This window comes from Mercenaria mercenaria, unplaced genomic scaffold (assembly GCF_021730395.1).
Source record: "Mercenaria mercenaria strain notata unplaced genomic scaffold, MADL_Memer_1 contig_4463, whole genome shotgun sequence".
Lineage (NCBI taxonomy): Eukaryota > Metazoa > Mollusca > Bivalvia > Venerida > Veneridae > Mercenaria > Mercenaria mercenaria.
In genome coordinates this window covers 7,068-70,560 of record NW_026462693.1, presented here as the reverse complement: position 1 = coordinate 70,560, position 63,493 = coordinate 7,068, and the positions used below count along the sequence as shown (strand labels likewise).

General features: G+C 34.5%; 1 protein-coding gene across 1 annotated transcript; it reads right to left on the bottom strand.

Annotated features, from left to right (window-relative positions):
- Positions 1-4,155: 4,155 nt before the first annotated feature.
- On the bottom strand, positions 4,156-44,046 carry LOC128553900 (multiple epidermal growth factor-like domains protein 10). Its single transcript, XM_053535101.1, has 10 exons — positions 43,888-44,046; positions 23,571-23,628; positions 21,644-23,308; positions 20,058-20,199; positions 18,011-18,084; positions 17,289-17,339; positions 16,961-17,005; positions 12,083-12,119; positions 11,631-11,643; positions 4,156-4,386 (listed from the first exon to the last, which is right to left on the bottom strand). The coding sequence occupies exons 1-10, from the start codon at positions 43,906-43,908 to the stop codon at positions 4,156-4,158; spliced, it is 2,337 nt and encodes a 778-aa protein (XP_053391076.1). The 5' UTR covers positions 43,909-44,046.
- Between the last annotated feature and the right edge of the window lie 19,447 nt (positions 44,047-63,493).

Below are 63,493 nucleotides of genomic sequence, written 5' to 3'. Positions count from 1 at the left end.
GATCTGAAGTCAGCGACCTTAACCACTTGGCCAAGGAAGTGTTTATTCAATTAGGACAGATTTGTTTCCTGGTCGGAGAGCTCACGGACTTTTATTGCAACAATTGACGCAAAGGAAGTTTATACTTTTATTGGAAACAACTCACTTGTAAAAATATCATGGGATAGGGTAAAGTTTACGTCTACCATTTTTTCACAGTTTGTTTAAAGTAACTATCTGTTTGTCAGTAAATGTATATATGTCAAACAATTACAGCAATAAGAAATTCATAAAAAAGGAATGAAGTGCAAACTTGATATTCAAGGTCAAAGGTCAAATTTATGTAAAAATCACAAAAATCGGCATATTTGAAATTTATTTTTATTCTTGAAATATAGTTTGTTATCATAAGTCACTTATCTTTATTTATGTAATATGCATATATCGTTCAAAGTCAGAAATGCAAACCTTATTGCAAAAAGTCAAGTTCAACCCCGATAACTGAAGGCAAAAGTTCATTTCCATGCAAAAATGTGATAAATGGTACCTTTACCTTTTTCTTATCTGTTTAATATGTCTTCAAATTATTAGGCGCTGAAATTAATTCGTCTAAATGTTTGTATGTCAGGCAAAGTCAGCAGGGCAGATGTAACCCCAAAACTGCAAAGGGTAAAGCTAATATTAAAGGTCAAAGGTCAAATTTCTATGAAATATCGCATGAATAGCTTCCTGTTCGAAATATAACAGATAATTTTTATCATTATTAGTAATTGCTCACAATCTATTTTAATGTATATTATCCCACAATGTCAGTAATAAAATATCTCTGAAATGAGTCATTTTCAAATGTGATATTAAGGGTCAAGGGTCATTTTCAAGTAAAATAATGAAAAAAAATAGCTTTTTACTTTTTCTCGTTGTTAATAATATATTTTCGATATTTGTCAATGATATCAAATCATTTTATGTTTAAACGTTAGACGATGTCTTATCTGCACATATAATTTCAACACATTTAAGGTCAAAAACAATATCAAAGGACAAAGGTCAAAAAAAGCAAGTAAATTGTTGCAATAATATCACCTATTTATAATATTTTTATTGTTTCAAAGTATTTTTTGTAATTTAAGTAACTGATCGCTGTTTATTTTACTGTATAAATGTCAGAGAATGTCATGGAAAAGAAAATAAATCAAGGTCAATCCTGGTATTAAAGATCAGGTGTCATTTTTGTGTATAAGATCAAAATATAGCATATTTACTCATTACTTTGTTCAAAAATAGCTTGTTGTTATAATTCACTGTTAGCTAATAATTTTAATGCATACATGTCAAGCAAGGTCTGCAATGTAGGTCTTAACCCATTAAGTCAAAGCCAAACCTATTTTCAAAGGCCAACGGTCAAATTTGTGTAAAAATTCGCAAAAACAACTTTTTTGCAATGATTTTTCTTTATTGTTTTAGAGTATTTTGTCAACAAATAGTAGCTAATCACTAACTAATTTAAAGTATATATAAAAATGATATCAATCTCGAAATAATCATGAAAAATTAGTCAAGGTCATACATGATATTAAAGGTCAAAGGAGAGGGCCTTCAAGAAACTCGCCATCATAAAAAAATAGGCTGTAACAAGTTTTGGAGCAAATGCAAAGATCCTACGGCAGGTGTACACAAGCACCGTACGGTCCATAGCATTCTGTTTATTGGTAATTGCTTCCATAAACAGTAAACATAAACAAGAGAAGATTCAAAATTCAGGCCTGAGAATAATTCTCGCGGTATTGATAAAAAACTTTAATAAAAGAAATAGAAACAACAACCAAACTTGAGCCATTAGAGACAAGACGTGAGTACAAAGCCTTTGTGCAGGCAGAGAAGGCAAAGAGACTACCATCGCGCCCACTCTATACAAAGCTCGAGAGCAGAATCAAGAACAGACTAAAACGACAGAGTCTCAATCACATCTCTATTGCACAAAGTGACAGCAGCAGCTCTGGACACAGGGGCAGAGCCGCTTGTGCCATATGAATTGGTTCTCAGACAATGTGCTACCAAAATCAGATTGGAGTTGCAAGGAGTAGAAGAAAAGGGAACTCACTAATAATCTCTTACGCTAGAAATGATCAATGAGCGCTATCCAGCACACCCTTAGATCCAAGCATATACCAATGGATCAGTGAAAGCCCCAGTTCAGAATACTGGGTGTGGTGCCTTCATTAAATTTCCTAGGATGGCTACCGACTAGATAATCCCTCTTTTTTTCTTTTTTTTTAAGAAAAAAATAATTCTGTAAAAATTCTGACTTCATCAGTCCTAGCTCTGATTATCTAGTCTGGTAAACTCTGGTCAGAGCTTGTGACCGATATCTCATGATAACCCGTTAGCTGACCGATCACAAGTATGGTACACTGCAATAAGTTTCTCCTGTGGATAGAGATCTTAATCAGCAGTTAGTTCACATGTGGTCATCAGATCTTCATGAGCTGAGGTTCAGTTTTGTGTTACAGTTTAATCTGGTTAGTTTTAATCATACACGAAAAAAAATCCGAAAGGTCTGAATTGCCCTTAGTCTCCTATTTTAAGTATGCAGAAACTATAACACCTAAATGAAAACATGAAATGGTCTTCTTATTGGTTAGATTGATAAATAAATATATATGAACTATTTAGAAGTGAGTATGTTACTTTGATACCAGTAATTAAGTCTTTGGAACATGGTGGGGGTAAGATAAGAGTGAGGTTAGGTGCACCATAAACCGGTTTAAACTCCCCAGTGGTGGTTTTGCCACTGACCGTTCCAAGGCGGTGCCCAACTGTGTTCCTGTATTTATTTGTTTTGTCCTTTTGTGTTTCATTTATTGTGTTGTGTGCGAGGGTTGTTCGTGTGTGTCTTTGGGGAGGCTGTGTGTTTTGAACGTGGCTTTCCCTGTTGGATATTCTTCCTTGCTTTTTTATCAAATAGCACAGTGCATAATAAAATAAGAAATCAATTACTGTTCCATAAACAACAGTTTGGCCCACATGTAATAACATGTTACATAAATATATTCAATAGTGTATCCTCAGCAGCAAGTATTGCATTGCCAAAAGTGCAAAAGATATTTGTTTTAACATACACAGATATTGAATGATGTTGAACATTGGACATTATAAGGCACAATGAATATTTTAACAATGGATTCAGCATTAGATGTTTTTCAATAAAAAGGGTTAATATGTACTTAAGACATATTTAAATGGAAATGATGTTCTTTGATTTTTTCTTGATTTTTCAAAGAAAGTTTAGAAACAGAAACTCATTTTCTAAAGTTCATAATAAGACCAATTAAGCAATTAAGAGATGAAGTACTATACATGTATAGAATTAATCATCTGTATAATATCTATTTCTAAAGTAAATCATTCAAATGAAACATCAGAAAACATGATATATAAAAAGAATGAACAATATTATTATATTTACTATGTATCAGTTATCCATTTGGTATTCTTCCTAGTTCAATAATGTTTACCAAAATGCTCCCTATAACCTCCAGATAAAGGTTGTTAACAGCAGGGGCTGTTTATAAACCTGTGTGAATGGCAATAAATATCCTAGAACCACCATCCATGTAACATGATCATTATCAGATATTATAGCTTAACCTGAGACAAAGGTCGATCTCTAGGATTTAGGAGATGATCAAACCAATTTTGCACATGTTTTAAGAAGATAAGGGACATAATTATACAATATTTGAATAGCCTCAGGAGTTATCTCCTTTGAACAAAACATACGGTCTGAAAGTAGACTACAAATTTCCAGATAGCTCCACTCCCACATTCTCTCACCCAGACGGTAAGAGATGCTCCAACTATAAGGCCGAGATGCAAACACTCACATCGGCAACACTCCAACTGTATGAGCGAATAAACAAAATATTGTTTTCTCAACAGACTCCATGTCAGCTCTTCAGGCATTCAGGCAATGTAGCATTTCAGTGGATTCCTACACATTTGGACATAGTTGGAAATGAAGCTGCAGACAAACTTGCAAAAATGGCAACCAAGCAAATGAAGCTCCAACCTCCAACTTCATACAGAGAATCTTAGACTCTGCTGGAGAACACTTTGTGTCAGACGGAAGGAATATAAATGGAAGCTACCTGCTAAATCACGACAGTCTTCAAAACACTAAACAGGCACAGCCAGACAACTGTCTTCCGTCTTCGCACTGGGCACTGTGGCCTGAGATAACATATAAAGAAGCCGGATGTTGCAGAGACATATCAATGTGTATCTGAGGAATAAACACCATTCCACATCCTGAAGAGCTGTTTCTATCTGGAAAAAGCACCGTGACGCTAGAAGGTTTGCCCCGCAGACATCCCATTCAAAACCAAGCTGTCGGGAGATGCCAGCGACCTGCAGAATACGGTGCAGTTCATTGCCGCATCTTATCTTAAGATATAAAACGGCCAAAAGAAGATGTAACGTAGGTAGTAAGTAAGTAAGTAAAGGTTAACATTAAATTGAATTAACATCAAGTTATTTCGACAAGATATTTTTGAATAAGACAAATGAAAATGAGAAATTCATTTTGTTTGTTAACAAACTTGTAAAATTCATTCGAATACATCAAGAAATGGTCTTTAAGTATCTTTATTATGCTATTTCAGAAGTCTAGCTCTTGGTCAGGTTTTACTAAATTTGATAGGCAATCTGAATAGGAAAATGTCCGAGGTTCTTTTGAAAAGTATCGTTCTCATTAGATTTGTCTGTCGTGATAAACATTGTAATAAGGTACACGACTATTCAAATTTAAAACAAAGACATTGCCACATTTATATCTGGTTTACAAGAGTAACTAAAAACAACATGTGCTTATGTAGTATTATTGATTCTTTTAGATTTTCACATAGATAATGATCGAAATGACGAAATGAATATGTCGTTATAAGACATATATTTTGTTAACCGACGCCCGTGATCGAAGTAACGTGACATCATAAAAGCTATTTCACGAAATTGTTTTTTAAGCCGTGCTTTCATGGCTATGTTCTATCCACATTTATTTAAAAAAATATGGATTTCAAGGTTCACGGGACAAGCAATTATTTCAAACCTCTGAAAGGATATTATTTTAACGGATCCCTGCAAGTGTATAACAGAACAACGCAACCAAACAAGTAATAGTAGACATAGTTTAACTGCCTGGTCATTAGCGGTACTGAAACGCACAGTACTCCAGCGGAATTTTACATATTATTGTAAAATGGGCGACCTTTTACAGCCGCCGCACGGCACTTGAGGATAACATAGTGTAATGGCCATATTTCATATCTTAAACTGGATGGTAGTATTTAAATGAAATTTGGTCACTTTAAAGACATTCAAAATTAAAAACTTTTCACCGAGAGATTTTTAAAATTTTATTTTATTTTTTTTTTGGGGGGGGGGGGGATAATTGGTATTGAAGCCTATGGAAAATATATAATTTCTTTAATTATGAGACTCTAAACTTTAGTTTTGACAACGTTTTGCAGTAAAGAGCTGCATTATATGATTCTGATACAAATATAAAAAAGAAATCTGAAATTTCCCGTAGGAAAAAGGTGAAAATCAATTTTTTCTAGTTTTTAGGGGAGATAACTCATGAAAAAAAAATTATCAGGTAATCTAAAGGAAATTTTTGAGAACTTTTTTTCACTATATAACTTGTCAATATGCACCTTATTTCTATCGTTTGACATTTTAACGCTTACATTATCAAGTTGTATGTACGCTTTTGGTGAAATTGAGGCCTATTACACCATGATATCCTTAAATCAGAAAAGATTTAAAAAACAAAAACAGAAGCTATAACTATTCTCGCATCTATTTGAAAGATAATGCAAACACGCTACCCACATTGGTTTTTAACTTTTGTATATGCCGGCAATAAGGTATATCACCGGTACAATATACCATGAATAGCCCTCTAAGGGGTTTGGGAGATACAGAGCTCAAAACTTTGACCTTCAGTTGTGACCATGACCTTGAGTTAACATAGCTGACTCAGTTTTTGATGCGGCAATCATTTGACCCAACTTTGATGAAAATCCTTTAAGGGTTTTAGGAGAAACAGTGGACACAAAATGAAAGGCTCAAACATTTGACCCTAAGCTGTGACCTCGACCTTGAGCCGGCATGGCTTACTCATAAGTGCAGCACATTGCCTTGATTAGGTAATCATTTGACCTAAGTTTGTTGAAAATCCTTCAAGGGGTTTAGGAGATATAACGCGGGCACAAAATGGAAGGGTCAAATCTTTGACATTGAGTTGTGACCTTGACCTTGAGCTGACAATTTTTACTGATACGTTTTGCACATTGTCTTAGTGATGTGATTATTTGACCCAAGTTTTATGAAAATCCTTTAAGGGGTTTAAGAGATATGGAGCGGACACGAAAGTGTGACGGACAGGCGGACGGACAGACGAAAGGACGAACGGAGACCATTCCTAACCCTCACCACTTGTGGCTGGGGATTAATAAAGTGACATATATTTATATACGGTTACCAGCAGGAAGTAAAATTTCGAAGCAAATATTATATTAAATATAATAAAAACTACGAAGATGAAATATATATGATATTGATACAGTTGAGCAAGTTTGTATAGTATCAAACTCAATAGCCCAAGCTTCCTTAAAACTTGAACGAAATCTTATCGATGAAAAGAAGTCATTTTATAAAGAATAATGTAATTATTAAGACCAGAGAACTAAAAGCTGTTGTAAAAGACTTAGAAGTTGTAACACATAAAAGTCCTTCGATTGTATTAATGTAACATCGGACATTGTTTATTACAGTGGCATTTGTATTTATAGATATAACAATTAATACATTTATTTATTTATTTCAGTCTCCTCCATTTACAAACATCAAATACAATAAACATGGACTTTAATAGGCTATTGGCCTAATCCAAAATTCATGTAGGAAACTCTTATTACTTAAAATGTGTATAATTGAAAAAAATATTTTTAAACCAAAATCATGTATTTCAAAGCACCCGGTTCGATGAATCTATATTAAGTATGATTTTGATCAAGGAGTTGATATATATGTCAATAAAAAGATAGTAGTATTGAGTACATAAAATGAATAGGGAATTTTTTCATAAATTGAAATAAGGAGAGAAACAAGTGTTACAGTAATATTATTTTTATTCACTGTAAATGTAATCTATATCTGCTGGAATATTGAAATGTCTTCGTTAATGACAAATACTGTTGAAAAATGGCGTTAAACCAAAAACAGACAAACAAAACATACTATAGACAATGTCAGTTTGACCAGCATCTTATACACTTGAAACGACGTCAACAACGTCAAAATGTTATTACGCTATGACAAGAGTAATACGAAATGTTTGACACTTCTTGCCTTACTTCTAATGAATCAAGAGTTACACGCTTCATTTTCCTGTGGACATACTCAATTTATTGTTTGAAACTATCAACCGAAAAGATGCTGTTAGTGGAGGTAAATCATTTTATAAAAAAGTAAAAAAAATTGAAAGATAATGCTAAAGTAAGGTCGACTGATAGCAGTATGTATCAAATTTGTAATTGCTTACCATTCTGAAAGTCCGTTTCATTCTAAAACACAACATGCCACCACGAATAATATCTAACCCCATACAAATGAACTGACAAATGTTTAAATCTGCAGCAGGAAGTGAAATATTTAAGCTCAAGATTTTTCAAAATCAAATACTGATTTAAACATACAGAATACTATACTAGAGAGCTACACTTGATACTGCAACGGTTGAACAAGTCTGTTAAGTATCATATTCATTAGTCTAGCCGTTCAAATATACACGGTGTATTCAATTTAATAAAATAAAGACTTCGCAATATTCTTATTTCAAAATCTTAAAAGGTAATAATCATATTATTACACAGGATAACCAACATGTACTCAAACTAATTTATTTTAATGAGACAAAAGTAATAAATAAAATTGTACAACCAGGCGTCTTCAAAACGGAAATGACCATTTATTTTATTCTAACTGATAAAATACTGTTTTCTATTAGTGAGATATAGTCCATATCACTCATTGCATATCACTTATTGTAAATGCCGTTTTATTGGTGCATTGTGTATGAATTTTAAATTATTTGTTTAAAACGGGATGAAAATTGTAGTAGCACTTTGTTCTTTACAACATATTTTTTAATTCAAATTATTTTACTTAATGAGAATTTCATAACGTTATGCAGCAAAAAAAAAATAAAATCGAATAATAAAATAAATAAATAAATAAAATAAAATGGAACATTATGCTTTGTGCGCCTGTCTAACGTCACAAACGCCTGACGTCATGTCTGTTTACGCGCGTCTCTTCCCCGCGCTTATATTAAAGGCGCTCGCGACAGTGTTTCCAGACGGGTCAATATTTACTCCAACACCGTGCCAATTTGGTTGTTTCTTCTCGATGTTTCTCATAAAAGAGCTGGTGCAGCCTTCCTCGCATGCCCGGAATGATTGTCAATTAGCCGCGCATCAAAATCTATTATTGGGAACAATTACAAAACTGTAGCAAGCGTCCTTAAAAAATATTTCAAAATACACATTTCAACGTAATTAAAGATAAAATAAAAAGAAAATGTGTTTGTTTTGAGTCAATATGGAATATATCTCATCCCGAAGTGAGAAAAGTTTCACAATTTCACGAGCGCTTTGCTCCATATTCACTCAAAACAAACAAATATCCTCTGTATAGTGTTTGATGATTAACCTGATTTTTGAAATACGAAGTATCTAAATTTCAGAAGTCTTTTAGAGTAAATATTAAAAGCACTTTCTTATATAGCACGTTATATTTGTTGTGCCCTTTTGCAAAGAATGTTTACTAAGGCCAAATCAAAGCTCATCAATTAATTTGCTTGAAAACTACGATAATATGTGTTACGAGCGATTATTGTACTTAGCCGAAAATGCTTAAAAAGTTTAAACTGAAACTGAAACAAAATTGTTAATGACAAGGTTACTGCTAACAAAACTACGGAAAGCTTTTGATGCTAACTATTTCCAACAGAAACTCTAAAACAAGTCTGTGGTTGAGTTGTTATAGTCGCTGACATTGAATCTCTTGCCCCTCACCAAAGTGGGTTCAAGCCTCAGTCGGAGCGTTTTATTCTCCACGTGAGGAAGCCATTAAACTGGCTTACGAAAGTTCGTTGGTGTATGCCCGTGATTAAATAAGCAATGGGAGGTACCTTCGTCAACCGTTAAGGCTGGGAAGTCGCCATTCGACATATAATTGTGTCGGTGTGACGTTAAACCCAACAAAAAACAATACTTCTTAAATTTGGTATTGCAACCAGGAGTACTATGAGGTCTTGGTTTACAAAATACGGAAAATTGGCATCTGTGTATGTAAAATATTTGATAAAACTGTTAAACTTAGGTAAGCGATGTAGAGCTATGATGGATAAATGGTATATATTTTCGCTGCTTCTTATTTTTCGACAAATTTCCACTGTTCGATTGGAGTTTCTAATTTGATTTGATATAATAGCGACATCAAAGGTTTTTGCCACCTGTTAAACGTACACGGGCCTTTATTTGTAGAAACGAAATCAAAAAAAAATATACATTTCAAAAGCTTTTTCAGGAAATCAGGAAAATTCCTTGAAATTTTTAAATATGCTGATGGCTTTAATTTATATTAAAACGAGGTATTAACAGCATTGCAGACTTGTTGAAAGGGCATAATGCTAGTTTTGCACTCTACATGCAAAGCAAAAGATTAAATGAGAAAACAGCAGACGTAAAATACCAGTATACCAGTTACCAATTACATATTTTTGGTTTTATGTCATCTTCAGATATTCCTGTTAACATTCAAATTATTCTTTATTTATTAAGTCAAATTAAGCAAAATAATGATACATATTTACTTGTATACTTTGTCTATGAAAACACGTGCATATTTCATTTTATGAATGCTCTTTGCGTTTCATTATTCAAAACAATTAAGTTTTGAATGGTTAAGAAGGAAGTTAATGCTATCTTAACGGGCAATGCCATCTACAATAGGTTGTACAATGCTTAGCATTTGAAACCAAATAAGCCTCAAAAAGCGTGTACGGTGAGTTTATTTGAAATAAACATCTTTTAAATTAAATTAAAAAGAAGAATACGTGTGATTAACCAATACGTATTCAAAGGTATGCATCCAAGATTGAAATCAAATGTTTTAAGATTAACAAATTTTCTCCAGGTGGTAGTAGATTTAACTTTTAACCTTTTAGAAAACAAACTGTACTTAAGCACAATTTTGACGACTATCCAATATAAAAAGACAATTCACAAATCAAAGCTTACTGAATACTTACAATAATGTGAGATTTGGTTTTCTGAATCCTCTACATATAAAACTAACATTTAACATGGAAATAAAGCATAACAAAAATGTCAAAAGTCAAACTTATATAAATACAAATATATTTACTATGAACATTTGTTTTTTAATTTTGATAAAATATTTATAACAAAATAAAACATTAGTTAAAGAACAACATAGAAGTTTGTCGTATTACATATGAGAATACGATCAAATAAAGTAGGCAAAGAGGGTAGGTCATAGACAGTCACTGTTTATATCATTTAAATACTACATATAAATAAGAGAAAGTACTTTTTTCAATTAAGGACTGTGAATGTTTTCATTGCCAACGGGCAAACATTTTCTGCGTTGGATATGTTTCTTTTACTACTAAATAAGTTAGTGCTCGTATATACTACAACAAGAGCTGTCTCCATAGGATGACACATGCCCCCGCTGGCACTTTGAATGAATAGTTATGGCCGATGTTAGAGTTTAGGACCTTTGACCTACGGACCTGGTTCTTGCGCGCGACACGTCGTCTTACTGTGCCACACATTCATGCGTAGTTATTCTAAAATCCATGCATGAATGACAAAGATATGGACCGGACATGCCCATCATTGCACTATCATGAAATATGACCTTTAACGTCTAAGTGTGACCTTGACTTTTGAGCTACGGACCTGGCTCTTGCGCGCGACACGTCGTCTTACTGTGGTACACATTCATGCCAAGTTATTTGAAAATCCATCCATGGATGACAAAGATATGGACCGGACACGAATGCACTATCATGAAAAATGACCTTTAACGTCTAAGTGTGAACTTGACCTTTGAGCTACGGACCTGGGTCTTGCGCGCGACACGTCGTCTTACTGTGGTACACATTCATGCCAAGTTATTTGAAAATCCATCCATGGATGACAAAGATATGGACCGGACACGAATGCACTATCATGAAAAATGACCTTTAACGTCTAAGTGTGACCTTGACCTTTGAGCTACGGACCTGGGTCTTGCGCGCGACACGTAGTCTTACTGTGGTACACATTCATGCCAAGTTATTTGAAAATTCATCCATGGATGACAAAGATATGGACCGGACACGAAAATTGCGGACAGACTGACAGACCGACAGACGGACAGACGGTTCAAAAACTATATGCCTCCCTTCGGGGGCATAAAAATGCATTGATACTGTAAAGCACTGTGTTAGCTTATTCAGAAAAATACATTAATATAATAACCAAACATCTTGTGACGAAAGTACATGTATTTACATAGCTTCTATTCCTAATAACATAAAATCATGTTACATTCAGGTTTCTGATTAATCATAGTTACTACGCTTCTACTTGATCTCGATTAAGTGTCGACTCAAATACATTGAAATTCAACAAAGAAAATTGATGCCTTCAAAGTCATTAGCTGAAGGCTATTTAATTGACACATGAGATATCATATGAAATACAGCTAAAATACTTCTTTTGACCGACCACTTGCAAAAATGATGGATAGCTCTTTAAATGTATACTTCTGGAGTATATAACTTCTGAAAAGCTATTCATACAAATTATAATGATATAGAGAGTATTTGTAAGATAAGTAATAAGCTCAAACAAACTCAAATAAATAAAGTAATGAATATTCAAGTTCCTCCTCAATGTTTAATGACTGCTTTGTAGAACACGGTGACGGGCGAATATTGGCTTTTCGTGATTTCCTGATTTACAGATTCATATAATCTGTGTTCCCGGGATCTGTGATACCTGAAAAATGATAATATTATAATATTAAGTTAATACTAATAATATTATACTTTGCATCAATATGATATAACGTTGCTTATACCATATATATGACACATTTCCACACGAAGGGTCCAAGATCCAATGTATCAAGCAGATTTTCGCGCTGACAATTTGAGAGTCTAAATGTCTACTTCCTACGGAAGCCTATTAGGGACATTTTGTCTTAGTTTTTATGCATTACCTCTTATGTGTGATGTATTATGCGTTACGTATTATTTATTACCTCTTAGATTATACACGTAAGGTAGAGGTGAAGCGGGAAACATGAACTGAATCCTTTACTGGTATGTAGAATGTATACAGTTTTCTTTCACAAAGCTCGACCGAATAGCTTTGTTAACTGGAATCTACATTCCACATGGAAAGTCTGATCTAATGTACTTTGTTACCAAAGTATCTGATCGGTATGATTTTGGCAAGAAAGTACGCTAAGAAGATGTCAATATGTGCTATGAAATGTGTGGTTCCCATAGGAAGATAATAGCCAAGACTCAGAATGTCTAGTAAGACTGCTAAAACCTATAGTGTTCAAATTTCCATACATGTACAAGTTGCTATATAGAGAGCTATTAACACTTGTTGAAGGAAAGTTTGATTTATTCACTTATTAACATAATGAAAATATCTTTCATTTCATCATATCAGTTTTCATTGCATCTGTCAAAATAAAGATACTATTGGATATGATACAGATTTGGTTAGGGGACACTTCTATGACGTTTGAACCAATTCTTTTGCATCAGGGAAGTTTTATGTAAATTTAACTTGGGTTTATGCAGAACATTGTTTTGTAGTAAAAATCGTACGTACGCTTTAAAAATATTATCATCGAAATTCTTAGCTGAAAAAGGGACACTAAACTGCCGAAGTGATATATGTTTTGTTTTTAAACGTTGGTGTAAGGTGTTAAATAGCTTTTAATACTGGTGAAGTTATAAATACGCTGGAAGAAAACTTCAGTCCTTAGTGCGGCGCGAACTGCGAATTCCTACTGAAGTCTTATTTATCAGCTCTTGCATATATAAAATGTACATAATTTTGCATTAGGTATTTCATCTTACATCTTATGTCTAAGGTATTAGACATTAGGTATTTCATCTTATGTCAAAGGTATTAGGAATTAGGTATATCATCTTATGTCTAAGGACTTATATACTCTCTATTGTGTCTATCGTACTTTATAATAAATAAAGTATATAGTTTGTATAAATATAGTGTTCAGTTAGAGACATAAGTTAGTTCAAAGATTACTAACTGCGCAGTTAACAACAAAAGACGCACAAGGTCTGTAATGAAATATATAATGCAGCAAGACAACAAACCGAGAGAAAAAAAAAAAAAACAGAAAAAAAGAAATGGGTTTATTTAGTCTGTTTATGGGCAGTAATGAAATATATAATCATGCAAGACAACACACTGAAATGAATCACTAGGAAATAAGAAATGGGTTGTATCGGGTCTGTTTATGGACAGTAATGAAATACATTATACTGCATATGCCCATTTGCGCCAGTTTAAGCCATTCTCTTTTTTTATGAACAGCCAAACCCCTACTTCCTTTTACAATAAGTATATTTTAACTAAGTCATGGCCATGGTCTGGCTTTTATAAACTCAAACCACAACACCAGAAGTACAAGTAATAGAAAGAGCATTGAAACTCGAGGGTAAACGATTTGTACGAGGGGGGCATAGCCCCCGAGTAAAAATCGTTTACTCGAGAGTTTTAATGTTCTTTCTGTTTTGTATCATAGCCATTCATATATGGTAGTTGTAGGCGTTCCACATTACCATATACAGCAGTTCAGGTGAGTACTTAAAATCCTTGCTTTACAAATGTGTAAAGCCCAAGTAAAATAAACCAATGCGAGAGCAGAAAATTAATAAAATACACTTCGCTGTCTACTGTTCCAGACACGCTGGCATACTTTCCTATCCAACAGTGCGGTAACTAGCATGCGGGTATTAAATACCTGCACACTTTTAGTTACCGCACCCTGTACCCAGTGTATACGATTTACATGCACTAAATTTGTTAAGAAAAAACACCGAGCTATGATACAACGTAATATGTTTAATAACAATCCTAGGTCTGGTGACTCTAGGTTAAATACTTTTTGAGATATACATGACATATATTCGGACAGACGTACTGACAAGAACAATTTTAGGTCTCCCATAAAACAACAAGAAACAAAAGCTGTCGGTTGACAGCGTACTCGACTATTCGAAGAATTGATGGAAGTATGGGTTCAAAATATTAACAGAGATTGTCTGACAAAAGATAAAAGAAGATAAGACAAACAATTTACCTGTATTTGTGAATCTGGATATATCTTGCACTATATGGCAATGTGTGGCCATGATGGTAAGCAAGTGTTCAAAGTTTCGAAGTTATTTATCAAACATTTTAGACAAAATACGGAATTGTATGCGAAACGTAACTAATTTCTATGCCAAAAAAATCCCCAAACAACGCCACAACTGAGCTAAAGACCTTGTCCTAGTTATGTAGTCTTGCTTACATATGTATACTATGATGGTAAACAAGTGGTCATCAGAAAAAATTGTTTAAAGATACTTCTATTTCTGTCTTTAATGGCTTCAGAAAGGGATCAAATGCCCCGTGTTTAAACTACAGACAAAGTGTAATGAAAATTCAGCAAAAGACTTGTTTAAAGGTATTTCTGTGTTTAGCTCTAGAGGACCCTACAAGGGGACCATTGCGCGTTTTGAAACAAATTTGGAAATGACCTTGTAATGGTGGTACAGACCAAGTTTAATAGATCCATCATGCTGTTCATAGCATTAGTCGTTTAAAGCTTTTTTTTTCTAGTTTTAGCTCTGGTAGTCACCAAAAGGGGTAAAGTGCCACAAGCAGTAATCGTTAACGTCTGCAAATTTTGTTTCCCTATTGAGAACTAGGCAAATATAACTTTTGAAAAGTAACACACAAGATATAACACCTAAGAGGTAATACGTAACATGTAAGAGGGGTAACTGATAAAACGTAACACATAATATGTCATACATAAGAGGTTATGCATAAAAACTAAGACAAAATGTCCCTAATAGGCTTCCGTAACTTCCTCCTTAAACAAGATATCTAATAGGGTCATATCATTTCATCCGTTTATCTGTCTACAAACAGCGTCGCCTACGTGTAGTTCCTTAACCGATGATTATTTTGAATGCGGTTTTCGGCACATTCTAGAGCAATTTATCCGGAACAAAATGTCATATAAAATAATAAAAATCGGTAGATTCAAAGTAAATAAATATAATCATTATTGGAAGGTGTACTTAGGTATACTAGCAAATCTAATAATTACTTAAGTTTGTCCTGGGCATTCATCGTCTCATTATGATAACATAATTTGTAAAATCACAATATTGTACCACTTTTCTACGAGGTACAGCAATTTGTGATGAGTCTGAGATTGTTTTAACTACTTATTGCTTTTTCATTTTATAAAACAAGTAAAACATCTAAACTCTAGGTTAATTCCATCTGCAATGAGTCTCGAGACCGATCAGTCTCAGTTGTAAGAACTTGCTTAACAATCGAGAATCAATAAATTAGTATCAACTTAAAATAAAAAAAAAATCAACGATGAACAACACACAGGCAAAATTGCAGTGGTTTATTGTACTCAACTTATCATTTTTCGAGTAAAAATATACACTGATAATTGATTTACAGTTTAAGTTGTTGAATAGTAGAATCAAGGAATGGCATTTTATAATCATATTTTGACCATTAAATAGTCCAGTATACCTGAGTACACCTCAATCAAATATTATATTTTCATTTTGAATATACCAATTTTCATCATTCGTATGACATTTCGTTTCCAATAAACTGCTCTATAATGTGCTGAAAACCACATTTAAAAATAACCACTGGTTACAGAACTACACACGGAGAATCATTAATTGTTGAGCTCCCTCGTACTTTTCGATGACATAAATGCACGAGTTACGAGCGATTATAACCACATATATATATGGTATGCCGAATAAATGAAGCAAATGATCTGATTACTGGTAACTTCTAGCATTTCTTTTATAGTGACATATCAAATCACTGACCAATATCAACGGATCATCGAACAATAATCTCAGAATGCAAGTGCTAAACCGTGTCTAATAAACGCGTCAAATTACTCTCAAACTGTCATATATTAGCTCGTAGAACTGTTATTTACGGCTACGGTAGTGTATTCATCAATTTTATGTTTACAAATCAATGTCATTGCGCATCATACTAATCCAACAATAAACCACAACCACAAGATAGACACTGTGAGACAAGTGACAAAATAAGAAATGGGCCTGTGGCCTCAGTGTTAGATGTCCTGTACTGTACTTTAAAAACGCTGCGCCTTTCACAATAGTGACACTAGATATGAAGAAAACATGAATGTCTATTAAAAAAGATACCCCTGGGTGGGGCGAATATTAGCCCAAAAGTGTAGAGGATTGTTCGACAATGCTATAGTCCAAATATCTAAGCTATGGGTCTTGTGAATTTTGGAGAAGACTTTTAGAGTGTTTCCTTTTAGTTGCCATAGTAACCGGAATTCGGCATGAAATGGACTCAGTTTATGACAACCAGAGGAATATTTCTGGGAAGCAGTTTGGAGTGGACATCGATCGATTGTATTTGCTAACCATAAGTAATACGAGTAAAGTATATTTTTAATGGGTAGTTTGAATATATTAAGGTTTTGATATGAAGAAATAAAGAGATCATTATCATATGGAAAAATGTTTTGTAAGGATAGTGACGATACTTACTTTTAGGAGCACTGGCGGAAGCTGTATCATACGTGTGTTCAGGAGCTTAATATATATATATATATATATAATAATAATAATCTTTATCATTAGAACATATCTTTATCACATTGATTATAATAAATGCAGACTGAATAAACAATATTCATAACATTACAATTAAATTATTTCAATACAATTAATATCAGAACAGGCGTTAAGACCCTGAATAGTTTTACCGACCTCTAACATGAGTGCAGTTATCTACTGTACGTGTTTTAATGTGCCCGTTACAGAGTTCGAAATACATATAATAATGAGCTAAGTAATTCAAGTATGGAAAACTTACCACCCTGAGTTCTATCGAGAATCTCATAAGCGGCATTATCTGCTTCAAAAACTGAAAAAAAACACGATTAACTGATCCAGTAATGCAGTCATCATTCAATAAAAAGATGTGTTTTTAACAAATGAAAAATAAAGAATTACCCTGAGCAAAGAAATTATTAATATTTATTCAGCAATACGGTATAACAAAACGATGAAATTACGATAAAAAAAATGAAACAAAAACAATCTGAAAAGTTAACATAAGGTGGCAATGGCGATTCAAATAACCTCTAGGTGGGAAATTTATGATTTGTGACAACCGCTTGTAGCCGTGTGTTATATTTGGTATGTTTTTATATTCATTTATTCATTCGCACACTTTCATATCCTCGGAATCTCACTGTTAGAAATAATTTCACATTTATACTTTATCTGCATATGTTATATGACCATGTTGCTGACACATTTTCGTATTTTTGTAAATATATTTCTAATGAGAAGAATTCATTTACGTTGTTTTTTTTCTAATCCATGCATGTACATTGTTCATTAACACTGTCATATGTGCAGCTTTGGAAATAAAACTATTTAAACTAACTTTAGATTTCGGATTTTCGCTTTAATTTGCAGTAAAATCGAAATTTTTGGGCATCCATGTATCGACCATCAAATTATTCTATAAACTATCAACATATATTATAATAATGATGTTATATTATGTATCAGTTAGTCTGTACTTACCTTCGTTTTGCGGAGCTTGATTTACTACCAACGAATGGTCTAATGAAATTTGAAAGGAAGAATTCTCGGTTTGCCTGAAAATGGATAAAATATCTTTTCGTAAGTTTAAAAGACAATAATTATGAAATTCATGAATACGCAAATAATCCTTAATATAGGAATAATAAACATTTGTTTGTTGGATTAAAAAAAACAGTAACCTATCAAAGATTTTACAAACAATACAACGATATAGGTCAAAATACCGTATAGCGGGTTATTTCTGCGGTCAAAAACTTCTGCCTTTTGGTCCGAAAAATTGTTAAATAAATTTCTGCGTGTTTTATTTCTGCGTTTCTACATGAAAAAAAAAGAGAGATTTCTGCGTTTTCAATGCAAAGGAGTAGGTAATTCCCGGTATAGTGCGCCGCTGTGTGAACTACTAGCGCGTGAAAAACAAAGAAACTAAATTACCGGTACATGTAACTGCTGTAAAGAAACTCTGCTTTGAATTAATACCTTGTAAGATATAATTATATATGAATTGAAAAAGTATATGTTAGCAAACTGCTATAACATGAACAAAAATTCTGTGGGATTAATAGTAAGAACTTTGTATGACCATCACACTCAGTTATACAATTACCGGTAACTGATAGACGACGGCGGTAATGTCCAATAATTAGACCTTCCCATTGTGAACTTTGGATAACCTCGGGTAACATAGCGTGAAGGTTACAACATACTGTTCTTCTTTATTCAATATAAAATTGACATTTATCCAATGGTCGCAACACACATCAGGACCCATTCTAAATGTCTGTAACTTATATTTTCTTGAAGAATATTGTCAGTGCTGAATAAAAATCGAAAAAAAGTGGGGGTCATGTTTAATGGAAGAAAAATATTTTCAGTCAAACACACAAACTGCAAAATCAGCTAAAACTGAGACCCCAAATTGTAGTGGTGGTGTATGATCTAAGTTTCCATGAAACATTTTGTCATGTTGTTATTTCAATATATAAATGCTACCTACATGTCAAGAAATGGATCTGTCATGCGATTTTAGCAAACAATGCAAAGAAAATAAGAAAAATAGCTCTACAGAGCAAAAACAAACATCTGAGGACTATTTGTATCCGCCGTTATTTTCACGCCATTTTCCTATTGAGTGTCTGTATGCCTGAAACAAGTTTTTGCGGTTTAAATGTTTTCTGGGTAAAATTCTGCTGGAAATATTTTTGCGATTATACCGAGAGACTGCAGAAACGCAGAATTATCCCACCCGTAGAAATAACCCGCTATACGATAGACTACATAGTGCAGACAATTTGCTAACAGACAAATAAGTCATAAGAAAATTGCACTCCACTAACGAGTCTGATGAGGGAGTCGTCTGTTGCAGAGCAAATCAATACTGATATTGAATATAAAAACCCCGAATAGATGTCAAGCGTTTTATATAATACATCAAAATATAAAACAGAGACAAATACTAAATAGTAGTGACCTGTTTACAAAGCAAACCGAACTTAACTTTCCGTGTTGGTAAACCGGATCTATTGCATTGAGTTAAAACATTACTTCATATTTATGTTCAAAGTTATATAAATGTCATTATGCTTTTTTCTGTTAAAACACTCTTACGCTAAAATGACGTCACGCTAACGTGCGGCGACCTCACTGTTATTGTTGCGACCAAGAAAGAGCGTTACTATGGTTTATCTACTGTTTTAGATTAAGGGCATGTTAGAATTGAAATAACTGATAGCACAATCGTGTTTTAACACTATTCTAGCACTCGGGCGGTAATACGTCATACAAATAATTTCACGAGGGCTGCGCTAAATTATTGCGCCCGACGTATGACCGCCAATCGTGCATAAATAGTGTTAAAACACTCTTTTGCTATAAATTATTTCTTAATTAAAGTATCTATGTAAATCAAAAACAACTTTAGGTATTTTAGTAAGATGTTTCAGCAAAATAGAGTTAAATTGTTTGTTCACGTTCAAATGGCCCATTCTAATATTCTTACTTTTATTACAAGCAATTTGTAAAATATTACCTGTCTGTAGATCGTTTTTTGCTAACTATTATCCATACAATTGAAATGCACAATGCAGTAGTAGTCAAAGCCAAGAGTGTTGCTAATACAATATTTGTAGTTGTTGCTGTTGAATTATCATCAGATGTAACTTCCCGTTTCCCTGAATTAGATAACGTACGTACAGACAACAGATCGTATGCCAGATAAGATCCATAGATTAAACGAGTTGAACTAAACGATTTTACATACAATCGATAAGATGATTGAATTATTGCATCAATTACTCTGTCGTCTTAAAAGTAGTAATATATTTTCTTCTTTACAGTAATTCTGAATAAATACATTAGGCATAGAAAATTCATATAAATAGAATTGCATCTTTACTAATCCTACCTGCCCTGTATTACAAAAACTGTTCTATTGTGACATTTGATACAAGCGAACTTGTATTATCTTCACCATTAAATACTGAGTGAAATCTTATTTTATTAGTGATTTTACCGTAAAGAAGCCGTTTTAAGGGTACATCAAACACATTTGAATTTATGCTTAATGTTTTTGTTGTGCAAAACGTTATGATATTGTGTCTAATAATGAGGTTTGATTTACATGCGTGCGTTAATGCGTTTGTCCGGATAATTTTGTCTGGACAATGCATAGATCAATCATTTTTTAATTTGACAAAAATGTTACCATTAAAGCGACGGAGTGCCGAGGACAAACCCAATAACCCTATATAGACTGACAAGGTCACTCGGTGAGTCCAAATGCCATGTCAGATCTTGTCTAGGCTCTAACTTTGACATGCATTGAGAAATAATTTTGACCTTGCAGAAATAACTACATCAATGCAACAGAAAATTGCTACAGGACACTGTTCTCTCAGCTGCGTTTAATTTTAATTGGCTAAAGTGTTTGAATAATAGAGCTTGTGTGTCAATAAATACCGGACTCGACACTGATGCTCTTAGGGCATACATTTTGTATCATTAAATAAAAGTTAATACGTCTTCTTTATGTGTTTAACATAAATCTTGCTTGGTTAATAAATGTTTTATCATAGGAATACTGAGAGAAGAAAGGCCTTGCTATGCTGGAAAATATTACATATTATGTATTAAGTTGTTCATGGTGTGTTTGCAAGAAATAGGTGCCAATAAAATAAACATGAATATTCCTTGAAGGTCCAACCCCATGCATTATTTTCAGTTTGAGAATATGATCTGATTATGTAATGTCTGATTAATTGCATAATCAATAAATATTGCTTGAAAATACTTTTTAATTAAAAGAATATGCAGCCATGAATTATGATGTTATGGCATATTTAGTCAACATGTATCGAATGCAATTTTCCACTCTGCATCAATAATACTATTTAGACATTAATTTAAGGAAGTTAAAGGTAAAAATCGCAAGCATACCCTTCTAGATCAATTTCAAAAACTAATATGTGCATGTACAGAGTCTAACTCCTATGTAAAATGCATATCTTATTGTCTTTTACACAAAAGTCTCATAATTCCGAAACAAAATTTCATATGAGATACTACAATAACTGTATACATGAAACTGCAACAACAATATTCAATAAACTGACTTACTGAAATCAAGAACACACACGGGATCGTCGTTTGAGCCACCACACCCTTTTTCACATATTCCACTATCCTGATTACAAATATAACCAATACAAAGATCGCTGCATTTTTTGTCACACGTAATGCCATAGAAACCATCTTTACAACCAAAAGTACACATTCCGTCAACTGACGTACAATCACGTTTGTCTCCGCTGCGTGAAGCACTGCAGTTTTCAGAGCATTTCCTGTTGCAGAATGGTCCGAAACGATTAATAATGCATTCGCGACAAACTCCTGTCGAGATGTCACAAGAATCAAGACAGTTCGAAGGGCACAATGCCATACACAAATAATTGAAATATCCAGATTTACATTCTTTGCATTCAGTTTTGGAAGCGCACTTTACACAATTTGCGTTGGGCATACAACACATGTCACCTGAATAGTTATATGTGCAACCGTAATCACAAACACCGGTACTGATACCACATGTGGTATTGTAGCAGTGAGTGGAACAGCTATCATAGCAATTCTGTCCGTGGAAGCCAGGTTGACAATTTTCACAACGGTTCCCATCGAAATTGCCGGTACAGCTGACACACTTTCCGGTCTCTTTCTCACATAGAGCATTTTCACATTTTAATGAACAGTCTTGGTTACATGCTACTCCATACTTTCCTTGTATACATGTATCACAAAATGGACCTTTAAAGTTGCTTTCACAACCCTCTGAACAGAATCCAGTTGTTCGGTTACACGTTTTATCTTTGCAGTTTGAAGGACAAATGTTGTTACAAAGTATACCGTACATCCCAACTGTACATGTATTACACGTTGTGCCAGTTATTGTGTTAGTGACACAACCTTCACTACAATGTCCTGAAGTTTTGTTACACTTACTGTTTTTGCAGAGTTCGGGACAGGTCTCATTACAATAGGTTCCATATTTTCCATTGACACAATCTGTACATTTGTCACCATCAAAGTTTAAGGAACAGGAACATTTACCTGATTCAATATGACATGTCTGACCTTTGCAACCAATAGAGCAATTATTCTGACATGTTGGGCCATATTTTCCTTTTAAGCATTGTAAACATTTGTCGTATGACTGACATTCTGTGCAGCTATCTCTGCATTTAAATGTGCAATTACTGGACAGCTGTCTATTATTATTGTCAAATTCATACCCGTTATAAAATCCATGTTTACATTCGTTACATATATCCTTGGATACACAGGACATACAGTTAAACGGACATCTTTTACTGCATTCACTGCCCGTGTCATAGAATCCGTTTTTACAAGTTGAACATGTATTACCGCTACACTTACAGTTCGCAGGACAAACAGAGTACAGGCACGTGGTCGATCCGTCTTTGTCATAATAACCGGCCTTGCAAACAGTGCACATTGTGTCAGAAGTACAAGCTCTACATTTAGTTGGACATTCTGATGTACAATCTTTATTCGGTCCAAGATAAAAACCCTCAAAGCATCCAGTACATATATCCGCGTTATCTCGACACGATACGCAATTGTATGTACATAGCTCATAACATCTAGCAGCCCTGTGACGATCAATGCATCCATCTGAGCAGACATTAGGCCAGCCAAATTCAGTATGACATTTACCGTTTTTACAACAGTTACAGTTGTCATAACAATCCAAGTCGTGGACAACACCTACAAAAGAATACATCGTCGTGACCATGTTTTATATCTGAGAATTATAAAACAAAAGTAACACTAAACGTTATTCCATTATTTTCTTAACATATTTAATTCTTAATGATCATCGGAAGTACATATACAACCCGTCTGAAATATTTTATTAAATTTATATCTATAACATTAATAACAGCTTGAGGAGTTTCTGGGAGATAATGGTATATGCAACATTATTAAAGCCAATCCACTCAAACAATGCCATAAGAAAATAAATCACCTTCCACAGGAAATCTTGAATAAAACCATATCCACCTCAGTATATAGAGACTCCATACCTGTAAATAAAATAAACATGTCAACTTTTTCATTATAAATACGTCTTATTTTCTTTATAAATAAACATTTTCTTAAGTAGACTATGTCAAAGAATATATAAAAATACAACGGAAAGTAAGGAGTTTTTGATTACAGGAGTGCCCGTACGTTATTTGAATATAACATACGAATATGCTCTTTTTATCCAGTCGAATGAATATTAAAATAGAGTTAAATCCTTCAGTAGACGATAAATTAAAAGAACAGGTTTGTTATATGCATGGTTAACTAATTAATGCTATTTGAGATATTGATATTGAATCTAGTGTTTATTCGGTGAACACTTAGACTTACACAGAAAAAAAAATTCACTGAGAATAACTTATTTGATAACTTTAATGTATTCATTATCTCCATATATACGTATGTGTTTTGTACTTAATACACAAAATGGTATGGAAACCTGACAAAACTGAATTCAATAATATGAACATTATATTATTATTCTCTTATTCGTGGCGCGAGTATAATGAATATAGATTGATAGGGGAAAACGCGACTGACATAGTCACATATAATGGATTAGTTTCTATGTGTATAGTTGAGATAATCGTCAAACTATCTTTTAATAATAAAAATGTGCCGGTCCCCAATAGATATTAGTAATAGAAAAATCATATATTATATATATATATATATATATAATTTATAATGCGAACTTGTATTCTAGCGGGTCTCAAGTATGGGAAAGTCAACTGTTCTGAATTTAATTTTATCCTTTAATGCAAACTATCCCTATATATTCAATGTATCCCCGAGGTCCAGGTAACTTTCAGAGAGAGAAAATATAGCTTTTCTGGTCCCAATCAGTTAAAAAGACAAAAATATCACTACTGATTTGTGAGACGTGAAAACAGAGATTTGGGTGTATATATGCAAATGTTGAACCAGTACGAATGTGTAATACATTTCGGGCTCGTATATAAAGCAGCATGGAAACAAATCTTATTGAGTTAGTGGACTTGCTGTGGCATGTACGTGTTCATTTGTACTGTTAGGCTCTTTGCCGTAATTGGTCTGGTATATTACGGTGCTGATTTAGTTCGTATAAATTCTCTCTACTATATATATTTGTGTGTGATTCACACTGAATAACCGGCTATCCTGACGCCAGCTGGAAATGTAACCCAACTGTAAATCGTTAGGTAATGTTTTTCATTTATTTCTATTAAAGCGAAGCCAATTCTTGCAAATCAATTTGACAGTTTTGTCAAGGAATGACCATGGCTTACATTTACAATTTCTGGGCCAGAAACGATCTTTATGTTTTGAGATATTTGCTAGCAAATTCTTCGGTTTGAAAAATAGAGCAAAAATCCAAAGTTTTGCGCAAATTGTTTTGTTTATGAACAATCTGTGAAAACTTTTATCATCTGGTTTAACAGATGTGTCCTTTCGGAACACCTGTGTGTTCCTGGGTTCTACGTTATTCTTGAAAAGGTATATTAGCCGTTAAATAGGCATGGTCGAGAAAAAAAGACTGTCGAAAACGGCCGCTGTATTTGAAATAGGCAGTCGTTGAAGTCAGCTGTCGGCTATCGAGAATACAGCTGTATAAAAGTACAAAAATTGTCTTGTAGACATGTTATTTGCCCAGTGATGTCTCTTCTTTATGTATATTTTGTATCTGTTTAGTCTGTCTGAGTTTTTGCGATTTCTTTCGTCTTTCATTTGTGTGAAATGTGTATACCTGCAGTCAGTAAACAGTTTGTATATACTTATGTACTGTATGGTCCTTATTGCCGTGTCGAGTAATTCTGGTTGATTACATTATCATTGTCTTTTTGGTTTAGGGTCTAGAAGTTGCTTTGTTCCTTTCGTCCGTCCGCCCGCAGTGTCTTGTCCGGGCTCTGATTCTACATGCATGGACTGATTTTTAAACTTCAAACATGTGTTACCGATGATACAAATATTAGTGATGCCCATTCATGAATGACCACTTCCAATATGAATGTCAGTATAACAAATAAATTTTTAACACAGAGCTATAAATAAGTATTTTGTGTCAGACTGGCAATTCCTACATGCATAGACAACATTTCAAATATATTGTGTGGTATAGTAGAACTTTTATTTTGATGCGGTTTTATTTGATAACTGTGTAAGATCGTAAACAAGCAAAGAAGAGTTCCGATCTACCTTGCTATATGTTGATTAAAGCTACATGTGGCTGCCATGTTAGGAAGTAACTGATTAACAGTCATGTGACATTTTGCAAAGAACAGGCATTTGAGATTCATTAAAGATACTGAATTCTTCAAACGAAATTCAAAGGACTGAGATCAGATGCAATCATTTGCACTTTCAAAACCCCTGGTGAAAATACTTTCTGTAGTAGCCCGGAGGCAACTGTGGTTGTTTTCCTCCACCATCAAAAGCTGGCAAAATGACAATATGTACTATTTTGCTTCGGTGTAACTGCAAAATAAAAAATATATGGTTGGCTTTCGCAGGGTAGAAAAATGGCATGAACGCGTGAACTGGGTTAAAATTCAGCCCGGATGTGAAGGAATATAGTCCTAAAGCCTCTTGAAATGAAAGCACCATTTTTAAAAATAATTACGTTTCCGTCAAATCACTGCCAGTAATACTTTTTACATACCAAAGTATTCAAAATTATCGGAGTTAATGGATAGTCTATAAAAGTTAACATCCGAGTTCAACGACAGCACTATAGCGGCCGTTTTCGAATTTTTTTTCGACCATGCCTAATTAACGGCTAATATACTTTTTCAGGAATAACGTAGAACCCGGAAACTTTACACAGGTGTTCCGAAAGGACACAAAATTGAACGATTTTTACGAAGTCCAAAAAAATCTCCACATACCCTTGCTCCATTACGGATCCCTGCTGGATTTGTGTTTTTTTTTCTGAGTGCAATTGATATTTCGTGGATGAAAAGCTGACACGTCGTGCTTCTGTCCATTTATATTCAAATCGTAAGAATATGCTAAAAATTGGTTCCCCATTATCTAAACAAGAGGGCCAAGATTGCCCTAGGTCGCTCACCAGAGAAACACACCATAATACACCATATCAGTGTAAACATGTTTGACCTAGTGATTTCATGGATATTTTTAGAAAATTTTGAAGATTTTTCTATGTACAATCAAGTAACCCCATGGGGCGGGGCCAATTTGACCCCGAGGGTCATGATTTTAACAAATTATGTAGAGGACCACTAGGCCATGCTACATGTCAAATATCTAAGCTCTAGGCCTTCTGGTTTATTTTTAGAAAATGTTTTAAGATTTTCATAATTATGTAAAATCAAGTGACCCCTAGGGTGGGGTCAATTAGGCAATGCTACAGGTCAACTATTTAAGCTCTAGGGCTTCTCATGATATTCTTTCACATCAACGTAAACATTAAACACTGGCACCGGTACTCCCCGTTAATGCGCATACCGTAGGCATAGGAAATAGACATCAATACAATTGCTACTTTACTAATCCTACATGTCCTGTATTACAAAGCAAAACTGTATTATCTTCATTATGAAATACTTACTGGTGTTTCATTTTGTTATCGGCTCATCAAAACTAATATTTTACCATAAGTATTTGTTTGTTTTACGCCGTCTTTCAACAGTATTTCAGTTATGTAACGGAGGACAGTTAACCTAACCAGTGTTTCTGGATTCTGCACCAGTACAAACCTGTTCTCCGCAAGTAACTGCCAACTTCCCCACAAGAATCAGAGATGGAAGACGAATGATTTAAGACACAATATTTTCTATGTAATTGTCACGGAGAACATACGCCCTGCCTGAGGATCGAACTCACGACCCTGAGATCTGTAGGTCTGCTTTCTCCCTAATGAGCTAACCGGGAGAGGGGGATGGGGGTGGGGGTATTTTACCATAAGAGTAAATCAAGCACATAGGAATATATTCTTTTTTGTTGCGCAAAAATATATGATCATATTGTGTCTAGAACCATTTCCATTTTCCACTCAATTGTGCAATTGCAAGTGAATTAAATTAATGGATATCTCTGCTTGTTAGTACTGGCCTAAGGGAAGAGTTGTCATTCTTTGCGAATCGCAACCTTGAATTAAATATTGAAACGTCTGTTATTGATATAAACAGAACTTTTATACATTTCACATTTGAAAAGTCATTTCTGGTTATTTGAAGTACTTAGAAATCAATTTCTAGACTTTATTTAATGTATTGAAAATTTTATGGTCTATCTCTACATACAGAAAATTATGCAGCAATAGACGTAGTCCTCGGCAATTTTCTACATGTAGTTGTAGATCTATGTAAAATGTTTCAGTTACTATAATTTAAAATGATATAATGTTCGAGTAGCTCTTGTATGATGCATGATTTATTATTTGTATCCTGTTTTATATTTATGTGCAGTATGTATTGACAGAGTAATATATTCTTAATCAGATTTGTATCAAACCTTATTTTACTTTGTTTGTGTTGGGATAATACGCGTCTTTTTTATGTATTAACGTCTGCAGAAGCCCGCGGGATTGTTTGTGACCGAGACCGAAGGTTATTACATAAAACAAACGTGTATTGTCGCTATTCTTGCATAAAACAATTACACGACGACTTAATGCATTGTTTTCATATGTGATGACTTCACGATTTCGGTACATTTTTAGTTACCATTCGGTTGTTCTTGGAAACAGTAAACATGTTTTAAATATCCATAACCAGGGCACACATATCAACAACACTATCAAAAGCGTGATTTGAAGGTTTTTTTAGCATCTTTTTTTTATTTCTAGTTATTACAAACGTTATATTACCAATAATTTTGCATACAACTTAAAAAATTGATTAACAGGAACACAATTTTAAGAATAATAAATTTACCTTCGAATTATTTTGAGTATGAACACATTTAGAGTACGGATGAGTACGAGAGTATTGACTAGCTTTCAAGGTTTATTATATGAATTCTGCGAAAAATCAGTTAAAACATACCGACTGATACTTACAAAAATCATAAATATAGTACCTAAAACAAGCAAAAGCACAAGTTACACGCGATACGTATTTATTCGCAGTTATTTACAATAACTGAAACGACTCTTTGTAAAGGGAGTGCACTCTAATAGAAACTGGTGCGTACATTGATGGGGGCAGTACGTTTGGGGTTGGAAACTGATACAGCTAAACATACTATGGATTACATTTTATCTAAAATGCTACAAGAAGAGGTTACTATGGAAGAAACAAGACGCATAATCCAAATATCAGTGTGCGCAAAAATACATACACATGTCCCTGGCAAATCATTTTCAAAAATAATCATGTATTAACAGCACGCGAATTGCCTTGTTTGCACACGATTTTCCTCCCGTTTATATATGGGCGGATCCAGTGAAAAGGGTAGTTTTTATGCAGGAATATTAATTAAACCATGATGAAGTATGAAAACCATTCCAGTCAGAAGTGTTCAAGTGTAAATACAGTAAAACAAATGTATTCATACTATTTCCATATTTGTGTCATTTATGTCATTACCATATTGAAATAGCAGTATGAAAACTTTTCTTCTTGTATCTCGATTTCGGCAAGTTCGTGTTTTTTTACAGAAATTAATACTCACTTCTAACTAGTTATGTTAGTATGCCAAGTAGAGTTTCCCTGTGGGTTGCTGTGTTAATTTTCGTTTCGCTTTAGATAGACTCACAAAGGAAATAGCATGATGTTATTGTTTGTTTTATATTTGAATCGAGTTATATTTTAGCAAGTTAAATGTAAGTTGCAAGTTAGCATTCTGTTAAGAATGATATAATCTATTGTAAATATGTACATTGAAGGTAATAGAGTACCTATTTATCCGACTGAATAATATCTTAAGGGGACACTTAATAATGAAAAGTAATTTCCGCTTGTGTTACATAAGTTCAAAAAGATAATTAAAAAGATACCGCGATTGGGGATTTTGTTTTTGTATGTTTAATTATTTTTATATTTTGAGTCGTAACTTTATCAGAAGACTACATCGCCGAGTTAATTGAATCAAAGTAAGAGATAAATACAAATTTTGATGGAAAAGGATGAATATCCAACAGAGGAATCTAGGTAATCTAGTAATCTACGTTCCAAAAACGCAGCCCCAACCCGTAAATCCCTCTTACACACGCAGGCACGCACACACGCACACACACACACACACACACAAAACAAACAGACAAACAAATCCGGCTGCACGAACATAGTATGTCTACGTCCCTGTGAGGGGTTTTACATTATCGGAAGATAGATAGGATAGGTAAACTGTTGCAGCATTTTTGAATAACAAAATTAAAAACCTACTTGTGAAATTTAAAATCACAAAATTGTCGTATTTGAATCAATACACAAGTTTATAATAGCGACCATTCAACTTTATAGAACTGCACAACTGGAAAATCATGTCATAGGCACCTAGCCACTAAGTCACATTATACTGAAACCGGGGCTACTACCCTTTAAATGCTATGCGCCAAGCAAGGAAGCATCTTGTAAAATTTTAACGTCGGCTATTCAGCGAATTAACGAAGTGGGCTCCCTACCACGAGTCCCACTGGGGCCACGACCATGACTTTTGATATGACATCAGTACTGGTTTTCCAGGAAGCGGAATCGAGAGTGGTTCAAATAAACTTGAAGCTTTCATCCCAATCAAGCTAAAACAAATTAGTATAAAACTACCACTAGGCTACTAAGGCGGTATTTTGCTATGGACGAAAACGTGGAGATGCTGTTGGGTACAATGTTCTTTGAATATTCACACCTTGCTTTCCCGTTTATACCATAAATAAAATGTATTTGAAGCAGACGAAATGTATATTGGTATAAAAATTTGTTCTCAAAACAAAAACAAAAAACAGCAGTGCGGTCACTTTAAAATATGAGTATTTTGCGCATGCGTCGAGAGCAGTTCACATCTTGGTTTTCAAAAAGTGCACAAAAAATTAATTATCTTTTACTTCCAACAGTATCTTTACTTTTCTTGCATTGGTGGCGGTTAGCAAACAAACCTGTAAAAGTCTGTTTAGGAAATCCCTTGATTGTCCCACCGTGCTTATTGTACCATACTTGCATTCGAACTTGCGATCAATTCGGATACAATATAAGTTTCGGATAAAAGCGACATTACTGTTGCAGTCAGAGCTGGGGAGTATGGGTCTTAGGATTACCATGGTCTGCCTTTTTGCACTGGCAATAGTTTGTAATTGTTAGCCCAATAGTAGTTAACTCCAAACCATCAACAGGTGATTGCCTAATCCCAAAACAAATGTTAACAGGTGTTTCTATCATGAATGCTTTCAAACACATAATAGCACTTAAGAAGCATAAAGAAATGTCCAGTGCTAGTAAATCAACTCATGATTTATATGTTCCGCCTACTGACCAGCCAAATCTCAGACATCAAACCAAATCCTGGTCTTTGCAGTGGCACTCAGTATCCTTGCGGTAAATGCTCAGAAAATGTCTCATAGACCCAGAAAGGCATATTATGTGATGAATGTGAAACATGGTATCATCCAGCATGTGAAGAGGTAGGTAATTCCACTTATAACAGGTTATCAGACTCTAAATTTAGTTGGTATTGTTGTCAATGCGGCTCTGCCCAATTATTCAGTCTCATTAATTGACTCCCTTAATAGTCTTAGTGATACTTCATATTATGCACCCCTCACTAATGATCATGATAATATCAGTACAAATGTAGACCACTCCTTTTTTCTCCAAGACGATCCTCCAACCCCAAAATCAACATTTACCCCCAACCCCAAAACTAAGTCAGGGCCACCTAAAGTTAAACTCAATAACACAGAGCGTCTCACTATCCTCAACATCAATTGTAGGTCTGTAAAGAATAAAATACCTGACTTACACCTAATGGTAGACCAAGTCAAACCTGATATTATCTGTCTCACTGAAACCTGGTTAAAACCTGACGTCAGTTCTTCTGAAATTTTTCCAGACACCTTAAACTACAGTGTCTGTAGGGATGATAGGTGTGATGGACAAGGCGAGGAGTGATGATTGCCATCTCTAAGGCGTTACTCAGCCAAGAACAACCTGACCTTAAACCTAATTGTAATATAACCTGGTCAAAAATAACACTAACTGGTATAAGAAACATTTTGTTGGAGCATACTATAAACCACATGAACTTAATGATCTATCATTGTCCGAACTATGGTCATCCTTAAGTAAAATCCCGAAGGATAGCAAAATGTGGCTCCTCGGAGACTTCAACATGCCTGATATTAACTAGGTCAATGAAACACTTAACCCAAATTGTAAAAACAGAAGTCTCTATAAAGATTTTATGGAAAAGACTGTCCCACCTAAATTTGGAACAGATGGTAAAAGTCCCAACCAGGTTGTCCAATACTCTTGACCTCTTTCTTACCTCCCACCCATCCCATGTCCACCTTGTCAAGACACTTCCCGGCCTAGCAACCTCTGATCATGATATAGCATTTCATGAGGTCAAATAAACAGAGGGCGACCCATCCAGCCAAAGAGGCTAATAAAAAATTATCGGAAATTTACCTGGGATGGGATCAGATCAGACATGCGGTCATTTAGCAGTAGTTTTATTAGTAAAACCTTTACCAACCCTGATGAGGCTTGGAGCTCATTTAAGGACAGCTTAAATGAGTCTTGTACCAAGCTTATCCCTACTAGAATATTCAAACCCCGGGTCGACTTGCCTTGGTTAACCCCCAGAATTATCAGGCTTATCCACAAGCGTGATAAACTCTATCAGAAACTCAGCAAATCCCCAAATCAAGCAAAGCACCAGAAACTGAACTCCCTAAAATCCTATATACAAAGGCAAATAAGAGCCTCATATTGGTCATACATGGAAAGCCATGATTCCAAACCTGGTAGGAATAAGAAGTCTTATGCTTACATAAAACATAATAAAAAAAATGTCGGCATAGCCCCTCTCAAATCAGATGGCATGATCCATACTGATCCAGTCACCAAAGCAAACATCCTTAATAAGCAATTTGAATCAGTCTTCTCCCCACCTAAGCACCTAAGCCTTAAACATATGTGCTCCAGACTGTTAACATCCCCTTCTTCCCTAATGAACCAAATAAATGTAACTCCAGAGGGTGTTGACAAACTTCTCCTTGGCCTATCCCTACATAAAGCGTCGGGACCAGATGAATTATCCCCTCGTGTTCTTAAGGAGCTTCATCAAGAAATCGCCCCCGTCCTTTGCCACATCTTTAATTTATCTCTAAATACAGGTATTGTCCCTAAAGACTGGAAAAAGGCAACAGTTGCACCAGTTTTCAAAAAAAGTCTCAAATCAAAACCCAGCAACTATCGACCAATTTCTCTGATCTGTATTGCGTCCAAACTCCTTGAGCACATCGTGGTCTCAAATCTCATGTCCTTTTTTGATAAACATGACATTATCAGCCAGTTCTAACATGGTTTTAGGTCGGGTCGTAGTTGCGAAACTCAACTTATTAATTTTACACATGGACTTTATAGCAATTTAGAACACGGTCAACCAACTGACGTCATTGTTATGGATTTTTCTAAGGCATTTGACAAAGTCGACCATCTGAGGCTAATTTAAAAGTTACAATCCCTAGGTGTTAGTCCCCAAATAACTAACTGGGTCAAATCCTTCCTCTCTAATCGTACCCAGAAGGTCGCAGTTGAAGGTCATTTGTCCAGTGAACTTCCTGTCCTGTCTGGAGTTCCTCAGGGATCTGTTCTTATGCCTTGCCTTTTCCTCGTACATTGTATATATAAATGACCTTCCAGACTCAGTCAAATGTAAAACCCGAATTTTTGCAAACGACACAATTGTTTACCTTACGGTCAAATCAAATAATGACAGCCTATCCCTCCAAGAAGATCTCTATAAATAGAAACATGGGAAAGAGTCTGGCAAATGGAATTTAACCCTGACAAATGCGAAATCCTTAGAATAAGTAGGAAGAGAAATCCCATTATTTATCCCTACAGGTTACACAACACAGAATTAAAGTCCACATCATCAGCTAAGTACCTAGGAATAACTATCGCCAATGATTTGAACTAGTCACAAAATATAGAGAATATTACTTCTAAGGCAACCTCTTCACTTCGATTTATCCAGAGAAATATCAAGGCAGAAAACATAAAGGTTAAACAAGCCGCATATACCACCTACGTGCGCTCCCAGCTAGAATACTGTTTAAGTGCGTGGCATCCCTGGCAGAAATCTCTTACACAAACACTTGAACGAGTCCAAAGGTCAGCAGCTAGGTATGTAATGACTGATTACAACTACACAAGCAGTGTAACTGAAATGTTGAAATCCCTTGAATGGAAAACTCCAGTATCGTAGTTAAAACTGTTCATTACTTCTGTTTTACAAAATAAGGACCCAGTCCGTCGCAATTGACCAAGGTTACCTGACCCCCATTAGAAATCTTAACTACTTGATCCCTTATTTCAGCACCCAATACTTTGCTAACTCTTATTTCCCTAGAACCATCCGTCTCTGGAACTCCCTCCCCACATCAGTCAAAGTTAGCCCCAGCCTCAGTATCTTTACAGAGACGCTGGCGGTGGTCTCTATGTAATTCTTCCATTCTGTCCTAGCATACTGTCACTATGTAATTCTTCCATTCTATCCTAGCATACTGTCATTGTATCTTTTACTTTTAATACTGTAACATATTAGATTTCTTTAGCAACTGTTTCTCTGACAGCGCCGACCAGTCATAATCGGAAATCGATTTTGGTTGTACCGATGTAGATGTAGATGTAGAACACAAATCTGTCAAGGTCATACAAAAAAAACTTACATACATACTTATAAAACGATCAAGATCAAAACTATGGTGGAACTTTTCTGTCGTAGATAACCTGTACAGGTTCACGAGCAGATTTGCGTTAACTAGATTATCTGGTTATCTAGTAAATGTTTGTAAATTGTTTACCAGTGAGATAAATATCTAAACATAAATGAAAGTCTCACGTGTGCCCAGACCTGCAACTAGCTAAGTTATTGTTGTTTGTTTTGTTTTTTTTTTACTTAAAACGCACGTTTTATCATGAAAGAATAGATTAAGTAACTTATTAACTCACAACGTGGATATAAATTAAGAGTCCGAATATGTCCGTGTATTTCGATTGTCCCATAACTGGAATGCGAATTGCTTTAGTCACTTAATTATGACCTAAATTGAATCTTAACTAGTTAATGTTCGTGCTGCTAATTGCTTAGAAGTGAATATACACAGAAAGTTACGATTACCGTATAACGTTGAGTAATTAGTTGTATGGTAACATGAATACTCGTGTAAGTAGTTATCTCAGAAACGCAAATCGTCAACCTTAACAGGTTATCTTACGGCATAAATTTTCCATTATTTAAACATTTACGGGCAAACAAAAAAAGATCTAAAACTCTTTAACATATGCATGTTTCATTCTAAATACATATAAAACAGGTTTGGTACTTGCAACTTTGATAAAATGACAAGTAAATATGGCAGCGGCAGAAATAAAAATAATTTAGCGCATGACGCATTGCAATAAGACTGTGACACGGATGGACGTACCGGAGACAATAACTATCAGAACAAATCAACACCCTTTACAATATTTACAAATTTATTTACATAAAATGATTATTAACAATGAATAAATGATAAATAGAAAAATAAACTGACTATAAGAAAGAAAAAAAGGAAGTCAGAGTTCAGTATCTCTAGATACAAAGTTCACTGACAATTCCGTTGTAACGTGACGTGGCACAGATGTTTCAGTTAATTTCGGACTTTAAGTAGCACAAAAAACATAACATATCTTTAAGTCAAGTCCCTTTAAACTGTGAATACGTTGACTCCGTTTTGGCTCTGATGGTAGGTGATTGCATCCCTGAGCTGACTTCACTTCAGAGGATAACAAAAATCATCGTCTTTGCGGTTTACGGCACAACCATGGGACGAAAGTTCTGCGCTGGGAAAATCATATCCAGGCGAGTGAAGACAAGTGAACCTCGGATATTGTACTTCCGGGTTATGACATCACCAGGTAAAATCGTCTGGCGGAAGAAGCTAAAATATATAACATATGGTAATCACCATAGCAAAACAAATAAGTCAGGGCATAAAACTGCTCTTTTGGGTACGCCATACCTCCGTAGGCTCCCATATATAATACGTGCTACTTATACAAAATATATGTGCTACTAAGTTCCTACGTCCCGTGAGTAAAATACGTCACTAATTACTTCCATTATTACAAAAATTAATTACTTAAAAGACTGAAGTTAAAGTATGAAAAAGATATGAAAAGTTTATGATGAAAAATTAAAGATACGGCAATGATAAACTTCAGCTATTATTTACAACTACAAATTAACAAAATTCAATGCAAATCAAACGTTATACCATAGTTGACATCCATATAATATCAAATGCCATACCCCAAAACGGACGCTGTTTAGATGTGCTATAGACTGACACACAATTAATTTCAAATTACAATAACATATTGCATACATGGTACTAGACTTGCCATATAGATTTATACATAACAATACAATGCAGTAATGGCGTTCCATAACGAAATGTTTTACATATTTTTTACCAAATAAAAATCGTAATGCAAAAATCATACAAAAATCTAACAAATAAACTTCTTACCTCGATCGAGCATAAATTTCTAGCAAGAAAAATTAGTCTGACATAGATTCGTCTTATGTCGAAATGTGGCGTGCGCTAGGCATATCTAGTCCAGTCTATTTGTAGGGTAATGTCCCGCTAAATACTAAATTTCATGGAACTCACGACTAATGCGTGTGCTATGACTATTTGTATTTCCACGGGATTCACGATATAGCCGGGAAATCTGACTACTTTGGCGGGGATTGAAAAAAAAAACATAAATTACTGAAGGTTAAAATATCAACTTTCTTATTACTGAACCGAATTTAATAAAATTTACATGGAAATTTAAGTTTTCAAAGACATAAAAACATGAGAGGTATTTTATGCGTAAAATCAGATATTTACCTCAATAACTCAAAAAATTACAAAAGATGATGCAATACCTGCATTTACACTACAGATACAATAAGGCCCGTATGTCAGTTTGTGACAAAGACACTGAAATTAAGATAAAATCGTCCTTTTGATATGATAATGCACGGAGGGGCACCTGGAGTCTTCCTCCACCATCAAAGTTAGAAAGTTCCCATATGACCTTAATTTTTGTCGGTGCGTCGTTATGCCCAACAAATCTATTGTGCATGCAAGTTTCTACGGCAACGACCGAGCGCTCGTTTCTACAAACTAACAAACAAAATACTTTGTATGTCCATTAAACCTCGATATCATCAATTTGGGCATATCGGAAAATTTGTTAGCACAAAAGCAGGGCGCCCGTCTTACTCTGTTGTTCAAATTTCAAATGACATGCGTTTTATTAATAAACCAGGACAACAGCAGCAGAACAAAAATTATTAGCCGATTGTTAGAAAGAAAACAGTTACGCTAAATGTAACACTCTTGGCTATGTATTGAATATCTTTTATGGTTGCAATTAAATCTATCAATCTATATCCAAATTTAGATACCGAAATACTAATTTACGCAGTTTGAATTTGCATTTGCAAATATTAGATGTTGTTTAGAGTAACTAGAAAAAAGTTATGTTTCGCATGAGAAAACTTAAAATATTTGCAATATGTGGGTAAATACATTTATTTCATACCATTCAAATTTGGATGCAGAAGTCTTGCATTAAATTAAACATTGACGATGATTTCAAAAACTATATCAACAAAATAACTAGTACATCCTTTATGTATGCAATGCCATTCCATTTATTGCCTTGTAAGTATGCAATCTTTACATTGTAGATCATACCCTAACAGACACATTTTTAGGTCGATTTGGCGACACACAATATGCCTGCGTGTGTCTTGGCAGTTGCACAATAAAATACATCAAAGAATGACACAGTATTTCAGTGACGCAAATATTTTGAAACATAACAATATATTTAATGTTTTTGTTGTTTTGACATGGAGTGTATTGTATAGAGCAATTCGCAGAACTATGACTTTTCAACATATTAAGTCTGGCATAATTGATTTTGTTATTTATCATTTATGAATACTAGCACAGGCGAAGTATTGTGCCAGAGCGATTGAGCTATTTAAGCACACACTTTTCTGGGTAACGTTACATAGGATTCTATACGAAAAATGGTTATAGTCCTCAAAGTATTCGGGCCTGCTCCAGTTGCAATTTTAGACACTGTCACGATCCCTGCCAGTAAGCATTGCGGTGTGATATACTATGAATTTAAATGATTATCTTTGTAATATGTAGTACAAATGTGACAAACATTATACATTAACGCTAGAATATAGCACGAGAACGCATCTGTTGCCGAACATTTTTCAACATTTTCAAGGGGAGGCCCAAAAAAAAAAATCCGCCGGGAGATGGAGACCCCTCCCTCACCTACCCCACATTCGCAGCAATTCTGTTTGGTCCGTAGCTATGCTGCTCATATCTGGCGTACAGTTCAAAATCATCAAAGTACGTCCCTGCATGCAAACAAAATATGATAGAATGCGCTAAAGATATTTTGCATAGTGTTTCATGAATATGTGTAGATAACATTTCTGTGGTTTTAATTTGTTACTTGTAAAATAGTGTATAATTTTAGTGAACACAATCTCACAACATAATGTGCTTTATAAAGTATAATAGAGGCCAGTTATTGAAATTGGAAAACATACCCAGAAGGTTTTCACGACCAGACGAGGAAACATTGAAAATTCTAAAGGATTATGATATTTTGATTTAAAGATCTGCCAGAGGTGGTAATAATCAACTTACACGTAATTGGGATATAAATCAAGGGATTAAACTGGACAATATTAGAACATTACCTGAGGCAATTCCAACTGTAATATCAACAGATAGACCAAAGCATAAGGAAAAAATCAACAAAGAAGTGCTAGATTCGAAAAGAACAATGAATTTATCCCACGTAAAATATGAAACTCAAACAATAGTTAAAGGCCAGAAAAATATATAATTTGTTGCATTAACCCGAGATCCTTGAAAAACAGAACGACAGCCTTCTATGACATTAAGCCGGTGCTAGGGGGCGTGAGCAGTGTTGCATTTTCCATTACTGCTCATGAACAGACTCAATAAAACCGAGTCTGCAATTTTCACTGTTTGCTTTGTTCTAGGTGCTTTCGAGGGATCTATTTTCCAGATTTTATTTATTATCTCGAATGATCTAGATCTTATTGCTGTGACTGAGACATTGTTAGGCACCTCCATCGATAAAGCATGTCTAGGTGAACTGTTACCTGATGGGTACAAAATCAAGCATGTGCCACGCCCTGGTAGTAGGCGTGGAGGTGGGGTGGGCCTTATTTATAGACCGGTGATAGACGTAAAAATAGTCTCTTCAACTAGTGACAATACTTTTTCAACATTTGAACATATTGAGTGTAATGTAAATATCAACAACTACACATTGCTCATGGCCGTTATTTACAGACCTCCTCCATCAAAGATAAATGGTCTGAAAACAAATGATTTTCTGGATACCGAGTGGCCAGATTTCTGATCAAAATACGCCGCAGTTGACAAGAATATCATCATAACTGTATCAGCATGTGGAAGGGCCAACCCACGTCTACGGTCATACCCTAGACGTGGTCATCACCAGAAACGTAGATAAAACAGTATTGGCAGTAGTAGTGACTGATCCTGGGTTATCTGATAGCTCTGGAATAACAGCCAAGGACCATTTCGCGGTAATGTTTACTGTGACATACAGGAAACTCCGTTCGATTGACGTTGATACTTTCAAAGCTGATATCCTATCATCCAATCTTTTGAATTTGTCACAGAGTACATCAGATGCAGAAACTCTCGTCTCATTATACAACAGTGAACTTTCAGTTTTAATTGACAATCATGTGACTTTGTGTTCAAAAACTATAACATTAAGACCATCTTGTCCCTGGTTCTCGGAGGAGCTCCACGACGACAAACATTTGAAACGTAAACTAGAACGTAAATAGTAGACTTCAGGACTCACCGTTTACCACTTAATGTATAGGAACCAATGCGCAATCGTTAACAAAATGTTAAAAAAGGCAAGAATTGATTATTATTCAAAGAAAATAGAATCAAGTGAACGAGACCAAAAAAGCTTGTTCAGAGAACGAAACATTTATTGAACGGTCCAAGTGAAGTTGCACTTCCATCAGGCAAGAACCCAGAAGAACTAGCACAGGATTTCAGCGATTACTTCATAGATAAAATAGAAAAAAATCAGAACTAATATTGCATCCCAGGATCAGAATGAATCATTTACTCCAGAAGACGGGCGCATATCACTATGTGATACCGCGCGTTTGACTAGTTTCAGTCCAGCAACAGAGGAGGAGGTGAAAGAACTTAAATACTGCTTAAGCCGGTGCTAGGGGGCGTGGGCAGTGTTGCATTTTCCATTACAGCTCATGAATAGACTCAATCAAACCGAGTCTGCAATTTTCACTGTTTGCATTGTTCTCGGTGCTTCCGAGGGATCTACTTTCCAGATTTTATTTTTGTCCAAAAGTCTGCTAATAAGTCATGTGAATTAGACCCTCTTCCTACATGGCTCTTGAAATCTTGTATAAACGAACTTCTCCCAATATTGACGAAAATTGTTAACATCTCTCTGGAAAGTGCAATCGTGCCAGAATCATTTGAAACGTCACGAATAAGACCATTGTTAAAAAAGCCAAGTCTTGACCAAAACACACTTAAGAATTACAGACCTGTTTCCAATCTGCCATTCCTCTCAAAAATCCTTGAAAAAGTTGTAAACAGAAGAATTGAGGAACATCTGACGAACAATCAATTACATGAAATAAACCAGTCAGCATACAGAAAATTTCATTCAACTGAAACCGCATTGTTAAAAGTTCAGAACGACATTCTCGAATCCCTAGACAAAGGTGACGTCACAGTACTTGTGATGTTGGACCTGTCGGCTGCATTCGACACCATTGACCATAACACCCTTCTTCACAGACTCAAATTTAACTTTGGATTCGGCGATAAACCCCTTCAATGGGTGGCATCATATCTAACAGACCGTTACCAAGCAGTATGCATCGATGGCAAACTCTCTGAACCAGTCCTTATGAAATTCAGTGTTCCTCAAGGATCTGTTCTGGGCCCAAAATTCTACACGATGTACACAAAGCCGGTCGTGTCCATCTGTAGAAACCACGGTCTAAACCACCACTTTTATGCAGATTACTCCTAACTCTATCTATCGTTTAAACCAGCTGACCAAGCATCAAAGGCAGCCACAATCACACGAATTGAAAAATGCCTAAAAGAAATTATCTCATGGATGATTTCAAACATGTTAAAATTGAATGCAGACAAAACTGAAGTAATTCTTTTCTCGAGTCAAAAACACTCCAAACATGTTGAAAATCTAGAACTGAAAGTTGATGAATCGAGCATCAGACCATCAAAAACTGTTCAAAACCTTGGTGCTACGCTTGATTCGAACATGCACATGGACCATTATGTTAATTCCGTGACTCGAACATGCTACGGCCAAATACGAAATATTGGTCATAATCGACCATAGTTGACAACTGAAGCCACAAAAACCCTTATAAACTCGTTTGTGACCTCACGATTAGATTACTGCAATGCTCTTTTGTACGGCGTGCCAAAATCAACAACGAGCAAACTGCAAAATGTCCAAAACACAGCTGCACGTCTTATTACGAAAACAACCCGTTTTGAACGTATAACACCAGTCATTAAAGATCTTCATTGGCTTCTAATACAAGATAGAATCAAATACAAAATTCTCATTCAAACATTCAAGGCCTTGCATGGACAGCCGCCGGTGTATATGAGAGACTTACTGGAGATATACGCGCCAACTAGAAATCTGAGGTCAGCAAGTACAGCAACAACCCTTGTGCCACGAAATGTCGACCGGTTACTTACGGGGATAGAAGTTTCAGGGTTGCCGCCGCAAAACTATGGATTTCTCTCTGGCAATCTCAGAAAAGATTCGTCACTGAATTCATTCAAAAGATCTCTCAAAACACACCTTTTCAAAATTTTCTACAACACATAGATACCAACTGTGACTGTTTCTACCCATAATAAATATGCCATTGTTATTTTTGTAATACCGAACTACGGCAAGTCATTCGTAGCTGACGAAGATCTCTTAACTGTACAATTCATCATGTAATTAATTAAATTGACAATTCATCTTTTATTTCATCATGTCACATTTTAAGGGTTATGACGTTCTATGTGTGTGTTTTTTTTTGCAAGACTTGAGTTTCACTTGAAGTGTGTGTTATTTCTATCTAATACAGTATATGATGGCACCGTTTACCGGGAGGTTGAACCACTATATGCAGCCCGTCTGGGCGTACCAGGTGTTTAAAGCACAGGTATTGGCAATAGGGGTAAAACGACCTCAAGAGGAGGGGTGCGGTCATGGCTGTTTGTTACAATAAGGCGGTATATATTATCATTGTTCATTTATGATATTTTTGTAATGACTATTATTTTTTTGTTATTATGTACAACGCCATTTATAAAAAAGGCGTTTAAATCAAATTGTTTAGTTTCAGTTTTGTGATTACATATGTCATGTTTTTTTTTATTTTCCTACATATCTGCGATGTGTCACATGTTTAATTGTAAAGTGCCTTTGAACGTATATTCCATATGAAAGGGGCGCTCAACAAATCTGGTATTATAATAATAATAATAATAATCTCTATACCAAAACAGAAGAAAGGCGTCATTTCATAGGATCATTTGGTTGATTTATGTAGTATGTATACAGAGTCTACTACCAATTGTTTTAAGGGATCTCACAATGAGTTATTTTGTAATGTAGGATTTTTAAGATACAGTGAACTCAGTGACAACATTGAATTCAAAACAGATCATTTAGTGTTGCGTATTAGAAAGAGTAAAACTATCTTTAGAGAAGGAAAAGATGAAAGGATGTAGTTTTGCCAGAGGGAGGAATGTATTGCGCTTGTCCATATAACATGTTACAAAAGTATCTAATACGTCCTAAATTGACGTTAAAATCTTATTCATACTTGTTTAAACCTGCATTCAGTTTGGGGTTAAAATTTTGTTTCTTTTCTAAGGACAGAAAACTTAGTTTTGCTAGTGCTAAGGAGTGCATTGTTAAAAAGCTCAAGATTGTAGAGTCAAAGTTCTATTAAAGTTCTACGGCAAGTATTGTCCACTGAAAACGGAGTTTTTGTGCGAATTGATGTTAAAGACTAATGGCTGTCAAAGCAAACTGAAGTGATATAGTTAACATTTATATTATATGTAACTCGCATTTAGCTGGAATTGTCATTATTATACACTACTTACCGTCTGACATTGAACATATCTACTAGTAAACTTTGAACATTTTGTGAATAGTTGTGAATTAACAAAATACACTGTCATGCTTTTACTACGCTTGTAGTACGGATATATATGTAAATAAACAATATCAGTTTATTCATTTCAAATGTTTACAGTACTCATATTTACTAACACTATGATACAAACCCGATATTAGACAGGTCTGTTCTTATAATGATTTAGTTCCATTCAAAAATTGACTAATTTTGAGGAAACCAAAAACAACTTTTTTACAATTTATGCAGTTCTTTTTATAATTTTCTTGATAGATTTAATTTGGTGCTCTCAAACAAAACCGCCATTATAGCCAAAATAAAATTACCGTCACAATTATGACATACAGTATTGCCAAATCTTATCGCGTTTAATTGATAATCGGTCTGCTTTTGCACTAATTAATCGAATTGAACAATTCGAAATTAGTATTTATTAAGTAATTATATTTACAGTAAAATGGTTAGGTAACAAATGCAAAATAATGTACAATAGGTTCATGAAAGTATGACCTTATTTCTAGAGACAGTAAACGTGGTGTGTTTCGTTTAAATTAAGCAAGAAAATTGTATGTTTCTCTTACTACTGCTTTGACTACTATTAAATCCAAAACCGTTTAAACATGTATTTAATGAAGATCCACGCACTCTATATAAGCATTTGCTCATTATAATAGTATTACAAAGAGAACTATTTCCCTTTATGCACGTTATGGTGTTAAGCCCGCCCAATGTATTACACAACTATAACAAATTTAAGTTCGCATACGTACCGTTTTGTTAAGCCACTCCATTTTGTTAGATTTCAAATAAGATATTGTTTCCACAATTAATTTCAATTAAGGAAACAATTAGGCAGTCAATATTCATTAAAGATCTGAATAAACAAATGGCATATTTTTAATCCAGGAAGTAAACAAGTCAAAATGATATTTATTTACATATGTCGCGTTTAATACCTGAATAAAATACGGTATGTTTATGGTTGAACAAATTTGTTTACTATCAAATTCCTATGACAAGTCAATGTGGGGTCCGTAAAAAGTCTACCTGTACATTCAGTCAGAGCCTTTATATTTCAATCTTTTCAGATCGTTCAACAACAAAATTATGCGAGGTACCGTTAGGTTTTCAGCTTTAACATTTCGGCTTGGATGACTCTAATATTCTGGCTTTCATAGCTTTTGGTATGCTATAATCCCCTTTCGATGTAGTGACTAACACTTTTAACTGCTAATTTTGAAATACTATTTGTTTCTAAGTAAAGTTTTCATATTTTACAATGGTACATGTTCAAATAAATCTTCCGGCATACCATGCATGGTCATCAATTATTTTAAATAATTTCAAATATATATTTTTATAAAATATGGATGTATACTTTAAAGAAATACACTCATATGCTGATCAATATGAAGGCTGTTACTGTTGATAATTATGAAATCAATAATTTTTTAAATGAGTATACACATATCCTTGCAGATGACCATGAAAAAATGTGTTAAAACTGAGTAAATGATCAATGCATGCTGAAGACTGCTTCAGTTCGGTAGACATTGACGCACACCTCACAAGTGATATATGCGTTAGCACTTACCCAATGAACATCCTCGTGGAGGTCATGCTCCATGATCTGCCGGAAATATGTTAAGCGACAGATTTAATATATAGTGTTTAATTAAACACACGACTTGTACACCTTATCACCTTCCTGTATGTACTAACAAGTTTATACCCTAGTGGTGATTTTGTCAATGACAGTTCCAAGGCGACGCCCAGATGATTGTTTGTTTCTTTCTTCTACTTTACAAAATTAATACATTATAGTATGTCTTTATATTTTGAGAATAGTTTAAATAATGTACACATCCATACATACACTGCCGTACGGTTCAGTTTCAAGAGGTTTTGATCTTACGAGTACATCGTGGTATTTCCTTTTAAAATTTTTCCCATTTTAAAATTTCTTTTCTCAAGCGTAGCAGTGAAATTTTCCAGTCTAAAACACCAGTGGGAGAGGAATAGCTACGAAAAGCAATGGTCAACACCAATCTTCGTTGGAAATTCAAAAGCACATGCCTAGGCCCCATTAAATGTTTTGTTTTGTTTCCTGTCTTCTGATCTTACATTTCAAAACAGAGCTTTAAGGGGAGCGGTGGCCTAGTGGATAAGGTGTCGGCCGCTCAATCCAGGGGTCGTGGGTTCGAGCCCCACTAGGGTCACGACTCATATGACACCAGTACTGGTTTTTCCAGGAAGCGGACTCGAGAGTTGTTCAATTAAGCTTGAAGCTTTCATCACAATCGAGCTAAAATAAATTAGTATAAACTAAAACAGAGCTTTTAAAAGGAATGATTCACTTTTTTGGTTACTAATACACTGACTTCTGTTCTAATTTGAAACTGAAACTGAAACTGATTTATTTGATTAAACGCCTATTTTTACGTAAAACATATTCAATGGCGTTTTACAAATACATAAAAAATACAACAAAAATTATTACATTTTAAATGACATATGACATAAATGAGCATAAATATCATTGTAAATAAACTATTTAGTAAGCATTTAACAAAAGATCAGGCATCAGATAAGATTAATAAAATATTAGAGTATTAACATTTAGTAAGATAGCTGTTTGTTATTAAGTAAGAATAAGTGGGTTATTGCGACGTGTCCAGAAGTTATTACAAACAACCGTATTTTTGTATTTGTTGTAAAATCGTTCATATTCGAATGTATTTACACAATAAAATCATCCAGTTCACGTTACTTCAATCTTTTAAAAGTCACAGTCACAGTCTCTAAAAGAGTGCAAAATAATTTCCAAAATAATGAGATTTCAACTTCTTTTTGAAAACATCTATTGTGTCTGAGTTCCTTATTTCGAAAGGCAATTCATTCCAGAGTTTAGGTCCAACAGTACCAAAACTTCTGTCGCTGAACGTTTTGCGCTTGTTGAAAGGAACAACGAAACACCCAGTAACGGAATTTGAAGAACGCAAGTTCCTTGTCTGTGTTTGTTTTATGAGAAGTTCAGAAAGATATTCTGGAGAGTTTCCAACTGAACAATTATACATGTAGGTGAGCATTTTGAATGTGATTCTGGCTTTGATTGGTAGCCAGTGAAGATCATACAGCGCTTGCTTGGAACTGTCATATTTTCTTCGATTTAGGACCAATTTTGCACACATGTTCTGAATTCGTTGAATTTTGTTTACTTCGCTTTGAGCAATACCATACAAAATGACATTACAATAATCTAAATGGGATATCACCAATGACAGCACAAGGGTTTCGGTAGCCTCTTTGGTAAGATATTTCCGGATACATTTTATTCTGAAGTAGTTGAGCATTGCTGTTCTACACTTTCGTTTTACATGCTCTTTTAGATTCAAGTTTTCATCCAGGTATGCACCTAGATATCGAATAAACCTCACTGATTTCACTTCATCATCTACAATGCATATTTTGTCAGTTGAACACTTAGAGAGCTGTTGCCTACTACCAAACATGATGAACTCGGTTTTGGAAGTGTTCATTTTGAGCTTATTTTCATTCATCCAGTTGTTGATTGTTTTAGCACATTGTTCAATTTCTTGTATTGCCTGGGATTCTACTGTTGGAGATGATGGTTTAAAGCGTTTATTAGCAGTGTGGTCATCCAACCTAATTTCACGACTGTTTGTATGCAACTCGATGAAAAAATGCAAATATCAAGTTTGATAGTGCCAACAAAGATCAGCTATTCAAATGCTATGTCACTGATAAATGATATAAACAAGTACAAAAGGACCAACAATTTTGGTAAGACGTAGGATTCAGTTCTAGAATTTTTCCATCTTCTGATGCTAAATAAGATACCTGCTTGCATACATGAACTTAACCATAAGTTCTAAGTCAATTAGCAGGAGATTCTTGGAGCATGTGCACTGCATGTCGGATCATTAGAGTAAATAAGTGTTTGAAGTTTCATTTCATTCTTAAAAGTGATAAATGAAGTTCTTGCTTACATACCAAATAGTACTCGAGTACAAAGCTAAACCAGTATTTTTAGTTAAAGGAAGAATGAATTAAAAGTCAGACTTGCAGACTCTTACTTTGCATGTTAGATCATCACGGAGATGTATGAAGTTTTAATTCACAGTAACTATTGATTATTGAGATACCTGCGTAGGTACAAAGAAGTTACAAAACTCAATTTTGTAAATCGGGAAAAGGGTCATACCTTTGTACAAAGCAAACTAGAATAATGGAACATGTATATTGTATATCAGATCATCACATTGAACAACTTAGTTTCAATAAATTCTCAGTAGTCATTACTGATATAACATCTCAGAAATAATAAACAAATAGCATGCCGAAGCTGACGAACGGATGTGAACAATAACCCGAGATAAATAATCTTTAGGAATGGCGAAACAAAACTAATGTTTTAAGGGTTGCTTGTAAGTTGGTAGAGGAAAAGGCAAACAAACGTTATTATTATTATTATTATTTCGGGCCTTTTTTCTAAGCATTTACTAATTCCTCTTCTAAACAAGCAGTTGACAAATAGGATAAACAAATGAGTATTTATTAAGAAAAGAAATCAAATTACCCTCGAGACGGCAGATGGCAGGGCTTCAAAAACGAATGAATTTGATATCTAACCAACCTGACACTCAAACGTACTTACGCTGCTATTTGTTAAAATTGTTTTATCGTACATATCAGGTTATATAGTGATTCATTTTGAAAATGTTCTCGGAAATAAATTCGTTATAAACCTAACACATTATTATGCACCGGTAACAAAAATTAATTACAGTAGGTACAGTGTTCGTTTATACACTATTCTTCCTTTTACCTTAGATATTTAGTTTTATGAACTTCAGTTTATTTCTTTCTTTAGATTTTTCGCAATCCTTACAAAAAGTTACCTCTGATATCCCAGAAATAATTGAAGGAGATAGATGTGGTTTTATCAACTTTGATACCGGTCTATCGTGCAGGAATGTGAATTAAGTTGCGATCCAAACCGGTGCATACACTAATTCCAAACCGTTAACAGTTTTTCATTTACTTGTATCCAAACCGTTACACACTTGATACATGTGATTGAATTTGGATGGTACTTTTTCGCAAAGATACTTTACTTTTATTTTAGAGACCGATAACAAGATATGTGAAAATATTTCTTCTTTCTTCTTAACTCATTTTTTTCTGACGATAAAATTACAAGAGTTTTTATAAGATTATTTAAGAGTTTCGTTTTCGCCTCATTGATTGCCATAATCTGCACGTTTTTATCACTTACTAAGTTGAACTGACATGATTTGATCTTTTTTATCGAATAACTTGCACCTTAGAATGAAAGTTGAAAACATAGTAATTTTTTTATGTACAAAGATGTGTTAAATCGTACAAAATATCGAAACTTACGTGATGTTTTTGACATATTTGCTCGGGAGAGGCCATATTGGACAGATCCAAACACACGGCTACCGGTGTAGTTACCATACAGTGGTTATGTAGGTGTAGAAAACGATCACGAACGAATACTAAATGAGCTTTTAATTTACATATTTATATATACTGTGTCTCTAGAATTGTGTGTACCTGAAACAAATGATAATATTCAGTTAATTTTAGTAGTATGGAACTTTTAACAATATACTATTTTGTATCATATGCACATGTATGACACGCTGTCACATTTAAGGTCCAAATGCGGTAAGGAACACTCGGACTGAAAATCGGGAAATTAAAACGTTTTTTTTTATATATTTATTTCTCTCCTAGAACATGATTTCGAGCAAGATCACATTGTTTCATCTATAAACCTTATTCACCAACAGCATTTTCACGTTGCCTTCACGACAACGCACGAATTACGACTATAAACAGTACAGTAAAACTTACATTAAGGGCTAACCTACTGGAAGGGTAAAATACATTCGCTTAACAGAACTTGTCTCTTAGTATGTACAATGTTCTTTTACAACACAATCAGAAATTGAAAAATTGGTCTGTTAGTGTAAGTGGTCTCTTAACAGACGTGATTTCTCAAGTTTCTCAAGTAAGTTTGACTGTAGATGTATATGTTGGACGTGCTTAATTATCGAAGCAAATGTAATGTTCACAGTTAATTAATCAAGTTACAAATGTAAGTTAAATTGATTTCCGTCTAAGACGATAACGTATGCTCAGCCTGGTTCTCAAATATTTAATATCAACAGGCTCGTTCTAAAATATTGCAGCAAAATCAAACAATGTACGCCGGAAGAGTTTTCTTGGGTTGGGGGCGGCTTGGATGGGTGAGGGTTTAATGTGTGTTTTTGGTAGGCAGGGTTTAACCCTTACCCTGCTAAATTTCTATTATGAACATGTCTATATTTCAATTTTAAAAGTACCATTAGCTATTAAAACGGGTGCTTACCAAAAAGATACTGGCTGAATGGCGAACAGTGCAGATCATGATCTACACTGGTCACAGAGGCAAAATCAATCGAATATAAAATGGATGTTGTACTGTTATATGGGGAGGGAGGGGGTGGGGTAATGTGGATTATTGTATTCCTTAAATGACCTGATCACCACACACATACAATCAGTTTGAAAAAAAAACTGAAAAAAAAGTTTGAAATCAATGCCTTAAATAGTTTTAGCATTGTGCTTCAGACACAAAATTCAAAGTACAGATTTGGACTCATTTATTGACTTTGACATTTTGCTTACCAGACAAATTCATGAGCTTTGACATCGTACTGTCCCTATCTATATATATGCCTATTTTGAAGACAAAAGCATGAATGGTTATTAAGTTATGTTCCTGTCAAAAAAATATGACAGACAGATTTGACCTTTCTGTGACCTTGACCTTCGAGATACAGATCTGTTTTAAAGCTCTTCATATTGTCTTATCGCAACCTACCTTTATGCCATGTTTTAAGTCAATGTCTTGAATGGCTATTGAGCTATGCCACGGAAACGAAATATGGCGGACAGACTGACGGACGGACAGATGTACACGCCATAACAAATACATCGGTTTTTTTCAAAAACGGGCGTGCAAAAATACTGGAACATTTTTTTGAATTTATAAACTAAAGAAAATGTATCCAAAGACGTCATTCATGTTTACGAAATAACATCACGGATTCAATTATTTCTGTACTTTTTCATAAAATAAAATATAAACGATCATATAGCCTCCAGTTCAGTATTTACCAACATATTTCTTCTACATTGAATCCTTAACAACCCCTTCTTCGGTATTCGGTCTCGCTTTCACAGTATTTAATAAAACAATACAACTGGTCACTATGCACATACAAGTATCTCTATGCCACAATCGTCGAATAATAATTTCATACTGTTCCTATTTTCAGTTCGGTTTAATGTAAACAATTTTGCAAATATCAGAGAGGTGTCAATGTATACACCCATTGTGCTGAATGATGACTTGAAATTAGATTCTGTGACTGCTTATATATGCTAAGTTATCCTATTCATTGACAACGATTTCCAGGAATTAGGGATGGCAACCGTTGTCTCCGTATAAAGAAACAGATAATCTACTGCCAAATTGCCTCCTTGGAATAATGAATCTATTCAGTTAAAAAAATGTCATACAGTGTTTATTTTTACAAAACAGTTGACAATATTGATTAAACAAAATGTAAAACAAATGATCAACTTTGAAGGCATTTTTGGGTAGTACTACGTTGATTTGATTTAAATTATGATATAAAAATACCTAAAATAATCAGAATTTAACTTTCAATTGAACATGACGGTTTATCTGTAATGTGCAAAATGAATTTCTAGATAGTATAGATTTAAATCCATACGAAGATCCTTTGGAAGCATAAAATGCAACCAAGCCAAATGATAGCAGACTCTGTTTGATAGAGTCTGTTCATAACAGGTAATGGAAATTACAACACCCCTCACACACCTAGCACCTGCTTAAGCAGAATTCTATTACAAAGACTTTAAATGGAGTCCATGATCCCAAAAGACCAGTAAGTAGACCAACAGTGAATCCAAGTAAATCTGAATTAAATTTTGGAGAAGCCATCAATCCTATGAAGAGGTTTTTTATGGTTTCGAGAGATGCTTACTTTTTGAGGCTGTATCATAAGTGTGCTCCTGAGCTGTAAATAATATAAATTACACATAACACACAAACACACACACACATATATATATGTGTGTGTGTGTGTGTGTGTGTGCGTGTGTGTGTGTGTGTGTGTGTTTGTAAACATAGCCAACTGGGTAATTGCGTATGAATACACACCAACAAACCGGGGATACGCCACGAACCGGGGAATTCCCCAGTTCAATCTAATAATGCCATGTTAATCCTGACCTTAAAACTAGTCATCTCTCGAAATTTGAGCCTACTGTAGGCTTACTTATTTTAGCGGTGTACTAATAACACGCTTTTAGCGCTATTGCACGTGCGCTAATTCATGTCCGCGCATTAATTTGTCCAAGCATTTTCATGTACACTTTCATTCGATGATGTTTTCTACGAACTTTTGCAAATAAATACTCTTGAGAGTTTGCACTAGTTACACTGCTTGCTAATATTTTAAGGTTCGTATGATATTCCTGTTTATTGTTCATATTATTATTTTAAATATATGATCATGCAAAATAAAATATTTAAGCCTGTAGTTTTGTGTTTTTTTCTCATTTGATTAAGTTGTTATCGATTTCCGTATCACCTTCGGGCATGTCCGTTGTGGCAGTCGCTCGTTTACGGAAAGGTGTGAACGTTTGTATTAAGACACAATGCATGTAGGACAAAGTGGGTTCAATGATTAATATGTGTGACAATCTCGTTTTATTTCAGCAATTATAACTAGTAAACAGAATATAAAACACACAGATTATTACAATTAAATACAAGAAGACAATACAGTTACGTAGGCAATATTATACTTTATATACTGTACGTAAACATAAATCTACATTACAGTTGAAAGTATCATTGAAAAAATACAAGTATCATCACGGCACACTATCTTAATGTCATACTTGGTACATGTTTCAAATTTATAGCTAACGGATTTTTTCGATTGCGTCCATTAGACCTGTAAGGCGCCACCCTGTCATGACTGATTCTTTTTGGAATGACAAATGAAAACTGAATTTTATAAGACTTCAATCAATCATCAGATATTTACCAGTAGTAACTAGTATTCACAATACGTTCACTGACCAATTATCGCATTTTCGAGAGATCTGCGGTATAACACTTAAGTAAATAATGTCAAATAAATCGTACTTTCTTTAGCCCGCTAACAGTGAAAAAGTTGATTTCATATCAGTACAACGTATTATTACAGCAGAAAAACATTACATAAAAATTGTCGACGGTTAAGTTTATTTCCGAAAATCTTCGTGAATCTCCGTAAATCTCCGAGAGCCACATCTCGGACAGCGCTAAAATTAGAAATTAGCGGTCTCGCGAGAGCGCTAATTCACGTCCACGCATTAATTAGATATTTCACCAAAAATTGCGTTTGCGCTAAATTTTTGCCGCGCTAATAAATGTACGCCTACAGTATTCTGAGCGATAGAAATTTATTCCCCGGTTTGCAGGTTCTAGTCATACACATATCTCACACACAATTAGAATTTTACCAGAGTGTGTATCCTTCGCAATTTTCTGCAGTTCCCCAGTTGACCTGTATACAACTCGTAGTACATACACTCCAAGGTTTAAATCATTATCACTGATCTAACACATGTTTTCGTCATTTTAAGCTCATGGGTGAAATTATAATGTTGATAATTAATGAGTTACCAATTATATATGTTTTCACCTTCACAAGACGATATTATATATCTGTGTTTCCGAATATCTTGTCCGGCTTACGCTGTTATTGCCATGTTAATTAAATGTTTGATAATAGAAATATTGAATTGAAAATATTATAATATTCAGGAGCATCACTCAAAAAATATAGTTTATTTATGATCTATCAATATATATTCATTTTACAAACTTTCAACTTCAAGCGGTGCTTATATATGCATTGCTTTTTCCGGAAATATCTGTCAGTATTAGATATATAAAGAATTCACAACGGTTAATGCAATATGTTGACAGATGACACCACTACAGCTATATTTCAAAGTCTATAGTTGTTAAAAAGATCGTTTGAACCCGCTCAAAGAAAAGCAATATGAATATATTGAACAAATTTTGTTCGAATAAATATACTTTTTCCACTTTATTTGCATTTCGTTACCTCTTCTAAATTCTTGATATCATGTATATCTTTATTTATATTTCGTTAATTCTTCTAAATTATTGATATCATTTATTTCTTCATTTTAAGTTTACTTGTGGTAATTTATTCGGTATACAAACGGCCTGTTACCTGTAAACTGAAATTTATGACTTGCAACTTAAATCCGGCATGAATACTTATTTTCAATGATCTTGCTAAGTATTATTTATAGGGTGCAGGTATGGGCACCCGAACAGTCACTGGTATTTCAGCGGGATTCACACGGTTCCTGTGCCCTGTTTGGGGATTATGTGTGATTTCATAATTAAGCCAATTCTTTTTAAATTCTTCAACATTTCAAACCTTCATCTATATATAAAACAATTGAGTGGTATTGATCATATCAATAAAAGCTATCGAATAATCTTAATTATTTCCTGTATAGGTACAGCAGTACTTTAAGATTTTTCGATAGAAAATAAACGTTACACTAAATTTCTAGCGAAAAAAAAAGGTTGTCGGCCAAATCAGTTCTTTTAATTTGGCCATATAACACTACTGATTGAACAATACTTGTTCATTCACAAAGCCAGTACCTTAGTTTTTTTGAAATGCAATAATTATATTTTTCAGCTATGTTTTATTCATGTATTTTGTAAATATTCGCACTAACTTATATTTGTCTCCGCCAAATAGCGGTTACTTTGAGTACAAAGTTGAGTTTTACATTGCATATGTTGCCTTTTTAATACCGTTTAATTTAGGGTCTCGGGTTTATTCATCTTCAGCCGACATAGGTGCTTATTATTGTTAAAAGGCCAAAGTTTGCATGTCTCTCAAGGCCTCCTTTTGGTTAAGGGAAAGAAATAAGTTTCATACCTCTAACTTCACTCCAACAGTTTAGCAATAAAATACAGAGTTTTTGGTCTCCCAAAAGTAAAGTAGATATAATACTTACACCTCCCAAATTACTGTGCTGCATTTTCAAAACGGCTGCATTTTTTATGTTCATTACCTCCTACGATTTTTATATAATCAGCTGTCTACTAGTAATGCAATTATCTATGTCAACAGTAATAAATACTGCAAAGCCGAGATATTTTAACAAAGTTTTATTTATGAAGTATTTGTCAAATTTAGAGACCACATAAATCATAACACTAGTACATTATCTGAGTGATATTATCTACCACAAATCAAAGAAAAGGTCACAAGGATCTGACTCCAGTACGTTGTTAATACTGTTTAAAGGCCTAGATTTTGGCAGTGGGCCAAGGGATTTTTGTCTTCACCAGCACAGTTGGGGGTTAATGACCATCACAGTATGACTCCAATAAACAAGGGTCATTGTTTATTGGAGAGTCAGTCTAACTTACAAGTGTATCAATTAGTGAAAAGGGGAAAAGATGTAATTTATTGTAAATTAATGAATAATTGATAACTTTTAAAGTTATACTAGTTTTTTTTGGCATTTCTATGTAAAGAAAAATATTTGTTGATCAAACACAATAATAAAATAATCAGAAACTTATTTTCACAATAATGAAATAATGAGAAACTTACTTAAAGAAACATGCAAGTTTTATTTTTTCAAATTCTGTCTGGAGAATTGTGATATTTCTGAAAAATGTGACTTTCACTCATCTAAAGCTTGCAGAATACTGTAAATAACATTTGTATAAATTGAAAACAGAATGTGAATTTCAAAGTTACAAAGCAAAACATGATAAAAGTCCCTTTAGGCAACATACTGAAAATGAAAATCGAGTATAGATGGAACACAATTTTATATTCAAATAATGTTGATTACATGAATACATGAAAATCAATTTCCAAATCGAAAAATATTGTTTATCAGCACAAAGAACTCAGGAAGTTTTCACTGTACTTGTGTTTTATTATCATTATTATTTTCAATATTATTACTGTATCTTTTATCATCCTATATGTAATATAATAATAATAATAATAATATACTAATGATAATATAATAATAATAATAATTATTATGATTATGATTATTTCTATTATTATTATTTTCATTATTATAACATTAAAGTGATAGTTATTATCATCTACAAAATATCAAAATAATAATTATTATAATTATTATGAAGAAAAATTAACTTCTTTCAACTCCACTGCACACATCTTCATGGTCTAGTTAGGGCCCCTGCTGTGCTAATTGCCCTCTAATCAGTTGCTATTACATAATCGCTGATAAGCAGCAGATAAGATGGGAGTTGTATATTGGATTTGGGGGGGGGGGGACACTTATATAGTAGTGAATCTAGGCCTTTAAACAAGCCTAGATCATAACTAACTCGTGCAATTATCTTAACACGGAATTGTCATGCTATTTTCGCGCGGTTTTTGTTCAGCGATCGCCATGTATAGATATTCATGTTACAAAAATGTTTCAACAAAGCATAGGCTACGAAATGTGTTGCACATGTCCGAAATATTTGTAGTTTACGACGGTTCTAATAAAATGATAATGCTGCGGCTGCACGGGTTTATTAACATTTGTCAAAATATGGAGATCGTGAGACATCAACTAAACACATGAAAACCAACAACAAAACAATATTAAGCTTATATTCTTATGCAAAAAAAAAAAAAAATACAAAAAAAAACTTAATAAAATTAGATGTTCACGTTACGGACAGATATATCATGTGGAAAAATTGTTAGTTCTACAGAACCGTCTATAATTTGCTGTATTTTAATAAACGTCTTACCTTTGTAAACTATCGCTTTTAGAATTATACAAACAAAAAAGTTCATGCGCGAATGCTGAGGGGGGACCGGGGGTCCGGACCCATCCCCCCTTCTCCCATCCCCGGAAAATCCTAAAAATAGGGAAGAAAGAGAAGAAGGAAAGAAAATGTTGTTTTTTCGAAATAATTACCTTAAAGGAAACTAAATTTCATCATTATTCCCAATTCAACAGGTGAGCTCATAAAAATGGAACATAAGGGGTATACTTTATATAGAATTGCAGTGGAAAAAAAGTGTTCTTAAATGCTCCTAAAATGCCCCGGAATGCTTATAGATTTTTATTGAGTAGAAAGCTTTCAAATACATAACGACATTATTTATTGTTACATATAAGATTATTTCATACTTTATTCATGTAACTGACCACAAAATAAGACATTTCCCTATTCGATGACACACTAACGCTGTATTTATTATGGGTGCAAGTACATTTATTTTAGTTTTGACAGTGACATACATATGCTTTACTGGTATTAATAGCATTGAAATACTTCTTTTTTCTGGGAAACACAAATATGTCATAATCATGAAAATACTTAGGACATAAAAGTTTAGATAAAACAAAAACAATATCAAATGCATTTAAAATACCTATGATTGATTCATTTCACTCTTCCTTGATCAGAATGATTTTTACACGAGCATTACTACATGAAAGCATTTGATAGAAAATACTAATATACTTTGTATTGCGGTAAATTCATCTGTTTCTTCAGTTTTCATTCTCCTACCTTTGTAATTATACTATATATACCTTTTCGTGATTAAAACTCTAGTAAGTATTGCTTGCAATTAAATCATGTTCAGTTTCAAAAAGGAAAATCGTCACAAAATTGGGAAAAAGATTTTCCTAGTGTCGGATCCGAACCTATGACCCTCACAAATTCTGAAAGATTAACTATGTAAAGTAAACGTACTAGTGAAGCTTGGTTTTCTAAAAATAAGATAGAAACAAAAACTTCTTATACGAAAATATATTGGTAACCAAAAATGCTGTTTCTTTAATTCTTTATTAATATTAACTGCGATTTTCTCAGGCAAGAAATAACGATTTTCATGCCAAAATCAGGGACTGCGTATCATTGCGGAGGTTGAATGAACGATTCCCCGATATTTGATTCTTGTTTCCACATATCAAACCTGAAATTTTACTTTGCAAATATGCGCAAAAGTCTTTTTCTAAGAAAATCAAGTTTTCGTTAGCCTGTTGTCGGATAAAAATAAATGCTTTGTCACTGTTATTCTTCCTGATTTAAGGTAACGTGCTATCTTATTCAAATTAATTACCTCGATAACTCAATTGTTTTCGTCTTAATCATATCTACTCTGGGAACGTCATTTTTTACCATTTTGTAATATCTTACTTTTTGAAACGTATCATGATTAAATAGCAAACGGCACTAGAGTTTAAATCCATATAATGTATACAGTGTATATACAGTTGTATAATAATACAATATTTCAAAGGTAGGAACACAACAACTGTCATTGGAACGAGTAGAATACAACTGCAAATGGTAGCATGTTGGTCTGCAATATTGTGTCTGTAAATCAATTCTTTTATTTAGACAGAATTGAAGGAAAAATTGTCTGCTTAGCACAGCTTTGTAAATGCCTGATGGAAAATTTTAGTTAAAACATGAAGAAGGAACTACAATATACAATATTACTTAATATCGAAGTTCAGCAATTCTTGTAAGCAATGCAAAGTGACTGAAACATGAAATTGATACAAACAGATACTGTTTTGTGCTCTATTAATGTAAACATTTGACATAGACAATTTTGATTGAATGTCGAAGGATTGACGTACTACATGTACTTACAAACAGAATATAGAATTTCCTCTATTGACTGACCGCCTCTATGTTAGGGTGGTTAGAGTCGCTGACTTAAAATCACTGAAATCTCTCACTGATTAAGGGGCATGGGATCGATCCCTGCAACCGACCGTATCACTTCATGTAGGGAAGATGACAGTTTCTTACGGAGGATGGGTACAAGTAGTGGATCTTTCCAGGAACGCTTGTTGGGTAAACTGCCCACTTGACATAACTGAAACACTGTTTAAAAATGGCGTTAAACCCATCAAATCAAATTAAATCCCTCGACTGACTTACTCATATATATGTTATGTAACAGGTGCTTCCGCATACACCATTTTAATTATGGTGTACGAACTGGTTCAAAATTCTCAAAACCGCATCTTGCGGTTTAGAAACCGCATCTTCCGGTTTAAAAGCGCATCTTGCGGTTTTAAAACTGCAAGATGCGCTTTTAAACCGCAAGATGCGCTTTTTATACATTTGAACCTGTATGCATGTTCTTTTTATAAACCGCATAATGCGGGTTTTTTTATCTTCCATTTCCGGTGATGTTACCAATTTTACGATCAGCCAATCAGAATGCCTTTTACATTTTTATGGCGCCGAAAAGCAGTTGGCGCCACATTCAGTTATTAACAGCCACCAGGATATCTTTGCAAAACCAGGATTTTGGCAAACTTCACTACCATTTCTAAGTGACTTAGAAACTTCTATTTATGTTTGGATGGTAGTTTATGGACCATTGAGCAATAAATGAATGAGTTTTGTAATATTTCAAAATTATTTATGTACAAAAAAAAAATCAATTAGAAAAGTTGTACGATCGAAAATTCGATTGGATATATGGTGTCCGATCGAAGTTTTTGAAAATCCAGTCGGACATTTTTCCCATATTTCGGCGTGCTGGATTTTTTTCCGAATTTTTATCAAAGAAATAAATGGTATATTTAACTAAGTTTTCTGTTGTACAGTAATTATGTCTCCCCCAGGAGACATATTGTTTTTGCCCTGTCCGTCCGTCTGTCCTTCCGTCCGTCCGTCCGTACGTCACACTTCATTTCCGAGCAATCACTGGAGAACCATTTGACCTAGAACCTTCAAACTTCATAGGATTGTAGGGCTGCTGGAGTAGACGACCCCTATTGTTTTTGGGGTCACTCCGTCAAAGGTCAAGGTCACAGGGGCCTGAACATTGAAAACCATTTCCGATCAATAACTAGAGAACCACTTGACCCAGAATGTTGAAACTTCATAGGATGATTGATCATGAAGAGTAGATGACTCTTATTGATTTTGGGGTCACTCCGTCAAAGGTCAAGGTCACAGGGGCCTGAACATTGAAAATCATTTCCGATCAATAACTAGAGAACCACTTGACCCCGAATGTTGAAACTTCATAGAATGATTGGTCATGAAGAGTAGATGACCCCTATTGATTTTGGGGTCACTCTGTGAAAGGTCAAGGTCACAGGGGCCTGAACATTGAAAACCATTTCCAATCAATAACTAGAGAACCACTTGACCCAGAATGTTGAAACTTCATAGGATGATTGGTCATAAAGAGTAATTGACCCCTGTTGATTTTGGGGTCACTCCATCAAAGGTCAAGGTCACAGGGGCCTGAACATGGAAAACCATTTCCGATCAATAACTGGAGAACCACTTGACCCAGAATGTTGAAACTTCATAGAATGATTGTACATGCAAAGTAGATGACCCCTATCGATTTTGGGGTCACTCCATTAAAGGTCAAGGTCACAGGGGCCTGAACATTGAAAACCATTTCCGGTCAATAACTTGAGAACCACTTGACCCAGAATGTTGAAACTTAACAGGATGATTAGTCATGCAGAGTAGATGACTCCTAACGATTTTGGGGTCACTCTGTGAAAGGTCAAGGTCACAGGGGCCCGAACATTGAAAACCATTTCCGGTCAGTAACTTGAGAACCACTTGACCCAGAATGATGAAACTTCATAGGATGATTGGTCATGCAGAGTAGATGACCCCTAACGATTTTAGGGTCACTCTGTTAAAGGTCAAGGCCACAGGGGCCTGAACATGGAAAACCATTTCCAATCAATAACTTGAGAACCTCTCGACCCAGAATGTTGAAACTTCATAGGATGATTGTTCATGCAGAGTAAATGACCCCTATTGTTTTTGGGGTCACTCCGTTAAAGGTCAAGATCACAGGGGCCTGAACATTGATAACCAGTTCCGATCAATAACTTGAGAACCACTTGACCCAGAATGTTGAAACTTCATAGGATGATTGAACATGCAGAGTAGATGACCCTTATTGATTTTGGGGTCAGTCTATTAAAGGTCAAGGTCACAGTGGCCTGTTCATGTAAAATCATTTTTTGGAAATAACTTGAGAACCACTTGACCTACAATGTTGAAACTTAATAGGATGATTGGACATGCAGAGTAGATGACCCCTATTTTGAGGTCACTTGATCAAAGGTCAAGGTCACAGGAGCCTGAACAGTGACTTGAGAACCACTAGGCCAAGAGTGTTGAAATTTAGCGGGATGACTGGACATGCCAAGTAGATGATCCCTATTGCAGCAAACCATCAGTGTCTCTTTGACTTTCGCTCCTGACCCCTATTGACTTCTTGCCTATAGGACTTTGCATTGGGGGAGACATGCGCTTTTTTACAAAAGCATTTTCTAGTTTTGTCTGGGTTTGAGACGAATTCAGCGATAAATAAAAAAAATCCCATTTTAAAAGCTGGAAAAAAATCCGATTGGACATTTTCAGGGAAAAAAATCAGATTTATTGTTGGCGGTAATTAATATGATAAAATAAATACTCTTATACATAAAATGTTAATTATAATACTTGTTGCAATTCTTTGCGACCAAGTATGTTGCTATTAAATAAATAAACAAATAAATTTGACCTTGATCCCTCTCCCCCCAAATATGCCCTTGAAATTTGTCGTTCTGCTATTCTGCTGGAGTTATTCTGCTATTCTGCTGGAGTTGTTCTGCTATTCTGCTATTCTGACCCTCTGTTGATCCGTAATTTTCTCACACAAATTCGTCACATGTGTGAAAAAGTCGTACGAATTCCTCACACATGTGTGACATATTAGTGAAAATTTCGTTGATACTAAGAGGTGGTTAAAAATGGGGCTCGAAAATTTCACAATATCTACTTGTGACATATTCGTACGTATTTGTCACGCAGTGTGTGGGGAATTCGTACGAAATTTTCACACGTGTGACGAATTCATTTGTGTGAAAATTACGGTTCAACCAAGCTTAAATGGATCAAGTGAGATGAGGACCTTGGAATCTATGTTACATTTAATGGCGACATCTCAGATTGGTCTAACGTATATAAAGGCGACCCTTTGACCCTTTCCCATCTTTATATTATGTTTTCAAGGTTTCAAGTAACAATTTATGATAAAAAAAAACGTGCAGCTAAGTCAGGGCAGATTCATATCCTTTACATTAGAGTATTTTGTTCGGGTTAATAAAGAATTTAAACATTTCAGTTAAATAACCAGTCATGTTAAGAAACATCTTTTATTTTAAGTTGTTGCTTGACAGACAAATACATATCTGGAATAATTATTGCATAGATGCTTCTTACACTGCACACATTATCTCTCCAAGCTTCCATTTTGAGGGTCATTCCTAACCTTAAACTTACTACAGATTAGGGAAAAATTCCTCACAGTGCCATGAAATTTTATTTATTGACAAATAATGTATGAAATCTTTAAATGTTTAAAGAATTATACCAAGACTTACTGTCTTTATATCTTTACTATTTTGTTATTGGCTAATTTTGTAAACTATCCCTATAATATATTTAGAAACTCGGCACATAAAATGTCTGCTAGTTTGTTTCAAGGAAGATATTATTTTTTCAATTCAGTTGATATGTGTATGTTCGGTCTTTTTTTATATAAAAATACGGCTTAAGATTTTTCAGATAAATTATTATACAAAACACATTCTAGCAAAATATATTGATTTCTACTTTAGAAATATGTATTGTTTGACAACTTGTACTCATTGTTATAACCAGCCTAGCTTTGGATTCGTCTTACGCCTGTTGGTGAAAACGTGGCAATTAAAACGGCTTAGTCGTTGTTACTCCTTTGGTCCCGAATTAAACGAAATTTACCAAATGTTCAAATTAAAATGTTTAATAATATCTAAAATTAATTCAGTATCTAAACGTGGAGTCGGTATACCAGTGCACACCACAATACAATATACATATACATAACATATAAACCTCTACGGACAAAAGGCACGCTGAAAATGGGAACATCGTTTAGAAATGGTCAGAAACCTTGAACAGTGAACAACCTCACACTTTAGGATCTAATAATCAAGAAACACATTAACAAAGCGGTAAACAAAAAATAAAACAAGTGGGCACAAAGAACGAACTAGTTGGGCACCGTCTTGCTTTGCTTTGCGTGTTCGTGCGTGCGTACGTGCATGCATATTTGTATGCGTGGACCTTTTAGTGCAAGAATTTGTGCAACAATTTTGCACCTCCTGTAAAAAGGATGAAGCCTCGGTGCCAATACACCTTTTAAATTCTTAAGTTAACATTAGCTGTCTCAGCATACAATAAATTAAACAATCTTCTTTAAGGTACTCAAACTATCAAATAAGTGCTGTTTAACTCGGGCAAATTCAGCATGGGTCATTTGGTACTATTTGCCTCAGGAACACACTCATGACCTTTCAAGATTACTTCTTTGACATCATAATTTGAGCTTTGAACTACAGACTGCACGGCCTTTGCAAGTGATAACTCTTTGTCATAGAAGACTCCGATTTTCCTATTGTCATATAGGATTTTTAGCTACTTTTTCAAAACGCATAACAGTGAGAGGAAATAAATAACGGTGAATACCGGAAATCGCTGTTAAAACTTCATATTCAATATGTATCGAACTCGAGTGAGAGCTAATTATACATAAAATATTTACAAAAATAAACGTAATAAAGGCAACTTTATGACAACTAATCATAACTTTTAGCAGTAATTACCTTACCAGCAATTACCTTATACGCTGGTACTGTATAACAGTTTATAATAGTACATGTATATTGATTACCAGACCTCTAGCCTGCCCAGTACGGGTTGTTTGGAGGTCCGGAAACCGGACATCTAGATTCCGGGTCTAGAGGTAGCCACTTGTGGATAGGGATGGGCATTTTTGAGGGGGTTTCTTACTAGTCACCATGTATTCAGTTTGACAGAAAAAAAAATTATAATCTACAAACCTTTTTAACTCTTGTACTACTTCCATGGCTTCTGACAAGTCGGTCAAAATGTTTGCACATCCGGGATTAGTCTAAATAATGAGACCTCGGGTAGACTGATTTTACATTTTAATATTTCACGCTGTCTACCTAGAGGATGGGTATATCGACCAGTCAAAAAAGTATAACGATATTCAACTCGCGAGTACAATTTATTTGGACTAATCCGGGATAGGATACAGTCATTCTGTTGACATTTTTCTAATCAACGCGTCCATCCGGACA

Excerpts from the sequence above, each read along its gene's own strand:
- LOC128553900 (XM_053535101.1), bottom strand. The coding sequence starts at position 43,908 with ATGGAGTGGCTTAACAAAACG. Across the intron at positions 23,309-23,570 it reads TTCAAGATTTCCTGTGGAAG|GTGTTGTCCACGACTTGGAT; the intron begins GTGATTTATTTT and ends ATTCTTTTGTAG. Across the intron at positions 20,200-21,643 it reads CGTGTGTGTTCTTGATTTCA|GGAAACGGGAAGTTACATCT; the intron begins GTAAGTCAGTTT and ends TATCTAATTCAG.